Here is a 72089-nt window from a genome sequence, read left to right on the forward strand (position 1 = left end):
AAAATCTACTACATCCAAATACCACTCTTGACCTCTAATTTGGGTCTTGAGGGCCAGACTTTGAGATGCATATTACTAATAAGAATGTGGCCTTACTGGGGCAAAATAAATAAATAAATAAAAACAGAGTGGTTATAATGATAGGTACATGCTTGCTGGAAAGAAGTGATCCTAAGAGAAAAAGTTACTTCCCAGGCAAAGAAAGCAAGCAAAAACTATCTAGCAGTTGATATGGTAGGAAAAAAATTCACAAAGCCCCAAGGATTTGACACAGTGACAGGAACCATATCTGCAATGTTATAAGACGAGATGAACACACTGGAGGACTTGGCTAGGACTAAGCAAAAGAAGAGAGTTCATGTGAGGACATTTGAAGAAACACCACACTACATGTGGAGTCTGATGCACCCTGCTCCTGACTGAGACACAAGCTGAACCATCTTCCCCAGGTTCGTGGCCAATGGTAAGACCCCACTCAGGGCTAGAGAGGTATGGTGCAGCAGTATGGACCCATGTGAAAGAACAGTGGTGAGAATTCATCATGTATTATAGGAATTATAATGGAAGATTCATTGCAAATAACAAGGGATTACCACTACTACAAAGCAGGAGTAAGAATGCTCTTAAGGATGGTAGGAGATAAAAGTACAGAAACGCTATGAATCTTCCATCATATTTCTTTCCCAAAATGAGAAATATGTATATAGGCAAAGAATAACACTTGGATTCTTAAACTGCACCTGGTCTAAATGAAAGAAAACATAGCTAAAGGAGTACTGAAGATGTGGAACACCTCTGATTTGCGTTTACCCAGTAATTCCACCATAACTTTTAACCTTAATGCACTTGCATTCTTTCACATAGCATCTCAGAGAACAACTGAGGAAACATCTGCCTTGGGCCTTCACAGAGAGTCACACTCATCTGCTAGGGACATTAATTGCACTGCACCCACCTCCATCTCCTGGTCCTTCAGTCCTTGTGTCAGAACTTTCCTTGCATAAGAAGCTGTTCCAGGCCTCTTCTCTCCCTGAAGGTGTCCATTCCCTATCCTCTTTGAGCATTACCAGGTTGGGGTAATCAGAATTCTTGTCCATAAATTGTCACTGGTCCCACTGGTCTCCCCAGAAACACATTAGCAAAACACGATTTTCTCCTGCCTTACTCTGGCCTCTCAGATCCTTGAAATTTCTTCTTTCATCCATCTGATCTTCCCCCTACCACAAACACACACTCACATAATATTTTATACCAGGGGATGGTAAAGTATGATCCATGGACCAAATCTAGTTTACTACCATGTTTGGCAAGGCCCATGAGCTAAGGATAGATTCTATGTTTTTAAATGGTTATATAAGTACCAAAATTATATCTTCAGTTTTGCATCTTGGTCCTCAAACCCTAAAATATTTGCTACCTGGTTGTTTAAGCAAAGTTGTTGACCCTACATTAGATCTTATTACTTCCATTGACTATAGGCTCCCTACAGTCTCAACCTCAAACCAGTGATGCTTTGGTCCCCACTTCCAATACTTCCAATTTATTCTCTTTATATCTGACTCCTCAAATCCTTTCACTTCACTGGGACCACCAATCCATCGATACTACCACCATTTCAAAGTGTCTCATTTGTCTGCTACAAGGTTCATGCTTAATATTTCTTGAGTGAATGATTTGAATGGGGACACTCACCTCATATTTAAAGTTCCAAATGTGAGAGACCATCAAGATGGCAGAAGAGTAAGACCTGGAGATCACCTTCTTCCCCACAAATACATCAAAAATACCTCTACATGTGGAACAACTCAAACAGAACACATACTGAACTCTAGCAGAAGACTTCAGGTGTCCCAAAAAGCAAAAATACCCCACGTACCTGGGTAGGGCAAAAGAAAAAAGAAAAAACAGAGACAAAAAATAGGGACGGGACCTGCACCAGTGGGAGGGAGCCGTGAAGGAGGAAAGGTTTCCATACACTAGGAGCCTCTTCATGGGTGGAGACTGTGGCTGGCAGAGGGGGGAGATTCAGAACCGCGGAGGAGAGTGCAGCCACAGGGGTGCGGAGGGCAAAGCGGAGAGATTCCCACACAGAGGATCAGTGCCGACCGGCACTCACCAGCCCAAGAGGTTTGTCTGCTCACCCGCAGCGGCAGGCGGGGCTGGGAGCTGAAGCTCAGGCTTTGGTCGGAGCGCAGGGAGAGGACTGGGGTTGGTGGCGTGAAAACAGCCTGAAGGGGTTAGTGCACCATGGCTGGCCAGGAGGGAGTCCGGGGAAAAGTCTGGAGCTGCCAAAGAGGCAACAGATCATTGTTTCCTGGTGCGTGAGGAGATGGGATTCAGAGTGCCGCTTTAAGGAGCCCCAGAGATGTGTGCAAGCCGTGACTATCAGTGCGGACCCCGGAGACGGGCATGAGATGCTAAGGCTGCTGCTGCCACCACCAAGAAACCTGTGTGCGAGCGCAGGTCACTCTCCACACTGCCCCTCCCAGGAGCCTGTGCAGCCTGCCACTGCCAGGGTCCCAGGATCCAGAGACAACTTCCCCGGGAGAACGCACGGCACACCTCAGGCTGGTGCAATGGCACGCTGGCTTCTGCCGCCGCAGGCTCACCCCACATTCCTACCGCTCCCTCTCCCCGGCCTGAGTGAGCCAGAGTCCCGGAATCAGCTGCTCCTTTAACCCCTGTCTGAGCGAAGAACAGACGCCCTCTGGCGACATACAGGCAGAGGTGGGGCCAGATCCAAAGCGGAGTCCCTAGAGCTGTGTGAACAAAGAAGAGAAAGGGAAATCTCTCCCAGCAGCCTCAGGAGCAGCGGATTAAAGCTCCACAATCAACTTGATGTACCCTGATTCTGTGGAATACCGTAATAGACAATGAATCAACCCAAAACTGAGGTGATGCACTTTATGTGATTTTGTCTGTATAGCTTTGCTTTTACCATTTATCCTAGGCTTCTGTCTGTCCGTTTTTGTTTTTGTTTTTCTTCTTAAGTATAGTTTTTTAGTGCTTGTTATTATTGGTGGATTAGTTTGTAACTTTGGCTGCTCTCTTCTTTCTTTCTTTTCTTTTATTACCTTTCAATATATTTATTTTTTATTTTTAATATTTTTATTTTAATAACTTTATTATATTTTTTTCATTATTTTTTCATTTTTTTCTCCTTTTCTTCTGAGCCATGTGGGTGACATAGTCTTGGTGTTCCAGCCAGGTGTCAGGCCTGTACCTCTGATGTAGGAGAGCTGAGTTCAGGACATTGATCCACCAGACACCTCCTGACTCCACATAATATCAAATGGCAAAGTATCTCCCAGAGATCTCCATCTCAATGCTAAGACCCAGCTCCACTCAATGACCAGCAAGCTACAGTGCTGGACACCCTATGCCAAACAACTAGCAAGACAGGAACACAAACCCATCCATTGGCACAGAGGCTGCTGAAAATCATAAAAAGGTCACTGACACCCCAAAACACATGACCAGACGTGGTCCTACCGACCAGAAAGACAAGATCCAGCCTCATCCACCAGAACACAGGTACTAGTACCCTCCACCAGGAACCCTACACAACCCACGGAACCAAACTCAACCACTGGGGGCAGACACCAAAAACAATGGGAACAATGAACCTGCAGCCTGCAAAAAGGAGACCCCAAACACAGCAAGTTAAACAAAATGAGAAGACACACAAACACACAGCAGATGAAGGAAGAAGGTAAAACCCAGCCTACCAAAGAAATGAAGAGGAAATAAACAATCTACCTGAAAAAGAATTCAGAGTAATGATAGTAAAGATGATCCAAAATCTTGGAAATAGAATGGAAAAAATACAAGAAACGTTTAACAAGGATCTAAAGAACTAAAGGGTAAACAAACAATGATGAACACCACAATAAATGAAGCTAAATATTCTCTAGAAGGAATCAATAGCAGAATTACTGAGGCAGAAGAACAGGTAAGTGACTTGGAAGATAAAAGAGTGGAAACAACTACTGAAGAAGAGAATAAAGAAAAAACAATGAAAAGAATAGAGGACAGTCTCAGACACATCTGGGACAACATTAAATGCACCAACATTCAAATTAGAGGGGTCCCAGAAGAGGCAGAGAAAGAGAAAGGGACTGTGAAAATATTTGAAGATATTAAATTTTAAAACTTCCCTAATATGGGAAAGGAAATAGTCAATCAAGTCTAGGAAGTGCAGAGAGTCCCATACAGGATAAATCCAAGGAGAGACACTCCAAGACACATATTAATCAAACTATCAAAAATTCAATACAAAGAAAAAATATTAAAAGCACCAAGGGAAAAACAACAAATAATATACAAGGGTATCCCCATAAGGTTAACAGCTGATCTTTCAGCAGAAACTCTGCAATCCAGAAGGGAGTGGCAGGATGTATTTAAAGTCATGAAAGTGAAACACCTACAACCAAGATTACTCTATCCAGCAAGGATATCACTCAGATTTGATGGGGAAATTAAAACCTTTACAGTCAAGCAAAAGCTAAGAGAATTCAACACCACCAAACCAACTTTACAACCAACGCTAAAGGAACTTCTCTAGGTAAGAAACACAAGAGAAGGAAAAAGAGCTACAATAACAAACCCAAAGCAATTTAGAAAGTGGTGATAAGAAAATACATATCAATAACTACCTTAAATATAAATGGATTAAAGGATCCAACCAAAAGACATAAAATGGCTGAATGGATACAAGCAAGACGTGTATATATGCTGTCTACAAGAGACCTACATCAGATCTAGGGAAACATACAGACTAAAAGTGAGGGGATGGAAAAAGATACTCTATGCAAAAGGAAATCAAAAGAAAGCTGGAGTAGCAATTCTCATATCAGAAAAATAGACTTTAAAATAAAGATTATTACAAGAGAGAAAGAAGGACACTACAGAATGATCAAGGGATCAATCCAAGAAGAAGATATAACAATTGTAAATATTTATGCACCCAACAGAGAAGCACCTCAATATGTAAGGCAAATGCTAACAGCCATAAAAGGGGGAATTAACAGTGACACAATCATAGATGTGGGCTTTAACACCCCACATTAACCAAAGGGCAGATCATCCAAAATAAAAATAAATAAGGAAACACAAGCTTTAAATGATACATTAAAACAGAGGAACTTAATTGGTATTTATAGGACATGCTATCTAAAAACAACAGAATATACTTTTTTCTCAAGGGCTCATGGAACATTCTACAGTATAGGTCAAATCTTGGGTCACAAATCAAGTCTTGGTAAATTTAGGAAAATTGATATCATATCAAGTATCCTTTCTGACCACAACGCTATGAGACTATGTATCAATTACAGAGAAATAATTGTAAGAAATACAAACAAATGGAGGCTAAACAATAAGCTACTAAATAACCAAGAGAACACTGAAGAAATCAAACAGGAAATCAAGAAATACCTAGAGAGAAAGGACAATGAAAACACGATGACCCAATACCTATGGGATGCAGCAAAAGAAGTTCTAAGAGGGAAGTTTATAACAATACAATAAAGAAACAAGAAACATCTCAAATAAACAACCTAACCTTACACCTAAAGCAGTTAGAGATACAAGAACAAAAATAAGTCAAAGTCAGCAGAAGGAAATAAATCATAAAGATCAGAGCAGAAAGAAATGAAAATAGAGTGAAGGAAATGATAGCAAAGATCAATAAAACTAAAAGCTGTTATTTTGAGAGGATAAAAAAACATTAATAAACCATTAGCCAGACTGATCAAGAAAAAAAAAAAGGAGAAGACTCAAATCAATAGAATTAGAAATGAAAAAGAAGTAAAAACTGACACTGCAGAAATACAAAGGATCATGAGAGATAACTACAAACAACTCTATGCCAATAAAATGGGCAACCTGGAAGAAATGGACAAATTCTTAGAAAAGCACAACCTTCTGTGACTGAACCAGGAAGAAATAGAAAATATGAACAGACCAATCACAAGAACTGAAACGAAACTGTGATTTTAAATCTTCTAAAAAACGAAAGCCCAGGACCAGATGGCTTCACAGGCGAATTCTATCAAACACTTAGAGAACAGCTAACACCTATCCTTCTCAAATTCTTCCAAGATATAGCAGAGGGAGGAACACTCCCAAACCCATTCTATGAGGCCACCATCACCGTGATGCCAAAACCAGACAAAGATGTCACAAAGAAAGAAAACTACAGGCCAATATCACTGATGAACATAGATGCAAAAATCCTCAACAAAATCCTAGCAAACAGAATCCAACAGCACATTAAAAGGATCATACACCATGATCAAGTGGGGTTTATCCCAGGAATGCAAGGATTCTTCAATACACACAAATCAATCAATGTGATATACCATATTAACAAATTGAAGGAGAAAAACCATATGATCATCTCAATAGATGCAGAAAAAGCTTTCAGCAAAATTCAACACCTATTTACGATAAAAACCCTCCAGAAAGTAGGCATAGAGGGAACTTAACTCAACATAATAAAGGCCATATATGACAAACCCAAAGCCAACATCGTTCTCTGTGGTGAAAAATTGAAAACATTTCCTCTAAGAATAGGAACAAGACAAGGTTGTCCACTCTCACCACTATTAGTTAACATACTTTTGGAAGTTTTAACCACAGCAATCAGAGAAGAAAAAGAAATAAAAGGAATCCAAATTGGAAAAGAAGTTGTAATGCTGTCACTGTTTGCAGATGACATGATACTATACATTGATAGCCCTAAAAATGTTACCAGAAAACTTCTAGAGCTAATCAATGAATTTGGTAAAGTAGCAGGATACAAAATTAATGTACAGAAATCTTTTGCATTCCTATACACTAATGATGAAAAATCTGAAAATGTAATTTAGGAAACACGCTCATTTACCATTGCAACATAAAGAATAAAATACCTAGGAATAAACCTGCCTAAAGTGACAAAATGTTCGGAGTTCCCATTGTTTTTGTTGTCTGCCTCCAGTGGCTAAGCTTGGTTCAGTGGTTTGTGTAGGCTTCCTGGTGGTGGGGACTGGTGTCTGTTTTCTGGGGATGAAGCTGGATCTTGCTTTCTGATGAGCAAGTCTGCATCCGGTCATGTGTTTTGGGGTTTCTGTGACCTCATTATGATTTTAGGAGGCCTCTCTGCTAATGGGTTGTGTTGTGTTCCTGTCTTGCTCGTTGTTTGCATAAGGTGTCCAGCACTGTTGAGTTATTTGTAATGAGGTGGATGGACCTAGAGTCTGTCATACAGAGTGAAGTTAGTCGGAAAGAGATAAACAAATACCGTATGCTAACACATATATATGGAATCTAAAAAAAAAAAAAAAAAAAAAAAACAGGTCATAAAGAACCTAGAGGCAGGACAGGAATAAAGATGCAGACCTACTAGAGAATGGACGTGAGGACACGGGGAGGGAGAAGGGTAAGCTGGGACAAAGTAAGAGAGTGGCATGTACATATATACACTACCAACTGTAAAACAGATACCTTGTGGGAAGAAGCCGCATAACACAGAGATCAGCTTGGTGCATTGTGACCACCTAGAGGGGTGGAATCGGGAGGGTGGGAGGGAGGGAGACATAAGAGGGAATATATATAGGGATATATGTGTATGTATAGCGGATTCACTTTGTTATAAAGCAGAAACTAACACACCACTGTAAAGAAATTATACTCTAATAAAGATGTTAAAATAAAAAGATACAAAAGACCTGTATGCAGAAAACTATAAGACACTGGAAAGAAATTAAAGATGATATAAACAGTTGGAGAGATATACCATGTTCTTGGATTGGAAGAATCAACATTGTGAAAATGACTACACTACCCAAAACAATCTGCAGATTCAATGCAATCCCTAATAAACTACCAATGGCATTTTTCACAGAAGTAGAACAAAAAAATTCACAATACTTTTTGTGTGTAAACACAAAAGACCCTGAATAGCCAAAGCAATCTTGAGAAAGAAAAACGGAGCTGGGGGAATCAGACTCCCTGACTTCACACTATATTACAAAGCTACAGTAATGAAGAGAGTATGGTACTGGCACAAAAACAGAAATATAGATCAATGGAACAGGATAGAAAGCCCAGAGATAAACCCATGCACATATGGTCACCTTATTTTTGATAAAGGAGGCAAGAATATACAATGGAGAAAAGACAGCCTATTCCATAAGCTGTGCTGGGAAAACTGGACAGCCACATGTAAAAGAATGAAATTAGAACACTCCCTAACACGATATACAAAAATAAACTCAAAATGGATTAAAGACCTAAATGCAAAGCCAGACACTATAAAACTCTTAGAGGAAAACATAGGCAGAACACTCTATGGTATAAATCACAGCAAGATCCTTTTTGACCCACGTCCTAGAGAAATGGAAATAAAAACAAAAATAAATAAATGGGACATAATGAAACTTAAAAGCTTTTGCACAGCAAAGGAAAACATAAACAAGATGAAAAGACAACCCTCAGAATGGGAGAAAATATTTACAAATTAATCAACTGACAAAGGATTAATCTCTAAAATTTGCAAGCAGCTCATGCAGCTCAATATCAAAAAAACAAGCAACACATTTCAAAAATGGGCAGAAGACCTGTACAGACATTTCTCCAAGTAAGATATACAGATTGCCAACAAAGACATGAAAGAATGCTCAACATCACTAATCATTAGAGAAATACAAATCAAAACTACAATAAGGTGTTACCTCACACTGGTCAGAATGGCCATCATCAAAATTTCTACAAACAATAAATGCTGGAGAGGGTGTGGAGAAAAGGGTACGCTCTTGCACTGTTGGTGGAAATGTAAATTGATGCAGCCACTATGGAGAACAGTATGGAGGTTCTTTAAAAAACTACAAATAGAACTATCATATGACCCAGCAATCCCACTGCTGGGCATATACCCTGAGAAAACCATAATTCAAAAAGAGTCATGTAGCACAGTGTTCATTGCAGCTCTACTTACCATAGCCAGGATATGGAAGCAACTTAAGTGTCCATCGAGAGATCAATGGATAAAGAAGATGTGGCACATATATACAATGGGATATTACTCAGCTGTAAAAAGAAATGAAGAGTTATTTGTAGTGAAGTGCATGGACTTAGAGTCTATCATACAGAGTGAAGTAAGTCAGAAAGAGGAAAACAAATACTGCATGCTAACACATATATATGGAATCTAAAAAAAAAAAATGGTTCTGAAGAACCTAGGGAAAGGACATAACGCTGCAGATACAGAGAATCAATTTCAGGACACGAGGTGGGGTAAGGTTCACCTGGGACGAATTGAGAGAGTAGCATGGACATATATATACTACCAAATGTAAAATGGGATAGCTAGTGGGAAGCAGCCATGTAGCACAGGGAGATCACTTGGTGCTATGTGACCACCTAGAGGGGTGAGACAGGGAGAGTGGGAGGGAGACACAAGAGGGAGGAGATATGGGGATATATGTATATGTATAGTTGATTCACTTTGTTATAAAGTAGAAATTAACACATCATTGTAAAGCAGTTATACTCTAATAAAGATGTTAATAAATAAATAAATAAATAAATAAATAAATAAATAAATAAATAAATAAATAAGTAAAGTTCCAAATGCTCTCAGGAACCCCATTTTCTGGGTTCTGACTGATGAGCCATTCACTAGTGTGAACTTTCTCATTGCTACATCCTTCACCCCTAAGAAACACCCCTCCCCATTTGCTCTTCCTAGATATAAGCAAGCTCTGCCTAAGATAATAAAGCTGAAAAATAAACGTAGCCTATAAAGAGCAGCTATCAATTTTTGTATAAATACTATGTACCAGGCACTTTAAAACATAATCTTATTTGATCCTCTCAACAACTCTGCAAGATAAGTACTATTCATATTTTAGCGATGAAGAAATTAAACCTCCAAGAGGTTAATTGCTCAAATTCACATAACTTTATGCCAGAGTTCTATCTAAAGCCTTTAGAGATCCAAATGACATCTTGTTTCCACTGTGCTGTGTGCTGTAAATATCAGAGAATGACTCAAGTGGTGGACCTGTCCGTTCATGTTGGGGGTAGAATTAGAGTCCATGTTAGGCTTGGGAAGGGGTTTATATGTCATTAAGGGCAAAGGTTAAAGGGTTTTGCTCTGTGCCTTGAACCACAGCACCTAAGAAAACTATAGAATGGTAGGTAATCCAGACTCCCCCACCTTTTCTGTGCCACAGCCTAAGAGTTCTTTTAAATGCAGTAAATGTGCAGGCAATTTCGTTTATTCCAAATATTACTGTATATCAAGAATCTCGGCTGTGTTCCATAACCTTGTAATTTTCTAGATGGAAAAGCATGAGGGCTTGATGGGAAGATCTTTCCACTGAACCACAGAGGAGCTGTTCCTTACTTTCTTGCAAAAAACAGAGGGTTGAGCCTATAGGAAAGAAAAGTCACGTAATATGATAATTGAACTGAGGTTAAAATTATTTTTAATTAATGGCTTAATGAGTTTTCTCACTCTCCCCTCATCAAGAATAATTAACATATTTCTTCCTTTTGTAGCCTAAGGTTTTCGAATAGGACTAATCAGTTCCAATAAAGAACTTCATATCTGAAATAAAGTAGGCAATTCTGGTCTACAGTTAAAAACCCTACTGAGCATGGCCTATAAAATGTATTATTCATATTATTGCTCTTCATAACGCTCTCTCTTAGGAACAAATCTATGTATTTTTCAGTGTCTCCACAGCATAATCTGTCATGCCTCAACCTTCTTTAAGAGTTTATAACTTATCCACAAGTGCCTCTCACACCTTGTGCCCCTGACATTCTCTTGGTCCCTTGATCTTTCCTGTGCCCAGCTGAGTATTCAGTCAGTGACCCTGTTTCTTGACTGAATCACACTATCCTGTGTTTCTTTGTAGCTCAAAGTTGGACAGTACAGTACTAATTTTTGTTTGCGAAATAGGAACCATTTCTCTGTGTACACTTTCCTAAGTCTTATTCTCATTCAAGTTAACTTTCTTCTGTAAAGATAGAGCAACAAACTCTTTGCAGACATATAATATGCCCTTTGCAGACAGAGGACTGAAGGAATCAGAATTTCCTCAAAAGATCCCTTTTTACATTAATATATATTGCATGCTGACTGTGTCACTGTACTTCCCATGTATTAACTAATTTAATGTTCAAAATAACACCATGATGTAGCATTATTATTTTTTCCCATTTGTACAAATGGAGTAACTAGAGAACAAGAAGGTTGAATAAATTGCTCAAGCTTACACAGATAATATGTGTCAGAGATTCAAATTCAGCCAATCTGACATCAAAGCTTGTTTAACCAATAAACTGTATACAGCCTTAGGCATATTAATTGGTGCTAGCCTTCTTCAAGAAGGTTTTTGTCTCGAAACAGAGACAAAATTTGGAGGTTGGGTTAACATATACACACTGCTACATATAAAAGAGATAACCAACAAGGACTTATGGCATAGCACAGGAAACTCTACTCAGTATCTTGTAATAACCTATCATGGAAGAGAATATATAAAAATATATATGTATATTCAGTGATATATATATATCTGTCTATCTATCTAGATATATAGATAGATAGATACATAGATATCTGAGTCACTTAGCTGTAAACCTGAGATTAACACAACATTGTAAGTCAACTATACTTCAACTTAAAATATAATTTAAAAATAATGAAAAAGAAGGTCTTTGTCACCTTTTCTTGGAGTGAGCAGGGTGCCTTCATGCAAACTGGCTTCATTAAAGTTTAATATATTTTTCTTCCCCTGTGTGAACGCATACAGAGTCATCACATGCCTAGAGACTTTCAAATTCACTGGGAAAACTTTTGTTGCTACCCAAAGATTCCTTTCCGACCTTCATGCTAATATTTCCATCTGGCCTTAGTGCCTTAACTTATGACTTTGAAATATGCAAAAATATGTACTTCTAAACTACTATCTTTCCCCGTTATATCTCTCAACCACAATGTCTGGCCCGTAGTAAGTTATTATTAATTTAGGCTTCATATGAAAGGAATGTTTGTGAAAACATCTTCATAGAGGAAAGGAACTATGACCAATGATTTTTTGAGGTTAATGGGGAGGAGACTAATCTCAACTTCAATACAACGGGTGCAGTGAAAATATTTTTAAATGTGTATATTTATACTATTTCTAAAATTGTATATTTTAAAAGTATAGTGCTAATAAAATTAATTTTTAAATAAATGGCTTCTAAGTCATATTTTATATTATGTAGTATACATCTCTTTGTTGACAATACATTGCCTATTCCTCTTTGCATAAAGATTTTTTGTTGATGACACTGACCTGTGGAATGTCTTCAACCCTTTATGTCTAGTTCAATGTTCCAGGATTTATACATATTGCAAGAAACAAGGAAACATCATTTTTGTAAGTTAAAATTATCATAATCGTGAAATCATTTAAGGACTGAAATTCAAATTCTATGTCTTCAGAAGGAAGGAGGCTGTCACCCAAATATAGCTATCTCCTAAAAACAAAAACAAAATCACCACTTCCTTTTGTTTAGGTCTTCTAAATTTCCTCAGCTCCCTTGGCTGGGCAGTACCTGCATCACTTAGTCCTCAATTATTGATTAAAAAAACAGTCCCACAAAGTGGATGTTTCTGATAATCAGACTGAGCTTACACACACACACACACACACACACACACACACACACACACACACACATTCACAAAGAACCTTGAGGAATTGTTTTTATTTTGTGGAAAATACACTTAATTATAATGTAGTTTGCTAAGTGCCATGTCCAATCATTCTCAAAGAAATCTTTCAGCTGCTGCTGGAAAGTGGGTTTGCTTATATATTTTCTCTTTTATTGCTACTAGAAACAAACACAATTTATCTTCTCAGTACATAACTACTGTCTCAATACTTGAAAGTTCTTATGAAAGAGACAGCCTGATGCCTTGTATACTTGTGTGTGTGTGTGACCTACTTTAATTTTTAGGGAAATCAACAAATACTTAAAACATCCAACCATTTGTTTCTATCCAGCTTCTCCTTCTAAAACATAAAAGTCAGCTGCAGCTGCTTTAATTCTACAAAGTTCTATTTTACTTAAAGTCCATAATTGAATGAACAAATGTATTTCTAGAAAAAGTTAATTTGTTTTCTGGAATATTTGTGCAATACAGTAGACTGAAATATTGTTCTTTTGCTGTATGCATACATATCTACAGGAGAAAATACTTCACTAGCTTAGATGTTTAGGTTTCATATGGGACTTTTTTCTTTAAATCACACAGAGGGACTGGACCTACATTGACAACATGCCATGTCTAAGTAACAGTGGGTGTCTTGATTATATGACCTATACTAATGATTCCCACATCCATAAGGATTACCTAAAACATTTATTTCCTCCAGATTTCCAGATTCTTCTAACTTAGCAAATCAAGACTTAGGTAAATAGACATCTTTAAGAAGTAATTCTGATTGTCTTCTAAAATAACAGAAGTGGATCCTTATAGGTCTTTGGTATATACAAAGTCCACTTTCTTTGGTAAATAGCAACCTGAAATGCAAAATTTTTGACTGTGTATGTATTTCTCTAAAGGAGATCATGTCTATATTTTATTCCAAATTTTCCAAAGGTGTTCTGACACAAAATATTTAAAATCAAGACTTACTAGTGAGTAAGCACCTGTGAGAGTAGACATTATATATTATTGCTCTTCTTTACCATTGTATATATTGGGCCTGAGTGCCTGGTAAATATTTTTTGAAGGAAATAAGAAGAAAGAAAGGGAGGGATGGGGAAAGGAAGAAGGTAAGGAAGAGGGTGGGAGACAGATGGAGGAAGACGTGCTGTTTCTGTTGTGGTTGTTCCTTTCCCAGGTAATTTACAGATAGACACCATGGGGCGGCTACTACAAGTCCAGGGCAGACAACACAAGGATTGCAGTTCGAGCTCTCCAGGAAACAGACTCTGGGTCAGAGTTGGGTGCACAATTCTTGTTAATGGGAAGTAACACCAATGAAGGAAAGAGGGAGGAATGGCTCGATCTGACAAAGGCTCTATTAGCCCAACAGGAAGCTTCAGAGCAAGGCTTGCCTGTTGCAAGAGTGCCATCTTGGGTACAAGGTGGGTCCTTGGACCACTACTTTTTCAATCACTGACTGGCAGGCACTCCAAGAAGAGGGTTACCTCAGCTTGAAAGCTGAGGCTGACCACAAGGATGCTAAGAGTTGGACGTCATTGTGTAACCACATTCGTAGAAGCAGACATATCCTCTCTTGAAGGGGAATCTGGAAGGTACATCTCTTTGTCCTCTACACAAGCTAAGAAGTAGTTTCCTTCACCCCAGAAAGCAGCCTAAGAAGAATCAACTTCTCTCTATCCAGTTGCCAGCACCAAATAATAAAGGAAAATAATTATTTCCGTGGAAAGAAGGACTCCAGCAGAGGAGTCTATGCACTCATCTGTCTCTGCACTGCATTTCTTTATGTCTCCTCCTTATTTTTTAGAACTGCCACAACAAATGCATTTATGATGATTTAACGTTGGAAATATAATATTAATCAAAACTTAAGAAAACAGCTAAGTATCTAGTTCATGTAAAATAACAAGAAAGTAAGGCATTCAAATGGATATCATTTGGTGAGCCTAAAATGATTTAATATCTTTGTTTCTCTTTTAGCCTCCCTTTTTGTGAGTTTCCATGGGAATCTTTGTACAGGAACTGACTACAGCTGAATCTATATGTGCTCTAAAAGAACCAGTTTCAATTAAAGACTTGCTGCATCTGCTCCCTGTGGATCATGAAAAAAAAATCAACATGTATCTATTGAATAATTAATATGTACCCAAGATTATGCAAAATCTCCTTGAGAAATTCAAAAGCCAAGGAAACTCTTATCTTATGTGTTTTCCCTCATGACAATGAGAAATGAAGCTAGACACATGTTCATTAAGATGACAGATATGAGTATCATAGTTTACCTTTTCCATAATCCTATTCACACACTCTTTACCACCACATCAACTGAAATGGTTTTCTCCAATTTTGGGAATGTGTTAGGCTTTGAGCGGGTTAAACTAGAAGTTCAAAAAATGGCATCATAGATAGGCAACAAGTAAGTCATTCAGTACCTAAATTAGCCAATGACTATAAATTGAGAATCTACAATTTGCCAGTCACTATGATAGGAGTCCAGGGCCTAGAAATTAACAGTACAGACAAGATATCTCCTTTAGTTAACTCATAGGTGACCAAAAATTTTATAATAATGATTTCTAAGAATTATAAACCAATTAATAATCCCTGGGGCTTCTAATCCCAGTGCCCTTGCCCCCAGAGTGAGTTACAGCCAACCTCCACCTCCTCAGGAGACCCTCAAGAATTACAAGGACTAAGAATTAAAGGAAGTAAGAAATATTATTAGAAGTAAATAAGGTAAAGCCAGGGAGTTATTAGAGTCTATCTAGGCTGATCAAGCAAAGACACTGTGCACCGATATAATTTGAAGTGAGATCTGAAAAACAGTCAGGTGAAAATTTGGTGGGAGAATATTCTAAAGAGAAGACAACTAGAAAGAAAAATAAAAGTTTCTGAAATGCAAGAAAGGTTAGTCTGCTCTAGAAATATGCTGGCCACTAGAAATATAATGCAAGACACGTAAAAAAATTTAATTCTCTAGAAGCCACATTAAAAAAGTAAAAATAAAGTGGTTAAATTATATTAATATTTAAGTTCACTTTAGTTTACCTAATATATCCAAAATAATAGCTTTTATAAATGTTATCAATAAAATTAATATGATTTACATTAATTTTTAAAGCGCTTTTGAAATGTGGTATTTTATACTTTCAGAACAAATGAATTTAGATTAGAATATATAAATATGATATCATATTTTAAAGGATCAATTGTCACTTGTACTATTATCTGTCCTATTGGACAATGCAGCTCTAAAGACTGAAGGGTGATCACTGTCTCTGAAGGTGTCTAAGGAAGAGAATGGATCAAGCTGAATTTGGAGAGAGAGATAATATACAGATCAAATAGTGCCTTCTAGACAGTGGCAGGAAATTTGGATCATATTCCAACTACAGTGGGAGTCACTGGAGAGTTTTCAGCAGATTGAGATGATGTGATCACTGCCTGTTCTAGTCCATCTGGGCCGTTATATCAAAACAACACAGAGTGGGTGGCTTATGAACAACAGAAATTTATTCCCACAGTCTGAGTCTGGAAGCCCACGATAATGGTGCCAGTGTGGTCAGGTGAGGGCAGTCTTCCCAGTCACAGATTTCTCATTGTATCCTCACGTGAAGGAAGAGGGTGGGGAGTACTGTGGGATCACTTGTTAGAAAAGCACTAATCCCATTGGGAGGGCTCCACCCTCGTGACCTAGCGACCTCCCAATGGTCCCACCTACTACCATCACCTTTGAAGTTTAGCATTTTAACATGAATTTTGGAAGGACACAGACATTCAAACCACAGCACTGCTTTACAGAAAATCCCTCTGTGTGTTGTGTAGAGAATGTGTGGCAGAGGAGGCAAGAGTAGATGCAGGTAAACCAAGCAGAAGTTTGTCACATCTATGGGATACACATGGTGGCCTGGGCACGGTGTGGCGGTGGACCTAAGAGGATAAAACAAGAATATATATTTTGGAGGTCAAGTAAGTGAGACGGAATGTTATCAGAGGCATCAGATGTGCAGTATATCAGATTTTTTTAAAACATCTTTATTGGAGTATAATTGCTTTACAATAGTGTGTTAGTTTCTGCTTTATAACAAAGTGAATCAACTACATGTATACATATATCCCCATATCCCCTCCCTCTTGTGTCTCCCTCCTACCCTCCTTATCCCACATCATATTACTAGAAGTTAATAATCAAGTAGTACTACCAATAGAAATAACAATTTAAATATTAATCTCATCTGACTACACTCATGGACTTACACTCATGTTCTACACTCATGCACCACCCCTTCTTTAGGCTTAAAAGTGATGCTATCCCAGGATGCCTAAATCAAACAACTCTAATATCTACATTACCAGGCCTGTAGTGTGGACAATGTTCAGAAACTCAAGGTAAGTATGAAGAATTAAGAATGACTTGCTTTTGCTTGTTTGTTTGTTTTGTTTTGTATTTTGCTCAAGCCAGTAAGTGGTTGGTAGTAACTGTTAACTGAAATGGAAAAGACTTGAGGTTTCAGAGGATTAAAAATAAACATTCCATTTGGTTATGTAAAATTTGAGATGATGAATATAATGAGTATACAATTTGTTGACTAATTGGGGAATTCTAATTTTGGAGGCCTCAGCGTATAGACATTAGGTAAAATTAAGAGACAAATGAGGACACCTAGAAACAGGAAGGGAAATGAGAGAAGGGGAGGGATGTCAACTAAGAGAAAAGGATGAAAATAGCTTAGGAGCATGAAAGCACTTTTCAAAGACTAATGGTGGCAGAGAACCTAGGTGGAGTGCTGTGTGGAGGGATGGGAGGTGAAGAAAAGGAGACAAGTCACCTTTCTAGGGAGTGTGTAAATAGGAACGGAGAAATGAGGAAGCAACTGGAGGAGAGGTGAGAGATCAAGTTTTTTTTTTTTAATTTATTCATTTTTTAAAGTTGAAAACGTTAAGGTCTATTTTTATGCAAGTGAGTAATCCCTTATCCAAGCACTGACGATTCAAGACAAAAAGATGTTAATTTCATGAGGCAAATCTAAGAAGAATCCCAGACTGAATTGGTTTAATCAATTTACCCAAGATTCCAAAGTCCCTAGCAAATCCAAGATGCAAACCCAGACATTTCTGATGCCAAGGTCCAAGACTGAAGATGAATGTTATACTGTCTCTCAGGGAGAAAAGCATAATTTTGGAAAACAAATCTTTAGACACAGGTGGTAAGTAAGAGGTGCTTGTTAGTCTAGATATGAAGTGATAAGAACCCAAACTAAGACTGGAATTGTGAAGAAAAGAAGGAAAAGAATGATGGAAAAGACATTAACAACCAAACAAGATCTCAAAAAAGGCAAAGCTGGGCCTCATTAAAATGTGAATGAGTCAAAGATAACTTGCGGCCTATAAGTTCCTGAAAATATAAGTGTAGTGGTTTGCATCTATCATGAATTTGACTTTCACACAACGGTCAATTCAATGCATTCTATCACATCCTTCATCTGATTTTTTGGTTATAAATTCTGTTTTTCACACCTCGGTTGACTAATGACGATTTTAAGCCATCATTTGACAGCACTGCCCCCTAGTTGTGTCAGGATCTTTTTGAAAAAATATGTTTTACCTTCCGAAGTATTTTTCAGAACCTTTTTGTATGAAAGTAAGTTGATTCCTTTAAGGGAAACGTTGAAAAAAAAAATGAACAGAGGAAAGACCAAATTCAAAATAATTAGTTTAGACAATTAGATTTAGACAATTAGATTCTAATATGACAGAAGTTTTAATTTGAAATTCATATATATTTTCAGGGTCTAGTTCCTATGCAACACTACAAATGATTTTTCAACCTTATCTTCAGAACCTGAGTAATGATTGTGGTCTGTTGACTGAACTCAAAGCTAGTTTCAGAATTTTCAAAGGACCTAGAGGTTCTGTGTCAGGTCCAGATGGCCAAGAGAACACAAAATAATGAGAATCTTGAATTCTAGTCAGTTAATCTTTCAATTTTGTTAAACTTTTATTAAAACATCTCTAAGCAGTAGACATGTTAGTCTTATTTCATTGACAAGGAGACTAAGGTCTCTACAATTTAAGTGATTTGGCCTAGATCTCAAGCTAGTAAGTGGCAGAGCTGGGAGTCAACCCAGTTATGTTTTATAACATATGCTATATGTTTAGCAGCATCATGGAACTGTCCTCTGATTCACTTCTTGGGAAGTAAATTCTCCAAGGTGATCATTGCCGTGTCTCTGTGGTATGTAAGTTCTGTTGCAGGACACATTGCTACTACGTTTGGGTGGTCTGAGAATTAATAGATTGCAGTGGTTATGGTAAGGTAAAGATGGTTCTAATTAGGGGCAAAGAAAAGAGAAAAAAAAACAGAGATATTAAGCCTCAACAGAGCAGTGATATTTGACAGAGGCCAATAAATATGGATCATGCAAAAAAATTCTCTCCAGCAAGAAAGGCTGCACTTTACCATTATTTTCCCCTGAGTTTAATTGTTGCTGATTGCTCTTTTTTTGCTGTTTAGTAAGTACTGTAATTGTGCAGTATCCTGCCAATTCTTCCTTGTGTTTTTTTTAAATTTTATTTTGTGAGTACTCTTCAATCTTGCTGTATCCAATCCTATGACACAATTAAGCAGGTTAATGCATCATTTAGGGACTCAAAAGATGCTCTAAAGCCTTTGGACTAATTGACTGCTCAATCATGTTAATAAACACTTTGGTAAAAGTAAATGCAATTTTTTGTGCCTTCAAAAAACTTTTTTGAGTGTCTAATTTTATAAATTATTTTAAATCATCAATAGGACATGGTAAGTTTTTCTTATTATAAATGTTGGAAAAAGAAATATTTTAAATGTGCCATCTTTACAGTCACAGATTGTTGTTCAAATTGTTAAATCCTGGTTAAACATCAAGCATCCATTAAAGTCAACTAATTCAGCAATAGTGTACATGCTGGCATTTCTGAATAGATCTGTAGAGAGAGGTCACAGATCTAACCCTGCAAATTGTAAGTGACACTTCAGTCACTAAAGCCATGCATTCATTCATCCAGTGAATAAGCATCTACCTCATACCTGCTATGAGCTTGTACAAGGGTTGAAGATACTGAAGATGCAATAATTAGCAGACCTTCCAAGGAGTTTAGCGAAGGAGGTTGACCCATACTCTAATAACTAATGAGTTTTATTAATATCCAGGTGCTAGAAATACACATTGAGTATTATAATAACAGTTTATAAAAAGTCACGTTTTGCTCAACAAACATTCATTCTGTGAAATGAAAATATTCCTATGGAGAATAAAAAGCCAAAATGGTACCTCAGATAATATGAAAAAAAATTCCCTTAGTATCCACGTGGTATCACAGGTAATTTAGAAAATACTCAAAAAACTAAAAATAGAGTTGCCATATGATCCAGCAATCCCACTCTTGGGCATATATCCAGACAAAACTCTAACTCAGAAAAATACATGCACCCTTATGTTCATAGCAGCATTATTCTCAATAGCCGATAAATGGAAAGAACCTAAATGTCCATAGACAGATAAATTGATGAAGAAGATGTGGTATATATATGCGATGGAATAATACTCAGCCATAAAAAAGAATGAAATAATGTCATTAGCAGCAACATGGATGGAACAGAGATTATCATACTAAGTGGAATAAGTCAGAAAGAGACAGACAGATACCATATGATATCACCAATATGTAGAATCTAAAATATGACACAAATGAACTCATCTATGAAACAGAAACAGACTCACAAACATAGAGTACAGACTTGTGGTTGCCAAGGGGGAAAAGGGGTCGGGGGAGGGATGAATTGGGAGTTTGAGATTCACAGATGCAAACTATTATATCCATTCTAATAGATAAACAACAAGGTCCTACTGAATAGCACAGGGAACTATATTCAATATCCTGTGATAAACCATAATGGAAAAGAATATGAAAAATAATGTAAACATATATAATTGAATCATTTTGCTGTAGTATACAAATTAACACAACATTGTAAATCACCTATATTTCAATAAAATTTTTTGTTTAATTTAGAAAATACTGCTTTCCCATTCAAAGTACCTCTTTAACAGTAATACACATAGATGGATATAGCTACAGATAGGGAGAAAACATAGATCCATTAGTTAGATAAACTGTGTATAATTTTGAAAAGTTCTTAGGAACTGATAAAAATATAATTCCATATTATCATATTTATATGTTATTATATTAGTTAGCTAGCTGTGCTGGGCTGCTTAAACTTGTGCTATTAAGTTATCCCCCCATGGGTAACTTAAGAAAAAATGTCTGAATGTGTCCAGGCTGTAGTAGACTAGGTTAAAATCATCATGTTATCTATCTGGGGATATTCATCTGGTCAAAGGTTAATTTCAGAGACCTTGGAAGGTAATATTTATTTAAATTAAAAAGAATAAAATCACGTATATTTTCCAGTGTCTACAAAGAAGGGTAAGCATCAAAATTTAATTAGATCAAAGAATGGATACCAGCTGTAAACAATCAATACTGTTGAACCAGTGGACATGGATCAAATGTCAGATACATTGGACTAAATTGCTTTCCTATCTGTATATTTCAAAAACCATTACATAACTGCTGAGCCATGTAATATAATCAGTGTACCTTATCTGTTGGGAAAACATCCAGGAATAATTACTGAATTTAAGGCAAGGTCATATTAACTACGCCTTAAATCTAAGAGTTGAGTAAAACAGGGAATGCTGGATTAGAATTAGGACATCTAGAAAAACAAAATGAAGTGTGATAAAAAAATGGTGTAGGCACAAGCAGATAATTAAATGTGGCAGTCGTAGTTCCCTTCATAACATAGCATTAATGGTTCTTTTCATATTTTATTTGCTATCTAGAGACAAAGTTTTATATTTTTAAATGGGTACAAAGCATATGAAACAGATTTTATTTCATCTATTTTCAGTGGTCCAAAAATATTTCCCAAGTTTATGTTCATCCCACCAGCCCTACCCACCATACGCTCTGGGAACTAACACCACCGTTACATTGGATGTATTTTGTTAGAACATTAGTTAAAGGGTTTTTCCCAACACTATGCTTGTGCAGGGAAAGATAAAAGTTCCAAAGTTGTTATTTGGGAAAGTAAAAGTCTGTGTCTCATTTTATCACACATTTGAGGTGTTTTAGTAAAGGAGTAGGTGAAGTGTGGGAGAAGGGACATTGCCAAGAAAATTTATGTTTCTTTGCCTTTATATTCAAGTAGAGATGAAAAAATCCATTCTTATTATTTCTCCTGTCTTTTAGGGGATTAAATTAGCCTGCTCTGCTTCACTGCCATCAAGTTCTGGAGAACCTCAGCCAATTGTGTTCTCAATGAAGAAAATAGCCATTGCTGTTGTAGTTCTGTAAGTGTTTTCATATTTGTGCATTTGTGCTTTGCACCATTCTCCTAACTGAGCTGTCTTTCTGAGTCTTGTCCCTGCCCCACCTTCTTAGATGTGACATACATTTTAAGCAGAGAAAAAAAAAAATACCTGCGATGATATTGGAAAAACTAGTGAGTTTCTGCATTAAATATCTAACATCACATAAATAAATGCCTTGTTCGAATTTATTTAAAAAGTCACATGAAGCCAATAATAAGATATGTGAAATACTCTCATTATTTAAACCAAAACAGTAATGGAGAAAATTCTGATGTGTTGTTTTGTACATACCATACTGTGGACCAGGATTTACAATGCACATAGATAGTTTGTACATGACAGCATTTAAAGGGGATGGAAAGAGCTAATAAAGCAAAATTATCTTGCACAAACCTGCTAGGTCATCTGAAACATCTCCTGTCAACTTTACTTCTTTAGCGTAAGACTTTGCTGGCTGAATTGAGTGTTAAAATAAAATTTCTTATCTAGAAAAGTTGCACATCCAAACAGCTGCTGATTTATATTCCTTTTATACTAATACCCTCATCTCTTAGATGTGACCAAAGCCCTCAGGGAATGGGTTAAGTGACACACAAAAGTTGATATTAGGGAAATGTTGAGCTATGGGACATTGCCCAGAGCAGAGTTCTGCGGTGGACGGCTTTAATATGAAAGAGTGAGCATTAGACACTTTACCAGGACACCTTGATAGGAGAAAGGAAGGAGAGCACCCACTATGAACTGGACTAGGACCCCTGCACGTGGTCCATCTATGACTGTCAACCATTTCATGCTTCAGAGTTGATCATCTCCATGTTACAGATCAGGACACTGAAGTTCAGGGAAATTAACAAAGCAATGATGTAACAAAGGCAAAAATAGAGGCAGTGGTGAAAGGGATCTTACATGTCTAGAATAAAATAAAAATGATTCTAATTATTAATGAGAAGGGAAATAAGGAAGAAAGGAGGGAAGGAGGGATCAAGGGAGGGAAGGAAGAGAGAAGGCAGGAAGGAAAGGGAGAGAGGGAGACCTTTTAATGAAAAACACTAAATAAATAACCAATGATTGATTTTGCACATGCAGCAAATGTTTACAAAATCATCCAAAATAATGATGATTATGATCATGCTCATAATGAAAGGGCACCAAAAACAGACTAAAGAGAGAGAATAAATTTGGGTTGTAAGCTGACCTTAGGATATTAGCAAATATTTCTTGAAATTAGGGAATGTGTTATCTGTTGTCCTCTGAGCCGTCTCATGAGAAAATGACTAATCTGTCCCAGTGATGCTTACACACTCCTAAATATTTCTTTTTTATCCTTGACTAAATTCATCGACTGTACACATTTTCAGTTCTATTTATGGAGCAACTCTGTAAAGTGCATTTTCATTTTCTGTCTCGTCAAGGCCCAGGAGCTTGATTCTTCATTGGAAGTGGGTTCAGTGATTGGCAGGGGTGGAGACACTAGACTAACTCCCAAACTCCCACAAAACCTTTTCTTTGTACAGGAAACACAAGAAACGCCTGTTTATAAACATGGTTAGGAATTGGGATAGCTTGGTTAACAGTATACTCTAGTTAGCTGAGGAGCTGTGAGACAAAGGAGAATTAACAGATGGTTATAAAAATGTAGTGTGTATATTAAACCTGTTAGGCCTGGGTTTACCACTTCTTTACATTCACTTTTAATATATTCATGGAAATATTTTTCGATGCTGTGTAAATTAAGCAACTAGCAGTCAGAAATTGTTTATACAGTAGATACAGTGGAGAACATAACTTATATTTGATTGTATTTTTTAGAGCGTGAACTTTTTTCAGATTTTCCTGTTTAATAAACTGCCTTGATTGCTGATTTTTTACCCATGAAGTGAATCGGTTGCTATTGTGTACATTGAACAAAACTGCTTTTTTGTTCAGAAGATATGAGGCAGTGGCATTCAGAGTACTTCTAAAGGAGACACTTTCACTTTCAATAATATCATATTATTTTCTTCCCAAATACCATATCTGACCACATCCATAATGAAGCTGTGGGCAAATTCTGTATGTCAGTTTCTTTATTTCAGCAACAATGATAAGGAATGGCTTGCCAAATACAATCAGCATTCTGTGAGGCTATCATTTCATTATTTGACTGTATAATACACACATCAGCAGAGTGAGTTATGTTCAGTTACCTGGAGTCATTTTCATTCATGGGTATCTCACAGACCAGCCATCTCTAAATGCCTGGGGTCCTTGGAAACTCAACTATAAACTGTTCATTAAAATTTCAATTACTTCACACCTTGCAGCATATACCATATGTTAGATATCCAGTGAAGAAATTGCATGGCACTCAAATTCCAATATCATCCGCTCTGGGCAACTCTTTGAGCAGAGACTAACCTGAGCTATTCATTCTCCTTCTGGGAATGGGGAGAACATGGTTGTGACCCTAGGCAGCTCCAGTCCTTCTGAATGAGGGAAATACCACAGTATTGTTATTCATAGTGGATGAGATCTGAAATCTCTTCAGCGGCAACAACACTCCACAGAGTTGTGCAAATATAGTTAGAAGACTGGAGAATTGTCACAATTCTATATTTCTTTATTGCTAGTTGGACTCATTTCTTAAATAGTGGAATTATAGGTAAGGAGATATCCATTTCCTGATCACAACACTCTGAAGATGGGTATAGAAATATTACAGCAGACGAAGTGTGTTATCTTGTGAGAATATTTAGGTAAGGGCTCTTCATATTTTCATTTGATGCATCAAAGAGTGGGGATTTAAGAATCTTCCCTAATGTGCTACATAAATATATTAGAACAGATTTCCTCTAAATCAGTGATTCTTAGCCTTTCTTGGATTTATTCCACAATATTCTATAAAATTACATAAGCCCTCTCTTGAGACAAATATGCATACCAAGATATATTAATAATATTGCTTCCTTTTCAAAGGGTTCAAGAAACACTCAAATCATGTAGAGGAGTCCACAAACTCAAGATTTACAACTTCCCAAAAGAGGAGTAATTAAACCCATCTGGAGAAGAAACAGCTCTCACTGAAGTTGTCTGGTGGAGTCAGATGCTTGTTGCCCTACATCCAGGAGAAGAGGCCAACTTATATAACCACTTAAACATTGGCTTCATTTCCGTACTAAATGTACTCATACATGTTGAAGGAATTGAAAGTGCTTGGCGAAAATCTGCTGAAGAAAAGTCATTTCACACAGTTTTGCTCAGTACTTTCCCAGAATTTTCTCTAGCTAATGTTTCAAAATTATTGATTCATATTATTTGCAGGTAAAGTACTTTGAACAGCAAGAAGGCTTTTAAGAATTTTAAGGTAATGTCAAGAACATATCAGAGGTCACTGTATTAGATCACTGAAAACTGCAAAGGACAATTTAGTCTGTAAAAACATATCTGTGCCATGCATTTCTGCTGTTGTCTCCTAATTTCTGAGCATGGTGGGAGAGAAGACTCTTTCACGTTCCCATCTCCTCCACCCTCCTCAACACAAATAGCACGCATTTCACACACTTTTTTGGGATTGCTTAGCAGCAGGGAGAAAGTTGCCATCCTAAAAAAGGAAGCCCAGGCATATCTTGAAGCTGAGCCAATCAAGGTGAGAGAAAGGATGTTCTGGCTGACAGTGTTTGTGTTTCTCGCAGGAAGACCAGAGCAGTCCCTGAGAGCAGTTGAGCATAAATAGTGAAGGTTAGACCTATTTCCTCATTTGGTTACCTCAACTCTTCTGGCGCCCTCCCTCAGAGTTTCAGGATGTAACCTTACTGCCTTTCCCCTACCCAAGCCTATGTGTCACATTAAAATGGACCATTCTTTGTCTTCTAGGAATTCCATCTTTGAGGAACCACCCCTTGATCATAGAATCATAATTCTACTCAGCCCCTGTGTTCACAGTAGGACTCACCCTCTTCACAATCCTTGCCCCTGGGTAAGTATGTGCTCCCAAATTGGCCAATCAGAGAATACTATCAATCAAACTACCCTGTCTTCTTGGCCATAGTGATCATTTTAGAGAAGGACACGTGATCTAAGCCATGCTAACCAGAATTGCTCCCATAATTTTGTCACTCTTGGGGGAAACACTTATGTTCAGTGAAATCAGGATATATTTGGATGATATAAGAAGGCACTAAAGAACTTTGGTAATCAAGACAAATACTATTTTAATAAATCAAAATTATTACCAAAACAAACATACAAAAATCCACACTGAGCAAATGTCAAAATTGTAAAGACAGGGCCATACCCAAACACCTGTTGTGTACTTCCAATCTGAAAAAGAAAAGAGAAATCCCATTGTCAAGAATCATGCACTTTCATGCAGCCAGGAGGTCAGGGACAGTTTGGTGGACCGCTGCCCCAGAATGAAACAATGGGATGGATTGCTAAGAGACAGAAACTATCAGAACAAAATCCAGATTTAAGATGAGACTCAGCAAGCTTGGACAGTGGTTCCCAGTCCAGGGAGAAAGCAGGGAACATTGAAATCAAAGTCAGCTGAGGTTTTAAGGGTATTACTTTGTCAGAGAAACTTTATCCTTAGCATCCTTTCAATGCCTAAAGTAATTCAAACATCTGAGTTTATACTAAAAGGAAGTTGTCTACCAAAGCAGTGCAGCTCTAAAATTGGGACTAATCCAATTATCTTCTCAGCTGTAGCCAAGGAGGAAAATAGACAGGGGACATCCTGCAAGAGGACATAGACCCAAGGTGACCAAGAAATTGACTCAACTGCCATGAAACAATGGCTTCTGGTTCTGGTCCATCAGGAACCGTATGTGCTGTAGCTCAAGGGCCACCATATGTTATTTGTTCTTCTCTCCTTTTTCATATGAAAGTGTTTATTTGTTTATCCCATTCTACTACTTCATTTTGCACTTAATATTTTGGGACTATTTAGATTTCTCATGTAGCTGCATCTTATTAATATATTTGGGGCAGTATCCAGACTGAAGAAGAATTAGATCACCCAAGAATTCTTACCTTGGAACTGGGTGCAGACATTGAATAAGACTTTGGGTTGTCAACTTTAAGGGAGAATTATTATGTGGAAGTAGCTTCATTATGTTAGAACTGGCATTTTTTAAAAGTGTATGTATGAGAAGAAAATGTTTGTGGACTACTATGGGGTGAACCTAATGGACATGCATTTTCTTCTATCTAGATTCCCTTCCGTTGGGGATGAATTAGATTAGGTTGCATGGGAATCCTACTCAGTTGGATGTTTTTGTGAGATGAACTTTATCTTACCTCTCCTCATTCCCTAGTTTACTGCTCTCCCCAGAACTGAGCCTAGCACCCAAGCCAGACAATCAAAATATTCCAACCTCTTGCTATATCTCCTCTTCCCAACCCTACCCTCTGGTTTAAGCTGTGTTTCAGTCCTGACTAGCACACATGCATTGTATTATCTGTGATCTTCATTGGTCTCCTCCTGAAGCAAATGATTAATGCAATTCATTTAACTCTTAAAATAAAATAAAAAAGCTAACTAACTAGATATGTCCTCTGTACATATTCCAGTTCCACAAAAGAAATCTTCAGCTTCAGTGACCAAAACAGACAATTCTGTCCTTAAAAAATAAGTTAATTTATCAAAATAGAGAATAATCATAGAATGAAATAGAGGAAAACAGTCTCAGTTGTTTCTTACATATTGTACAAATAGTTCATAACTATTGTGCCCCAGGAACTATGTCATAGGAAGTACTATAATCATCATTACTTTATAGATGACAGTGGTGAAGCATGAGATATTTAGGTTATTTGTGCAAACTTACGTAGCAATTAAAAGGCAGGATTGGAATTCAAACTTAGCCTAAGAAACAGTGTCCAGGCACCTAACCCCTTCATAAATACCATTTATTTGATGACCGAAAAAAATTGCACGACCTAAAAGTTGAGAATTATGTTTTATTTGGCAGGCAAAACTGAGGACTTAAGTCCAGGACGCAGCCTCTCAGATGGCTCTGAGGGACCACCCCAAAGAGGTCAGGAAGGAGCCGGGATATATAGGAGTTTTTGCAACAAAGACCGGGTAGTTGGAACATCAAAAATTACTCTTAATACAGAAACAGACTCACAGACTTTGAAAACCAACTTATGGTTCCCAAAGGGGAAACGTGATGGGGGAGGGGTACATTAGGAGCTTGGGATTAACAGATACACACTACTATCTATAAAATAAATGACCAAAAAGGACCTACGGTATAGCACAGGGAACACCACTCAGCTCTCTGTAATGACCTGTATGAGAAAGTAATATGAAAAAGAATGGATACATGTATATGTATAAATTAATCACTTTGCTGTACACCTGAAACTAACACAACATTGTAAATCAACTATACTCTAATATAAAGCTTAAGAAAAGAAATAAAAAAGAAAATCAGACAACTCAAATGAATGAATTTAGTGCTTTTCTATGTATGGGAAGATGCAAACGTCGGGGCTCACTGAAATCATTCCTTTGTCATGCACCTCAGCTATCTGGGGACAGTATACTGTGTTTTCTCATCCTGAGTCTCCTCAGGGTGCATTGCTAGGGGTGGCTGCAGCAGTTGACTCCTTGATGGTGGGCATCCTGTTTCTATCCTTAGTTCCCTCATGGCTCACTGTCATGGACAGCTGTAATGTGATGGCTTGATGTCTGAAACCTCCTTTGTTTACTGATATGACAGGCAACATTTTTTTCATTGACATATTCATAACAGAGGTGTGCAAAGCACTGTGGAACAGGAGAATGAAATGACTCAATCCCACTCCAGGCCAGACTAACTGTGATCCTGGACACGAGAGGAAAGACATTCTTAGTGGAGGGGACTCGTGTCACTTTGTAAGCCATGTTACACAAAGGGGAATGTTCTTTACTCCTGAAAAACCCTGTCCTCACATGCATGAGTATGCACTGGCCATGTTTATACAATTTCTACCTCCATCTCAAAAAGAGTGGAATTCCCTCTATTTCCTGTCTCTTGTGTGCTTCCTTCTCCATATCCCCTTGCCCAAACGTTCACAGAAATACTGCCCTCGGCCTGTGTAAGCAAATGTTGCCTCTGACCCTCCTCTTCTGCCATTTGCTGTTTAAGTATGTTCAATCTTAAACTGAATGGACTTTATCTTTTCATTACTTGCAAAATAAAAGCTCCTCACCATAAGTGCTTTATTTTCCCTGTGCTTCCAGCTAAATCCTGCACAGTAAAACAAATTAAGCAGATGGCAGACTTAAATGTTAAATATAGGAAAAAAAAAGTATGAAGAAATCTTGAGATAAATTAGAATGTAGGGTAGAATATCTTGAAATGTGATGAATCAAAGGTTAAAGTCACAGAGAATTTTAAACTCAGGTTTCTGAAAGACGTATGAATGATTCAGGACTGTAACTTAAAGAGCCCATCCAGGACAAGTGTGCCTCTGTAAAGCTGAATTCCCGAATTGGTCGAAGCCTCATGATGTGCCTTTCATACTTTATGAGGGCAGGCACACAACGACTGCCATTTTTCTTTATTTTCAGAGTAAAATGTTCACGGTCTCAATCAGCATGGGAAGGTACAAGGACAGAGGTTTATGTAGTTTAATGAGTGATACCCTCAGAGAGTCCAGATTAAAAAGAAAATAGATTCTCACCTTCTGTCCATTACTTGTTTCCCCAAATTTTACTACCAGGGAACACACATTCACTGTAAAACGTTGAGCTCTGTTAAAATGCAATATTTCCTGGGAACATACAATCACATGAGTCATTTTCAACTATGTGTAGACAAAATTAGCAGGTCATTTCCTAAGAACTGGTTTAAATAGGAAGAAAGGTGAAATATGCATGATGCTATGAGAGACCTGGATTAAAGAAGAAAGTCTTAAAACTAAAGTTTCTAAGACGGAAGAGCTCTAAAATCAACGTATTGTCTCATAAAATAATTTTCCAGAACTAGTCTTAATTTTTATCTGCTTAGAGCCATTTTGTTTAAAGAGAAACAGTACTGTTTTGATTACAGTTAAAGACGAAAGATGCAAAAAAGGAGAAATCAAAGAAACTAACATGTGTTAAGTGCACATTGGGTACTTTATTATTTCTAATCACCGTTCTCTGAGATATCTTCATGGATCTACTTCCCAAATGAGGAGAACAAGTCTCAGAAATGTTACTTTACTTGACAAAGGTGACACATCTACTAAAGAGTATAGAGGAAATGTTCTGGCTCCAATCTGTATTCAAACCTTGGGTTCTCTCCACACAGCAATGGTCATGGCTATCTCGTTTCAAATTCCCTAACAGCGTGGTAACATTTTAAGATCATTAGTCAGGGAATTGTACATTTCATTCTGCAAATAAAGACACTAAACATATTGATGCCCATAGGATGTAACTAATATCTTTGTGATCAGAAAGAGGTATAAGAGAAGAAAGGAAGTCTTGCTGGAAGGAAAGAAAGAGTACAGAGACAAGGGGACAAAGAACTCCACTGGAACTAATATAATTGTACCTGGGTCCCACCAGGATCAGCTTGAGCGATTATGGACCTTCCACAGACCCAGGACTCACATACTTCTGACACAAGATATAAAGTGAAAGGTTGAATAAAGATTAAAAAAAACAAAAACAATCAAGATAATTTAATGGTGAACAAAGAAAAAATAATGCAGGGAAGACAATATCTGCTAGAATTTAATTTGAGATTCAGACATGTCATACTCAGTCTTTTTTCTCTGTAGTTTAAAATACCTGACCTCTGAGCCAGAGCAAGAAACAATATATTGATACAATGAGACTGTTCCCTTTCAGTAGCTCAGACTTTGCGTGGAGCACAAAGCACTGTCTCTGAAGTATAATTTACAAAGAAAACCTGCATGGGCATGTTCAGATAAATGAAAGCTACCTTTTAAGTGTTTATATCATAGGAGAAAAGGCTCTAATCATTTAGATTAACTGCAAAAATGCCTCTAGAAGATTGGATTAAAAGAAAAGAATTTCTAAGAACCAGGAGGGAAGAGCCATATGAATAGGTACACAGAGCAGAGACATTTCCTTGGGGAGTTTGTAAAGGAACCCATTTTAAATACACTTATGACAAAAATATAATTCCTTAGTATATGTGAAGACGTTTGAATAGCCAAAGCCACAAATACCAAGAAACCATATTTTGCCTGTAATGGCTCATGTTAGCATGTGAATCATCGAAGCATTTGAAGGCACAGGCTTATTAAACACAATATTTTCCTATATTTTACATACTCTCAGTAGCAGCGGTGCACTTTTTGAAATATAACTGTATTTTTGAATTTATTGTTTAATAAAATATCAAACTTTTATTACAAATTAAATTACCTTTTCAGAAGGAGCAGTGATTTTCCCTGAGGTATCTCTCATGAACAATAATCGTTTCAGAGCCACCTGAGGGAAGAATCCTTCATGTGGACAGGGTCTCCCCATCTTCTTTAGTCTCTTCAGACTCTTCATTCTGTTCCCACTGGCACATAGGCACAGAGGCGGTCAGAATTTCACATAGAAGTGTGCAGCTGTGACTACCTCTTCTAAAGCCTACTGACTCTGCCAATCACTGTATTTTAAATAAATATGAGCAACATTTCTAAGCAGAAAACAGAGGAGGATGCTGAGCATACTGGTGAATGAACTCTCATTCTCAGAAGTCAGACTCGGGATAAAGCCACAAACAGGACCCAGTGAACTCAATCAATTGTGGATGGAGGCGTGGGTGCACTGGCTCCTCAAAACTCTGAGGAAGGCATCTAGACCCCCGATGTTATTAAAAAATGTTAAGGAAGCTCCATCCTACTAAAAATACAAGTCCAATACTTCATATGTTCTAATTGCATAATAATTTCTGGCTTCTTCTCTTGATAGTTTTTACCACTAAAATGTAGAGGAAACCAAGAAGGAGTTTCTACTTTGAACTTAATTCTGAGCAACAAGAAACAGATTGGACTTCCCTGGTGGTGCAATGGTTAAGAATTCACCTGCCAGTGCAGGGGACAAGGGCTCGAGCCCTGGTCCAAGAAGATTCCACATGCCACAGAGCAAATAAACCCGTGAGCCACAACTACCGAGCCCACAAGCCACAACTACTGAAGCCTGAGCACTCTCGAGCTCATGCTCCTCAAGAAGAGAAGCCACCACAATGAGAAGCCTGCAACAAAGAGTACGCTGAAACTAGAGAATAACCCACATGCAGCAACAAATACCCAACACAGCCAGAAAGAAAGAGAAAGAAAGAAAGAGAGAGAGAGAGAGAGAGAGAGAGAGAGAGAGAGAGAGAAAGGAAGGAAGGAAGAAAGAAAGAAAGAAAAGAAAAGAAAGAAAGGAAGAAAGAAGAAGAAACAGATTGGGAAGGACTGAAGCGATTAAAGGAAATGCTATTGTCCTCTTATAATTCAACATAGTATGGGGTTTTTGTTTGTTTGTTTGTTTGTTTTGTTTGTTTGTTTGTTTTTGCGGTATGCAGGCCTCTCACTGTTGTGGCCTCTCCCCTTGTGGAGCACAGGCTCTGGACGCGCAGGCTCAGCAGCCATGGCTCACGGGCCTAGCCACTCCGTGGCATGTGAGATCTTCCCAGACCAGGTTACGAACCCATGTCCCCTGCATCGGCAGGCAGACTCTCAACCACTGCGCCACCAGGGAAGCCCCATAGTATGGGTTTTAAAAACAAGTCACTTCAGCTATTTAGAACATATATCCTCTTTTTTTTTTCTTTTTTCTTTTTTTTCCTCTTCTTGAACATGATAAAAACTTTAACATATTTTAACTGCTCGCTGAACAGATCACTACCACCTTTTCTATCTCCCTTTTCTTGGTATTGCTATTTGAAAATCTAGTTTCAGATGTTTACATAGGAGAAATGTTTTTTTTTTATGATGGCCTATGTTTAATTACATGTGCTAATACATTTATTAATTGTCCACCACAAGTTTTTGTTGTTATTATTTCTTTAATATCTTACTTTATTTATCCATGTTCATACTTTTTATTGCTGAAATATATCCCTTAGAAATTATTTTAGAGATGATCTGTGAAACATAAACTCTAGTCTTTATCTAAAAATGTCTTTATTTCTCTCAACTCTTTGATGTAGTTTTAGCGAGTACAGGATTGTAAGTTGCCAGTTACTCTGCCTCAGCACTGTCTTAAGGAATGTATTGTTGCTGCCAAGAAGTTGTCTGTAAATTTATTTTTCTATTTTGATGGTAATAATTCACCTTTATCTATATTTTTAAAGATTATCTTCTTAGCAAGGTTTGAAGTTTCTCTGTGAAATGTATCCCTCCCTCTGGTGTCACAATACTCTTCCACACAGAATGATCCATCGAAAATGCAGGATGGTTGTATAATGATATTGCTCAAAATCCTTCTATGCCCCTCCCCTCAGTATCCACAGAATAAAACCCAAGTTTCTTAGGAGGAAATGCTGGTTCATGCCAATCTCTACAGCCCAATCTCTCCATTCCAAGTCTCACACCTGATCCCCCAGACATGTAAGACTACTTTTAATTCAATGAACACTCCATGTTGTTTTTAGTTTCTAAGCCTTTATTCATTCTGTTCTCTCTGCTAAAATGGCACCAATCTCATTCCCATTTTTATTTTAACTGTGATTGATTCCCGTTTAGCAGTTACAATTTAGTTGGCATCTTAAATCTTCAAAGAAGCTTCCCCTAACCCCTCAGGGTGAGGTGGGCCTGCTTCCTCTGTGACCCAGCAGATCTCGGCTACATGCCTGACTCTCCCAGGGGACCTTAAGTTCCTGAACCAGGGGCTTCTGTATGATACATTTCCAGTCCCCATCATATTATAGTGTCCTACACTTAGAAGATGCTAAGAATATATTTCCTAAATATTGAAAATAATTAAGGAAAGAAGAAAATATAGGATGAATAATGTTGTAATTCTTTGGGCACACATATAGTGCACTTACCACTGCATTTCAATTTCCATTCTCTCTTGTTAATTACTTTACTTACGCTAGAATCCTCACAAGAATCTAAAGGTTTAATATGGTCGCTAATCCAGGATTAGAGAAAAGAAAAGTAATTTCTCCCCCCCCACCTCAGTTCTCACAGAGAGGAGTAGTGTGTGAATGTGCATATTGAAATTTCTCTATATCTAAATGGGAAGAAAACCCCACAGTTAATTTCTGCACAGAACTTAAAATACCCACTGCTACTGAAATCCTAAATGATGTTCTCTACTTTGAAATGAAATATTTAAAAGATTTCCACATGATTTTTTTATCATTTCCTATTTCTGGATTTTAGGCAACATGCTTTAATTTGATTAGAATCTAAACATAATTTTCATGGAAGTGTGTATGTAAGATCAAAAAGTAAAAGGTAAATGACAGTAAGTTGGCATATACAATTGACATTGCTAATTTCAAATAAAATAGCCAAGTTGGAAGGTTATGAGCACGTTTTGGTATTGTTTATTTGGGCACCAACATATCAGTTCTTTACAGAGCCAATAAGTATTATTCTTTCCTCACCATTATTGAAAAAGATATTAGCATTGTGTCTGGTCTCTGAGGGGCATTAAATCTCTTTATTATTTATTTCACTTACTGATTTGTTCATTCACTTATTCAGCAAATACTTAATAGGTGCCTACTAAATCCTAGGTTGGTTCTTAGGCACTGTGGATCCAACAGTAAACCAATCACAGAACAAGACTAATCCTTGAGGATGTAGCCTAGGGATACAGGTAAATGTGCCATAACAATAGTGTATGATGGTCTAATAGGGAAAGTACAGGGATTATGCAAACAGAGTCTTGATAAAGTCTATACATCCTATTTGTGACTTATCCAGTTTTTCACTGGACACAAGTTAGGACTCTGTTACTTGCATTTTTACTGTTGTCATCTCATATCAATTCATTCCCAACTATGAATGATAGTCTTTCTCTTTATTTCCCAATGTGGGGTTAAACAAGTCTGCTGATTTTTTATAAACTTTGCTAAAAGTATACAAAGACATTTAATATTGGAGGTTGTTTACCCTATTGTTTATGAGCTAGTGTTTTTCAGCTCGGATTTACTAATACGGCTGAATCTCGCTTCTGAGCACAAATTCAGCACAGTGCTATTAGAGACCCCTGCCTGTACAGATAGGAATTCTCTCTTTCTTTCTTTCCCCTATCTTCAGGAAGAAAGCAAATACATACTCCCTGCATTTAAAAGATGCCCAGGAGTAAGAACATAATCTCTGAAAAGTATTTTACCCTGTTCTCAATCAAATCTATGTATAAATAGTATTAAAGGCATATTTATACCATCAGTAGGATTTTTGTTTTGTTTTGTTTTGTTTTGTTTTCATTGTAAATGGCAGAAGCAAAAAATTCATACTGGGTTTGGTTTGGTAAAATAATTCTCACTCTACCTCACTCCCCTCCCCAATACATGCAGACCACTCTCAGTCCTCAATTTTCTAACATGCTGGCTCCAGTTTTTCTTACTGTGGACTAGTCTTCTCTAAATAGTAGGCAGAGAGACTACCAGAAGATCTCACTGTTGCCATCCCTAGCCTTCACCATCAGAAAGGGATGGAAACAGGTTTCTACAACCCGATTTGAAAATATCCCTGCAGTTTTTAAATGACCATTTTGTCCCCAGGCAGCAATCACGGGCTCAGAAATATGAAGTTAAGTCTGTGATCATCAAATAAAACCCATTGCAAGGCAAAACTTGAACACTTAGATCAATTTAAGGGAAAAATATGAGAATTTAGGCATCTTCCCAGCTCTAATTTTCTATACACACCAGAAATTTATTCCCCCTGAGACCTTATTCAGAACTTTCTCCCCACTCAACTCAAGATGCTGTTAACTTTTTTGAGCTGAGAGTTTCTCTGCCTAGAATATTTAACAGGTGTCATGGATCACCATACAGGAGGAGGCCGCTCACGCTGGTTACTAAGAGCATGGGTTCTAGCGGCAATCTGCCTGCATCCAAATCCTGGCTCTGTTACATATGAGGTGTGTCACTTGGGCAATTATTGAATCTCTGCGGTCTCAGCTTTCTTATCTTTGAAATTGAGATAATGATAGTTCTTGTCATGTTGATTTGTTTCAATTCTTAAATAAGCTAAAATGTGTAAAGCACTTAGAACATTGCCTGGCACATATTAAGCATTTAAAGGAAGTAAGTGTACTATTTTCAGTTGTCATATCTTACAGGTATCAAAATGAGATCCATATTATTTTTTTCTGTGAAAGGTAGAGATTCCAAATGTAACACTTCAAAATTGACAGTATTTTTTTCTTTGTTTTCTTTGTTTGATTATCCTTTTGAAACATAAACATTTGTTGGTAACAACTTTTCATTCCAGTGTATAATTGGAGTAGTTTCAGAGCCTGGTATACAAAGAACTTCGTATATATTCTTCCTTCACTCCCCACTCCTCAACTTTTCGTATAAATTGTCAGAGGTGCAAAAATTACTTCCTCATGGGAAACCAATTAGCAAGGTTTTAAATCAGTGGTTTGCAAATCAATAGTCTTGAGTTTTGATTCCTAAAATGACAAAAATATTAAAGAGCAATCATTCTTATCACAAAATATTAAGAATCTATACTTTGTACATGACACTGGCCAAAACACTAGGCCACCAGCAAGAGCAACACATAGGAAGATGAGGTGGGGATCTAAGAAATCTTAGGGCTTTCACTGGTTTCTCTTCTCTAGGAGTTGACCTGCCTTAAACTGAAGGGACACATTGTTCTAATCACACTTGGCTTTACCAAGGTCAATACTATGGCTACCAAGTCTCACAAATAGTGATTTGCTGAAGTTACATGTTTTGACCTCTTCCTGCCCCATATAAGAATATGAAAACCTTTCTAATATCATTCTTGTTCCTCAATGGAGTTAACTGTTTTGTTTTGTTTTAATAATTTATAGACTCAGATTTACCACTGTTTAAACTTATTTTCCCTCTAAATGATTAAAATCTCTCACATGTGAGTGGGGTTTAATAAGAAAGTTTTTACAATCTATCTTTTGGAAATGGATATACAAGGAAGTTCTCATGATTATGTTTATCCCAAAGCCCAAGGTTTAGCTTTGTCAACTTTTTGATTTCTCATCCTGAAACATCTATGAATATGCTAGTTCTATAAGACATTGTATTATATTTTCCAGTCAGGTTCCATCCCGGAAAGAGAAGCAATTTTAGACCTTTCATATTTAACACAGTTAATTGGTTACATTTCTGATGAAATAGCTGTGAAGTCAAACAAAGGATGGTGAAGTAATTTAGAGATTAACAGCAGAAAACCACTAACAGCCTCAGGTTTAGAGAAGCAAGAAAAAGAGTGATTATGCAATCATTGTACCTCTGATTGGCCAATCTTTCCCAGAGTGAGAGGGCAATGGAGCCTGGAAAATGTGGTTGCCCAGGATACAGAGCAGAGCAGGGAAAGTAAGGTAGGAAATGGGGCCATAGCAAATTGGCAGTCATCAGTTACACGGGGAAAATTTAAAGTGAAGAAAGTGCTTTAGCTCTAGTCTGTGTGATCTTCACATTACAAGCATCAATACAACCTAAGAGCCTTTCAAAAGGTAAATTCTTACACCCCACCCAGATATGCAGATGCAGAATATCTGAGGTGGACCCAGGCATCTGTGTTTTAACATTTATATCAATAAGTTATCAGACAAGTTTACGGTCAAATAAACATCTTCTTCTCCCTTTCACTTGACACCGTAACTTTCCGGGTTGATAATGCACAGATAGGTCAGTGTTTTCTGCGGATCAAGCCTGTGTATTAAATTTTCTAGCAGGTTTACTAACTAGAATGAAACATGATTCTACTTTCATATCTCATCCAGAAAACAGGAGAGACACTTCCTTAGTATAAGTGGCCACCACCTGAGTTGTTTATATATTTTCTGAGAGGGCAGTTAGGGGACAGGCTGTATCACTGGAGCCAGCTCTGATTAGCCGTGGTGCTAATGATTCTGGCAGTGACACACACAAAGAAATATGTCTCAGGAATCTGGGCCTCCCTCTGTTCTGATGGGAGCAGACATTCACTGCTTAGTGAATCTCCTTTCTCTTATCCACATGACACAATTCTCCCCTGTCTAATTCTGAGAGTCAATTTTCTCTTGTCTGCTATGAATAGATTTGAGAAATACAGTGTTGTTAGCTGAAATATTCTATTCAGTTTGACACAGTGAATTTGCTGCATTAATTTCCATCTTAACTTGTATTTGCTTACTATTCCAAATCAGTTTATTTACTTTCCACAGTGTGGGGAAGCTTTCTGCCTGGTACCTATGTTGCTCATTGGATCATTACTTATCATTTCTTTAAGTCCAATGCTTTGCACATCTTTTTTAGTTATGTCCATGATGATTTTGAACAATAGTTTTAACATTCCAGTGTACTTTTAAAATTTCCATTTCTTGTGCTGTCTTTAATACAAACACAGACAATATAGCTTAGCAGTTAGTAACTTCCGCTTCTAGTCTAGCTGCTCAAAATTTATATAATTATTAAAATTGAAAATATGTCCAGTTAAAAATATTTAATAACTTTTAATCTCAAGTATGAATATCTTCATTCCTCATTAAACATTTTTTGTGTATGTGTGTGGTACACGGGCCTCTCACTGTTGTTGCCTCTTCCATTGTGGAGCACAGGCTCTGGATGCGCAGGCTCAGAGGCCATGGCTCACAGGCCCAGCCGCTCCGCAACGTGTGGGATCTTCCTGTACCGGGGCATGAACCTGTGTCCCCTGCATCGGCAGGCAGACTCTCAACCACTGCGCCACCAGGGAAGCCCCCTCATTAATTTCTTTTTAATTTATTAATTTATTAATTTATTTTTGCTGTGTTGGGTCTTCGTTTCTGTGTGTGGGCTTTCTCTAATTGCGGTGAGTGGGGGCCACTCTTCATCTGGGTACACAGGCCTCTCACTGTCACGGCCTCTCTTGTTGCGGAGCCAAGCTCCAGACGCGCAAGCTCAGTAGTTGTGGCTCACGGGCCTAGTTGCTCTGCAGCATGTGGGATCTTCCCAGGCCAGGGCTCGAACCCGTGTCCCCTCCATTGGTAGGCAGATTCTCAACCACTGAGCCACCAGGGAAGCCCATTCATTAAACTTTTATAACCCACTCATTATATAGCCCACTCATTTTATAGCCCACTAATTAAACTTTTGTAGTTTAGGGAACTACTATGAGGAGGGTCCAAAGAAATGTTATCTTAGTTTTCTTATTTTAGAAATAAAAAATGACACATTACAACAAAATAAATAACAGTGTTGTTCTATATAAATTAACAGTTGTTATAACTTTATTGATGGTCAAATTTATTTTGCATGAACAAATCCATGAATAGCAAATACCTTATGGAGCTGACATGAAAACAAGGTGTTTTATTGGAAAAATAAAATATGCTGATATTTTTACATATATTGTCAAAAAGCCCAGTAAAAATATGAATATAGGAACTGCATTAGAAGATCTGTAATCTCATTGAAATTTCCAGTAAATGCGCTCTTTGTTCGTTTCTGGTTTTCAGGAAAGATGACTAATAAGAGAAAGTGCCTTTAGAGAAGAGGCACCATCCAGGAGATCAGTCTGGGAAGGGTATTTATGGTTGTCATCCTGAAACTCTGAGAGGAGAACAGAATCATTATGCAAAGAATCTGAACTCCACTTAACAGAGTGTCACAAGAGCTGTTAAATTCTAATCTGTAGAAGCAAGAGGAAAAGAGGAGAAACAGTGTAACTAGACCTAAGGCCATTGGATCCACAGTCACAATCAGTCATATTCAATGACCAGTGAGAAGAAAAATTCAAACCGAAGGTGCTAAATATTATGTGTTATGACTCTTCTTTTATGCATCTCTTGGTACAAAGATGGAAGAAAAGGGGAAGAAAACAGATAAATGTGCTATAAAGACTAAGAAAGGAAACATGGCACAGATTGTGGGGATGTTAGGGAGAAACATAAGACAAAGGGATTGTCTATGGGCTGAAAGGCCTTTAAATTTCTCTTTTAAAATGTGTTATGTTTTTGTTGTAGAAAACCTTGTCTTGATTGAAATACAAGCAATTTTAGAAATAAGTTCTGGAAATCCCTCTTCTTAAAGATACTTGCTTCAAAGATAGTTTCTAAATTTGCAGCTCACCTGGGGAAAAGCTCCCCAGCTAAGGGAGAGTGAGTGATATTTGGAAATCTGCTAATGTCAACTCATTTGTTACAAAGATTTCTGTCAGAGAAATACATTTTAGTCTGTACCTTTCACAAATTGCTATACTCACAGCACCTAATATAATTTCTTCCATGTAGAAAGAGCTCAATGTTTGGCGTAGAGTTGAATTAAAGAATGTGGAAGATAATTGATTTCTGGGATCCTCTATATACTTGGGAGTTGCCATTGACCTTGAGATCTTGAAGAAAGGGTCCCAGTCAATTATCTATAAATTTCCTCCTACCTAGCACAGTACCTGGTGCCTAGTTGTAGCTGGCTTTCAGAATATGCCAGTTCCAGGAGTAATTCTAACTGGAAAAATACAACCATGTGATTTTCACGTTACTCACTCTGTCTGGCTGTTGCTCATATATTTGATATATTCAAATGCATCAAGGAAGTATAGCTACTAAAAAAGGAAACCAAAGGAGAGACACATTTCTCTATTTCTAAACAGTTTTTTCTCAGACAGCTAATCAACGTGAAGAATGACATTGAAAACATAGACTTTTTTACCCTAAAATAATGTATGCTCATGGGAACAAAATTTCAAATGGTCCAGTGGATATAGAAGAAAAATCATGTTTCCCTCCTACCCCTTTCCCTTTCCTAGTTCTTCTTCCAAGGAGGCATGATTGGCGCCAATTCCTTGCAAAAATCATCACAGTTGTAAAGTCCTCTTTCATTACTTGTAATGATGATATAGTATTCAAATGTAGAATTGTTATACCTTCCCAAATTCTCAGTTGATTGTTCACTGAATATTTACATAAAAAGATATTTTTGCAAAAGTAAGCTTATTTGTAAATACATTCCTAAGAGTTGAATTTTACTGAGATTGCTAAATTATCCTCCAAGGGAATTGTTTCAGCTTATACTCCCATAAGGGGTATAGTTATACAATAATATATTAAGTTACTGAGCTTTGACCATTCACATAAGAGAAAATGTCACACAGGAGGACATGTGGTGATAGTTTGTGCATATGATGCTGCCATAAGATGTAGTTGAGCATTTTTTTTTATATTTTAAAAGTATTTATTTCCTATTAATAGTTAGTCATACCCTTTGTCCACCTTATTTTTTTGGTATTGACCTCTTCTTTCCACAGATTTAATAGAGTTTTTTATATAAATAAAGTTATGTCTTTGAGATATGACTTGTAAATATTTGTTTACAATTTGTCTTAGGACTTACTACAGTATTTTTTCACACAGACATTTTTTATGTTTGTGTAGTAAAATATATTATATTCTTAATTATATTGTGTCTGCATGTTGTGTCTTGCCTAGAAAGACTTTCACTTCACGAACATTAAATATAAATAAATTCATCAATAAAGAGAGTCTACACAAGTTTGATAATTATATGATTAAAAAGAAAGAGTGCCACAAATATATCTTTTTAATAAAGAAATTAATAATCACAACAGTTAAGGATTATGGAAAAATACACTCAGTTTTGTTCTGGGCCAGCATTTCTCAAAGTTTAATGTATAGAACTCTAGTTTGTAAGGATAGTAATATAAAAAATGCGTTAAGTGGTTAAATAAATTTAGAGTATGCTGAATATAGGGGTTATGGAGTTTTTTATTGTATCATTTCTCAAAGTTTTTAATAAGATGATGTGAAGAATTTCACATGTATTTTCTCAGATGGAAATCCTATCCATGCCCTCTTCCCAAAGTAGAGTCTGAGTCAAGGATTCCATTGCAAGTGGCTTATTTCGGAGGTAATCCCAGGAAACATCAGTAGGAGAGAGAGGAAGTGACACACAGCAGAAAGGAGACCACTGAAGACTGTATGATGAGTAGGCTCCCACTCTGGGCCACTGGGAAACAGAGACTGGACTGAATACCCCACAGAGTCGTCCCACACAGTGCTGGGGAGCTGAGGTATGTATCCTCCGGCTTCTATATCAATCAGCACTTGAGACCTGTGTCCAGAGATATTAACAGCCTGGCGCTTCCTTAGGAGGAAGCTTTTGGAAAAGCACACTCTGGTGCCAGGCCGGGCGTACTGCATGTCGTAGAAGGAGTCCAGGCACTGGCCCAGCTCCCAGATGGACACCCCAATGCCCAGATCCCTGGCCAGCTCCAGCCCCACCTGCAAGGTCATCAGCGACAGGTAGAGGACAACTTGCTTCCCTCTTGGCTTTCCTTGTACTAGAAAAATTACTCTGCGGCCTGGCTGTTCCACAAGATCTGGGGCCCGTGGTCCTTCAGCATCTGGATGTACCTGGGAGAGGCCGGCGTGGGTGTGGACAGGGTGGAAGTGGCCTCTGCCATCACGGAAGGGGTGAGGTCACCCAAGAGGAGCAGAACGTGGGGTGTCATCCCCCCATGGTTTATAGAGTGCCAGCAGCACACCAGGCTGTGTGGGAGGGCCACATGTGCAGCTGGACACAAAAGGCCAGGAAACAGGGCCACAGGGTGGGGTCAGAAACACTTGGGCCAAGGCTGCAGGAGACAGGTCCTCACTGGCCCCGATGACAGACTCGCTCATCCTTGGAGGCCGAGTAGTCCACGCCGTAGAAGTTGAGCCCCAGCAGGATCTTGCTTCACCACTTGGACTTGGGGACCAGGACCTGATGCAGTCTGGCACCCAGGACAGCAGTGCATTGGGACCAGCCTGCTGTGCCGTTCGGCGTGAGGACCAACACGGGGACCAGTTGCTCAAACTCCTTGTGTGTGGACATGCCCAGCTTGTTGGTCCCAGGAGCGATGGTGCACCGGATGACCAGGATGGCCTGCAGCTGGCCCTGATGCAGTGTCTCAGCCACGTGGCTGAGCATGTGAATGAGGCCCCTGCTGGGGGGTCAGCCCAGGATTTGAAACACCTCAGGATGTGTTGAGGGCTGTGCTGCACCCGGGAAGTGCCTTGAGGTGAGGACATGGGGGCAGCTCCACTGACGAGGCCTTGTGCTGAGGGAGCACTAACCTTGCACTCCAGGGAATGATGAGTGCCATGGGATTTGGGCACTGTGCCAAGAGCATCTGCTAGAGCCCCCATTTTTTTCAAGTGGATGTACTCAAGGTCTGTGGTGACAAAAGAAAAGCTTTCACCTCTGTTCAACCCTCTGTCGGTTCCATCCCCCTTTCTTCGCCCTTAGACAGCACAGGTTGCTGCTATCTGCTTGGTCAATTGCAAAGTTTAAGATATGTCACCTTTGTGAATAGACAGGACCCTAGGCTTGCAAATCTTGTGTCTGAATTTGCAGGTGTCTGTGAAATTCTCCTTCACCTTTGCTTTAGGTCCAGCCGAGGAACAGCTTAACAATATTGATCTCTTCTTTGTAAAGACTCTTAAACTAACAATTGCTTCGGGTCCTGACACCACTTTTCTAATCCAACAGTGATAAGTTACCAAGATTTAGATATTGTGTTAGTGGGTGGGAGATAGGATATTTAGTTTTATGTGTCAACTTGGCTGAGCTATGTTACCCAGTTATTTAGTAAAACACTAATCCAGACGTTATTGTGAAGTTATTTTGCAGATGTGGATATCAGCTAAATTAGGTGACTTTAAGTAAAGAACATGACCTTCATAGTGTGGGTGAGTTCATCCAGTCAGCTGAGGGTCTTAAGAGCAAAAACTGTGGTTTCTTGGAGAAAAAGAAATTCTGCCTCAAGGCTGAAGCATCAACTCTTGTTTGCCTGCTAGCTTGCACTACACATTTGCTGAAACCTTGCATTTGAGTATCAGGAACTGGTCTATCTAATAAATAAAAAGGTATTTTCCCCCATTGTGTTATTGATCCTTATTATAGCAACCCTAGAAATCATATAAAAAAAAAGACGTGATTCAGACAGGTGATTTAGGTAGTGTTTGAATTTCAAGCCAAATCTAATATTACCAAAATGGTATCTTAACTCTTAGTAGACATGTTTTTTGAAACAGTTTAAGGAATCAGCCCTAACCACCTATGACTTCAGCAATGAAGACAAACTTGACTGATATTGATTAATACCCTGGGTGTCCAGGGCATATTCACTGTTATTAACCCATTTGAGCATAACCATAGTTTATTATTTATCTATTATTACAGATATATTATTAATAGGGAATTATCATACAGTTTAATTTTATTTAATAATTATTACAGGAGGAGCTTCAAGATGGCAAAAGAGTAAGATGCGGAGATCACCTTCTTCCCCACAGATACATCAGAAATGCATCTACACCTGGAACAACTCCTACAGAACACCTACTGAACGCTGGCAGAAGACCTCAGACCTCCCAAGAGGCAAGAAACTCCCCCACGTACCTGGATAGGACAAAAGAAAAAAGAATAAACAGAGACAAAAGGATAAGGACGGGACCTGCACCAGTGGGAGGGAGGCGTGAAGGAGGAAAGGTTTCCACACACTAGGAGCCCCTTCGCGGGCAGAGACTGCGGGTGGTGGAGGGGGAAGCTTCGGAGATGTGGAGGAGAGCACAGCCACAGGGGTGCAGAGGGCAAAGTGGAGAGATTCCGGCACAGAGTATCAGTGCCGACCAGCACACACCAGCTGAGAGACTTGTCTGCTCGGCCGCCGGGGTGGGCGGGGCTGGGAGCTGAGGCTTGGGCTTCGGTTGGAGCGCAGGGAGAGGACTGGGGTTGGCGGTGTGAACACAGCCTGAAGGGGCTAGTGCACCACGGCTGGCCTGGAGGGAGTCCGGGAAAAAGTCTGGAGCTGCCGAAGAGGCAAGAGACTTTTTCTTCCCTCTTTGTTTCCTGGTGTGCGAGGAGAGGGGATGAAGAGTGCTGCTTAAAGGAGCTGCAGAGATGGGCGCAAGCCATGGCTAACAGCGTGGACACCAGAGACGGTCATGAGATGCTAAGGCTGCTGCTGCTGCCACCAAGAAGCCTGTGTGCGAGCACAGGTCACTCTCCACAACTCCCCTCCTGGGAGCCTGTGCAGCCTGCCACTGACAGGGTCCCGGGATCCAGGGACAATGTCACCAGGGGAATGCCTCAGGCTGAGGCAACATCATGCCGACCTCTGCCACCGCAGGCTCGCCCCGCCTCCATACCCCTCCCTCCCCCCGGCCTGAGTGAGCCAGAGCCCCCGAATCAGTGGATTCTTTAACCCTGCCCTGTCTGAGCAAAGGACAGACACTCTCAGGAGACTTACAGGCAGAGGTGGGGCCAAATCCAAAACTGAATACCAGGAGCTGTGCAAACATAGAAGAGAAAGGGAAATTTCTCCCAGCAGCCTCAGGAGCAGTGGATTAAATCTCCACAGTCAACTTGATGTACCCTGCATCTATGGAATACCTGAATGCACAGCGTATCATTCCAAAATTGAGGAGGTGTATTTTGGGTGCAACAATATATATATATTTTTTCCCCCTTTTTCTCTTTTTGTGAGTGTGTATACATATGCTCCTGTGTGTGATTTTGTCTGTATAGCTTTGCTTTTACCATCTGCCCTAGGATTCTGTCTGTTTGGGGTTTTTTTGTTGTTCTTTTTTTTTTTTTTTTTTTTTACTATAGTTTTCAGCATTTGTTATCATTGCTGGATTTGTTTTTTGGTTGTGTTGCTCTCTTCTTTCACTCTTTCTCTTATTTAATTACTTAATTTTTTTTAATAATTATTTTTTGTTTTTTATTTTAATAACTTTTTATTATATCTTATTTTATTTTATCTTATCTTTTTCTTTCTTTCTATATTATCTAATCTTATTTTTTCTTTCTTTCTTTTTTTTTCTCCCTTTTATTCTGAGCCATGTGGATGAGAGGTTCTTTGTGCTGCAGCCAGGTGTCAGTGCTGTACCGCCAAGGTGGGAGAACCAAGTTCAGGAAATTGGTCCACCAGAGACTTCCCAGCTCCACATAACATCAAATGGCAAAAACCTCCCAGAGATCTACATCTCAATGCCAATACACAACTCCACTCAATGACCAGCTAGCTACAGTGTTGGAAACCCCATGACAAACAGCTAGCAAAACAGGACCACAACCCCACCCATAAGCAGACAGGATGCCTAAAATCATAAAAAGGTCACAGACACCCCAACACACACCACCAGACGTGGACCTGTGCACTAGAAAGACAAGATCCAGCCTCATCCACCAGAACACAGGCATTAGTTCCCTCCACCAGGAAGCCTACACAACCCACTGAACCAACTTTAGCTACTGGGGTCAGACACCAAAAACAACGGGAACTATGAACCTGCAGCCTGCAAAAAGGAGACCCCAAACACAGTATATTAAGAAAAATGAGAAGACAAAGAAAAACACAGCAGACCAAGGAGCAGGGTAAAAACCCACCAGACCTAACAATTGAAGAGGAAATACGTAGTCTAACTGAAAAATATCTCAGAATAATGACAGTAAAGATGGTTCAAAATCTTGGAAATAGAATGAAGAAAATTCAAGAAACGTTTAACAAGGAACTAGAAGAACTAAAGAGCAAACAAACAATGATGAAAAACACAATAAATGAAATTAAAAATTATCTAGAAGGAATCAATAGCAAAATAACTTGAGGCAGAAGAACGGATAAGTGACGTGGAAGACAAAATTGTGGAAATAACTATTGCAAAGCAGAATACAGAAAAAAAGAATGAAAAGAATTGAGGATAGTCTCAGAGACCTCTGGGACAATATTAAACACACTAACATTCCAATTATAGGGGTCCCAGAAGAAGAAGAGAAAAAGAAAGGGACTGAGAAAACATTTGAAGAGATTATAGTTGAAAACTTACCTAATATGGGTAAGGAAATAGTTAATCAAGTCCAGGAAGCACATAGAGTCCCATACAGGATAAATCCAAGGAGAAACATGCCAAGACACATATTAATCAAACTATCAAAAATTAAATACAAAGAACAAATATTCAAAGCAGCAAGGGAAAAACAGCAAATAACATACAAGGGAATCCTCATAATGTTAACAGCTGATCTTTCAGAAGAAACTCTGCAAGTCAGAAGGGAGTGGCAGACATATTTAAAGTGATGAAAGGGAAAAACCTACAACCAAGATGACACTATCCAGCAAGATCTCATTCAGATTTGAAGGAGATATTAAAACCTTTACAGACAAGGAAAAGCTAAGATAATTCAGCACCACCAAACCAGCTTTACAACAAATGCTAAAGGAACTTCTCTAGGCAGAAAACACAAGAGAAGGAAAAAACCTACAATAACATACACAAAACAATTAAGGAATTGGTAATAGGAACATACAGATTGATAATTAACTTAAATGTAAATGGATTAAATGTTCCAACCAAAATACATAGACTGGCTGAATGGATACAAAAACATGACCCATATATATGCTGTCTACAAGAGACTCACTTCAGACCCAGGGACACATACAAACTGAAAGTGAGGGATGAAAAAAGATGTTCCATGCAAATGGAAATCAAAAGAAAGCTGGAGTAGCAATTCTCATAACAGACATAATAGACATCAAAACAAAGACTATTGTAAGTGACAAAGAAAGACAGTACATAATGATCAGGGGATCAATCCAAGAAGAAGATATAACAATTGTAAATATTTATGCATCCAACACAGGAGCACCTCAATACATAAGGCAAATGCTAACAGCCATAAAAGGGGAAATTGACAGTGACACAATAATAGTGGGAACTTTAACACCACACTTTCACCAATGGACAGGTCATACAAAATGAAAATAAATGAGGAAACACAAGCTTTAAATGATACATTAAACAAGATGGACTTAAGTGATATTTATAGGACATTCCATGCAAAAACAACAGAATACACTTTCTCCTCAAGTGCTCATGGACCATTGTCCAAAATAGATCATATCTTGGGTCACAAGTCAAGCCTTGGTAAATTTAAGAATATTAAAATCATATCAAGTATCTTCTTACCACGATGTTATGAGACTAGATATCAATTACAGGAAAAAAATCTGTAAAAAATACAAACACATGGAGACTAAACAATACACTACTTAATAACCAAGTGATCACTGAAAAAATCAAAGAGGAAATCAGAAAATACCAAGAAACAAATGACAATGAAAACACAATGGACCAAAACCTATGGAATGCAGCAAAAGCAGCTCTAAGAGGGAAGATTATAGCAATGCAATCCTACCTTAAGAAACAAGAAACATCTCAAATAAACAACCTAACCTTACACCTAAAGGGATTAGAGAAACAAGAACAAAAAATACCCAAAGTTAACAGAAGGAAAGAAAGCATAGGGATTAGATCAGAAATAAATGAAAAAGAAATAAAGGGAACAATAGCAAAGATCAATAAAACTAAAAGCTGGTTCTTTGAGAAGATAAAGAAAATTGATAAACCATTAGCCAGACTCATCAAGAAAAAAGGAAGAAGACTCAAATCAGAAGAATTAGAAATGAAAAAGAGGAAGTAACAACTGACACTGCAGAAAGGATCATGATAGATTACTACAGGCAACTATATGCCAATAAAATGGACAACCTGCAAGAAATAGACAAATTCTTAGAAATGCACAGTTTCTGAGACTGAACCAGGAAAAATAGAATATACAAACAGACCAATCAGAAGCACTGAAATTGAAACTGTGATTAAAAACAAAAGCCGAGGACCAGATGGCTTCACAGGCTAATTCTATCAAACATTTAGAGAAGAGCTAACACCTATCCTTCTCAAACTCTTCCAAAATACAGCAGAGGGAGGACACTCTTAAACTCACTCTACAAGGCCCCCATCACCCTGATACCAAAAGCAGACAAAGATGTCACAAAAAAAGAAAACTACAGACCAACATCACTGATGAACATAGATGCAAAAATCCTCAACAAAATACTAGCAAACAGAATCCAACAGCACATTAAAAGGATCATACACCATGATCAAGTGGTGTTTATTCCAGGAATGCAAGGATTCTTCAATATATGCAAATCAATCAACGTGATACACCATATTAACAAATCGAAGGAGAAAAACCATATGATCATCTCAATAGATGCAGAGAAAGCTTTCGACAAAATTCAACACCTATTTATGATAAAAATCCTGCAGAAAGTAGGCATAGAGGGAACTTTCCTCAACATAATAAAGGCCATATATGACAAACCCACAGCCAGCATCGTCCTCATATATATATATATTTCATATATATATATATATATATATATATATATATATATATATATGCAATAAAAAATAATGGTCGTGAAGAAGCTAGGGGCAAGATGGGAATAAAGACAGAGACCTACTAGAAAATGGACTTGAGGACACAGAGAGGGGGAATGGTAAGCTGGGACAAAGTGAGAGAGTGGTAGTGTATATATGGACATATATACACTACCAAATGTAAAATAGATAGCTAGTGCAAAGCAGTCGTATAGCAAAGGGAGGTGAGCTTGGTGCTTTGTGACCAGCTAGAGGGGTGGGATTGGGAGGGTGGGAGGCAGGGAGATGCAAGATGGAAGAGATATGGGGATATATGTATATGTATAACTGATTCACTTCGTTATAAAGCAGAAACTAACACACCATTGTAAAGCAATTATACTCCAATAAAAACGTTAAAAAATATTATTATATTATATGTCAGATTTATGCCTGTTATACTGTTAGAATAAACACTAGGCTTTCTGTGCTAATCCTAGTTACATTTTACTTTATTTTGTTATAATTAAGACAGCTTGTTAAATTCATCTTGTGTTATGTTTTTATGTAATTTCAATATATTTTATATAAATATTTTCACAAACCTTGAAGGTAGTCTTTAGACCATGAGTCCCAGTTCGTAGTTTCAAAAATCCATCATCGTGTCCATAGTGATATCAGTTTTTTTCTTTTAATTTTTAATAATGCATGGCTTTCATTTCTGTCTTATTAACCACACTCATGTATTTGGAGGAGAAAAACAAAGCACACATTCCTACCTGGAAGCAGTCTATTCTAATATCAGTTCAATTAAGTTTTTTATTTGTTTTTTCTTTCATTTTGTAAGCAAAAGTTCAACTGGGATTTTCAACATATAAAATGAGAGTAAATAAAATAATTTTAAAAGTTGGAAAATAGAAAAGAAAAACTTGATAATGAGATAAAAGAACATATTTCCTAGAAATAAAATTAGCAAGAATATGTACTTGAATCTGACTGAAAAAATATTAAAAGCAGAATATAGGAAGCAAGATGAAAGAGGTCATGAGATCTGCTTAGCTTGATTATATGTAGGATTTGATAATTAAGATAGCTTGTTAAATTCATCTTGTGTGTTATGTTTTTATGTAATTTCAATATATTTTATATAAATATTTTCACAAACCTTGAAGGTTTTTATGTAATTGTTTTCTGTTGTTATTTTTGTTGTTATTTCCCTAAAGAACTTGTAAAATATTAAGATTATGAACACTGGCATGGTGACAACTTTGAGATATATTAGTTGGCAGTTGCATTTAGTATTATTGTAAATATTGATATTACTTTTTAGTAATGAATATGGTATTCTCCAACTGAAAGTCATGGTATAAAACAATTTTTAAATTTATTTTATTCAATGTTGCGTTAATTTATGCTGTACAGCATAGTGATTTAGTTATGCATATATCTATATACATTCTTTTTCACATTATTTTCCATTCTTGTTTATCACAAGGTATTGAATATAGTTCCCTGTGCTATACAGCAGCACCTTGTTGTACATCCATTGTATGTATAATAGTTTGCATCTGCTAATCCCAAACTCCCAATCCATCCTTCCCCCACTCCCCTCCTCCTTTGGCAACCACAAGTCTGTTTTCTCTGTCTGTGGCTCTGTTTCTCTTTTGTAAATAAGTTAATTTGGATCATATTTAAGATTTCACATGTAAGTGATATCATGTTATTTGTCTTTTTCTTTCTGACTTACTTCACTTAATATAATAATCTCTAGGTTCATCCATGTTGCTGCAAATGGCATTATTTCATTCTATAAAGTAATTTTTGGAACAATGTTGCACAATATAAGGACAACAATAAAAGTCCAACAATTAAGAACATGCTCACACATCATTAATATAAAATTTCCCATATATTATTTAATATGTAATCCAAAAACTTATTACTTTAAGATATCTGTAGATATTAAGAAACTAAGTAAAGCTCAAATTTTTGCCATGTATGCACAAAGTCTTTGAGCAGGTTCATATTTCTGCTCAGTGTTAGCCTGTGATAACTCTATAGGGCCTTTCTTTTCCCAGGCTGGTTTCCTCCAGAGAGAACTGGCAGTTGCTGCAGCTGTTCCTGATGAATGAGAATGTTATTATATTCGGGGTAACAGATGTTACACCTGGAGGTTCATCTTTTACTTTCAGGAAAATTTCACTCCAGAACAGGGAGTTTTATGAAACATCAATAATTTCATGAAATGAATGTTCAACCTCATATTTAAACTGTTTCATACAAAAAATAAACATGCTTTAATCTCTCAAAGTTATTGTGATTAATTGAAGTTGGCCATCATTTCAAAAGCTTTAAAATATCATTACCAGAAAATAAGTGAGCATTTAGATACACAGCCTTCAAATCTGGAATTATTTGCATGTAAGATCTTTCTCTTTTTTTAAAATTAAGTATAACTTTGATGTCAAGTTCTAATGGTAATCAGATTGAAAGTTAACCATATTTTTACATTTAATTGTTTTATTCCTGAGTGTGACTAAGTCCTCAAACCTTCCCACTTCTCTCTAATCAAGGGATCAATCTTGCTTTAGCTAAACCTTCAAAAGAAAGGAGTAGAATTATACTGATTAAAATTAATCCCGTTGCATCCTATGATATTATCTATCTGAAATCTTTGATGAACTTTGAAAGTCAAAATGAAAATAATTCAGAGTGTGAGGCCCCTTCCATGTATAGTTTATATTCAACATGCTTCATTCTGCAAGTATTTTCCGAGCACTCACCATGAATTAGCTCTGGGCTTGGTTCTTGGTACAGAGTGGTGTTGTAGATGATTTCCTGGAAAGCAGGCTCTGAGAAGGAAGTTAGGACTCTGACAGGTAAAGAGACTTGACTTTGTTATGCACGGCCAGTCACTGGATACCACAGCCTATGGGAATGAGGCTTGACCTTGGGCAAGGAACACTCTAGAAGCTGGGTGAGTACGTCCTTCAGTCCTGGAGTGGACATCCGCTCAGCAGAGAGTGGACACAATCCCTTCCCTCAGAGAATATAAGCAGAGTTATATAACATACTACGCACAAGTTTACTTGTGGTTCCGATTTTTATTTCTAATTCTTTTAATGAAGAAACTGGTAAAACTCATGATAAGTCTTAGATCTGTTTTGATTTGAGTCACTTTTCTCATATGTATTCCATTGTCAGGAATGAGTCATATCTTCACATATTAACTCTGAAAAATATGGATTCAGCTATAGCCTTAACACATTTTCTTTAATTGCTCAATAGAAAAATAATGTGCTACAGTATGTTTTGCATCTTACTGGGGTAGAGGAAAATTTATGTACATAATAGAGTATTCATAAAATTTTTGAAATGAGGAGTAAGTAATATTATGATGTTCCATTTAGAAGCATGTTAATAAAAATGATTTAAATCAAGTGTCATAAAGAACGATATTACACAAAGCTATCTGAAGCAGACACCTGGTATTAATTTGAGGAGGCTCATGTGGATTTTCCAACATCAGTTATGACATGTAATTTTAATGACCATTTAAACTTTCTGTGGATTCAACTACTTTTTGTCCAAGAGAGGATTAAGGGTTGTTCAAATATGATCTAAATGGAGATATTTTAAACTGCTTGTAACTGCATTTCATTCTGTAGTTGTCTTACAAAAAGTCACCCTTCAGTGGGCCTGACCTCCAGGATATGTTTTCCATGCTCAGAGTTACAGGAGATAATAGAGGATTTAATGCAGCTATTCAGAAACTAACAGAACAGTTTAGACCTCAAAAATATGTTCCCTCTGAGAGACATGTTCAGGGAGATAGCTGAAGAGCATGGTTCATCTGTCAATCTCCTGGTTAGTAGTCTGAGCACCAGGGCTCATCAGATGACTTAAGGGCATAAAACCACACCATGCTATAGAGTCAAATGAGTAGTGGATTCATTTTCTGAGAATACTCCATTTGGAGACCAGTAGTCTTGCATTTATTCCACTGGGAGCATGTGATTTCTTACGCCACCAAGGTAGTATACCAGCAAGATATGCATGTTCCTTGTTACGTTAAATAAATCAATAGGTAAAAAAACCCAGAAGACCCAAAAAAAAAATTCCATCAGCAATTTTCAGATTTTGAAGTACATTTTATCAAAGAAACCTTGGGCGTGATTAACGTTTTTATTTACCGGCATGCCATGTGTCTGGTTTCTTCTTTTGGGCTATTGGCTAAATGTGTCACAAGGAAAGAACTACTGTCACCCAAGATCCCTGTGGAAGCATCTCCAAGGATCTCGAGAAGAGGAGAGGGATGTTACACCAGCAGCGAGGGTGGAGCACTCAGCAGTGTTTCCACACATCATCAAGTGGATTAAGGTTCTCTGACCTCAACCTGATTTATTTTGAATACTGCTCTGAGAGAATTGTCCATTGGTTGTACTCATAGCTTTTTGTAATGAGCATCCTCAAGAAATGGGGTACAAAACTACACTGCACTCCTTAGAAGAATAGTTGTACTTAGAAAGACTTTGTGGATCAAGAAAAAGAAGGATTTCTGTGTTAATTTGAACAAGAAGTCAAGCATTGTTGGCCCTCAAGTTTCATAGATCAGGGAGATGGGATTTGACAGACCTTTGGTGTTTGTTGGTGGTGGTTTTTTGTTCTGTATTTTTAAATGTAATTAGTTGCTACAATTCAAAGTTGGGAAATTTCTTACCTTAACTCATAAAAAATTAGATTTCTGACTTAGGTATAACAACACTGAATTAACATCACCACATTAGGTAATCCACAAGTGCTATTCCCTTCTGAAAGGATATGTTTCTTAGTTTAACTTTTTCCTCCAACTTCTACTCACATTTACAACAGAGATTCAACAACAGAGATCACCCAGTCTTTTTGTTGTTACAACCCGCTGCTCCCTTCATTGTTCCCTGCCTGTGTCCTTAGTGTGTATGAGTCAACTCCAGGTCTAAACTAAGAAGATCTGGCGCAAGTAGTCCTAATGTCAACTTCAAAATGAACAGAAATAGAAATATCTTTGCAGACCAAAACTAAGTTTTTTGAGGTTTTACAGCTCAACCTTGATTGAAAATCAGAATGTTTTTGAGCTCACAAGAGGATAGAGTTTATTGGCAGTTTAAGCAAATCTGTGAAACTAATAGTTGAAATTGACTTGCTACTATTTTCCCACCAAGAATGTTATTTTAGAGATTAAAAAATATGCATAATTAGAATTAACTTTTATAATTTGATTTACATTTCCATATTTTCCCATATGTTAGGCAGGTAAGCAAGCGAGATTGATTGTATTTTGTTTTATTTTTTCCATTATATGGAAGTAATGGACATTATTCAAATTTTTCTTAAATAATATTTTAAAATACTAAATGAATGTTCTGAGTCTTATTGAATAATTCCCCTCAGAAGAGTATTGATAGAATGTAGAATGTATAAGGTTAAATCTTTCCTAAAATATCAACTTTGTATATGCATAATTTTTTTCACTTTGCAAATTATGGGATAAGATTACAGTATGTGAAATGTTATATGGAAAACGGTAACAAGGTAAGAAATTGTCCAGCATAGGCTTAAATATATACTTTATTCTATATTTACTAAATTTGCCTCCAATAATTATTTGATCCATTATATAATCTAGCAACAAAGAACTAGAAGATATATAAGCAATAAGACAAAATAAAATCTTAACAAAATTAACGAGAATATTTTTATTCTTTAATATTAAATACTATTCAAACTGAAATGCATTGTTTTCTTCTCTGTTAAAAACATTTTATATGTATATGTATATATATATGTGTGTATATATATATATATATATATATGTAACTATATGTATATATATTTATATTCATCTCAGTTTTTAGAGATAGTTTTTTAAATGACACTTTTTGAGATTTAAAATACAAAGTATTCTAATCCATTAGCAGTTTTTGGTGAATGTTTGAAGCTTAATAAACTTTTAGCTTAAACAACTTAAAATTGGATCAATTTTTATATTATTTGAAGCAAAAAATATAGTATAGATTACTTGAACAGTGTAAAGCATATCAATGTACCTTTCCTTTAAGAAAATATGAAGGACTTTGGTGCTACTGTTTTATATAATGCACTTAGGAGGAAGTTAAAAATCTCTTACTATAAAATGGACGAACCTCAAGCAAACCAATGAATAACGAAGCACTAGTGTTCACTGGATATGCATCGTTCCAGTTTTCAATTATGTATTATTTAGCTCTAATTTATATTTTACCATTCAAAAAACTGGTAGCAAGAGTTACATATAAATCAAAAATAAACCTCCCTGCCCCTTGGATAGTGCAGGTAACTACCTTTGTGGAGACAGAATGGGTAAGTTCTGTTTACTTTGGTTGTTTGCACATTGTTTTTACTGCCAGCATGGAGTTCAGAGTAAGCAAGAATTGAGAGGAGAATACTCACAGACAATGCTGATAAGTCAAATTTTAAAGTGGAATGGTCTAAATAACCAGAAAAATGGTACATTTTTTTTAGATTCCACATATAAGTGATTTGTCTTTCTCTGCCTGACTTACTTCACTCAGTATGACAATCTCTAGGTCCATCCATGTCACTGCAGATGACATTATGTCATTCTTTTTTATGACAAATATCATATATAAAAAACAAATTTATGGTTACCAATGGGGAGAGGGGGGAGGGGTAAATTTGGAGATGGGATTGACATATACATAACTATTGTATATAAAATAGATAGCTAATAAGAACCTACTATATAACACAGGGAACTCTACTGAATACTCTGTGATGACCTATATGGGAAAATAATCTAAGTAAGAGTGGATATATGTATATGTATAACTGACTCACTTTGCTGAACAGTAGAAACTAACATAACATTGTAAATCAACAATACTCCAAAAAATTAATTAAAAAAATAAACTGGAATGGTCTATCCTTTGTTTGGACTATCTAAGAGATTCCTTAAGAAAACAAATCTCATTTGCAAGCATAAGTTCATTGGGAATCAATTACATACTACTTTTCTATATCAAATAATTTTAAAAACTAGCCTCAAATTCTTTACAGAGAGACTTCCCTGGTGGTACAGTGGTTAAGAATCCACCTACCAATGCAGGGGACACGGTTTCAATCCCTGTTCTGGGAAGATCCAATGTTCCACAAAACAACTAAGCCCATGCACCACATCTACTGAGCCTATGCTCTAGAGCCTGTGAGCCACAACTACTGAGCCTGCATGCCACAACTACGGAAGCTCACGCACCTAGACCCCGTGCTCCACAACAAGAGAAGCCACTGCAATGAGAAGCCCGTGCACCACAACAAAGAGTAGCCCCCACTCACTGCAACTAGAAAAAGTCCTCGCACAACAACAAAAACCCAATGCAGCCAAAAATTAATTAATTAATCAATTAATTTTAAAAAAATCTTTTAAGATTTTAGAACAATATTCTGAAGGAAAAAAATAGCTGTAAAAGAATCAAATAAAATGATTTAAAATAGCAGATTGCTAAAGAAACAAGGTTTATGTAAAGAGACAGGTTTTAAACAAGATGTCAATGATATACTTGCTGAAATGTTTAAAAGTAAAGTATACTGATATCTGCAACTTATTACTTGTGATGCATAAACAAACCAAGGTGGACTAATGGATGGGTAAATATAGATGTGATAAAGCAGGTATTGTAAAATGATAATTATAAAATCGAGTTAGTCTCTTCACAGATATTCATTGTAAATTTCCTTCAACTTATATGGATGTTTTGGTAATTTTTATAATATAATGATGGGAAAAAAAGATTTTACTGTTTTCTAATTATATGAGAGAATTATTGAAAAGTGACAAATAAAAGAGTGGAGGATGAAAATAATGGCTTGTTCATGTCAATACCACAAATAAATCCTATGTCTGAACACAACCTTTCCTGAGAATAATAGACTCATATTCACTGGAACATTTTCCATCATGCCACACTTGTCTAACTCACAAACTAAAGATCAACTGAAATAAGGAATTTGTAGAAGGAGGACAATAAAATTAATGTTAGCAGCACAAGAAGGGAAATTCTATTGAAATCCATTGCAATATTTTCTGCAACATATTGCACAATAAGAGATGATTCTTGTCCATGACACTGGCCCCAAGTGGCCATTTTTGAGATTCTATATATATTTATATATCTGGGAAAATATCAAAATATTTTAAAGCATGTCATATAAAGGGAAATAGAATAACTGCCTCAATGACCTACTTTTAATGTGCAGAAATATTACTATTAATGTACAGCATACACAAATAATTCACCCTACTCTCACATAATTCAGGTATATGTGAACCATATACCATAAAATGGTGTATGTGTCATTGATATTCTGGGTCCAAAGGACAAATTGAGTAAAAAGTCATCTTTTGTAACTGTTCTAAAATCAGATCTAGACCTGTTCTCACTGCCCCATGTTCCAGAACATTCTCTGTGGGCCAGAATATCATAGATTTGTCCAGTGGGAATATTGAGAGCCTTCCCCATAAGAACTGAGTATCACCTTGAAAACTGGGGATCTAACTTCAAAATTAATATTTTGCTAATATCTACTCCTCTACTCTCATTTTGATCAGCACGCTACTCCAAAACCTTAAAAGTACCCACAAATCTTGGCCAAGTTGTTGCTCCATTTTTATTTCATAGATTCAAATTCAGAATTTCTACTTCTCAGCAACATTGGGTGAAAGAAAAAAAAAGCACTAATTAAGTTGAGAGTTCCTGAGTGTTCTTGACATCCCAATTTCTTGTTTATTTTCTAAGTTTGGGAGAGGAGCCCCATAAGTCATCCAGATGGCTTCAGACACTTTTGGCCCCGTCAGAAGCCTTAATTGTGATAACCTTGAGATGCACTTGGATGCTATTGTGAATGGTTCTTAAAGACACGTCTTAGAGAATAGAGTCTTAATCACTTTTCTCAGAGCACACTTTCCAGAGATTCCATTGTGAGACCTGAAGAGGGCATGATACAGGGGATTTACTTAAAGTCTGTCATGTTAAGTTTAGTGCTGCTTTAAGTAGCAGATAATACTCAATATTTCTAATAATTTATAAAGTGTCTCTACCAATGGAATCAGGTTACTGAAAAATTTTTTTTGTACTAGGGTTTTCAGCCACTAAAAAAAAAGTCAATAGATTTCATAAAGGCTCAGTCTCACTACCTATGACATTTTATAGCCTTATATTTTACACAATTATCAATAAACTTAAAAGCCAAATGATTTAGGGTTTGTTTATTGTTAGTCAAATAAGCCCATATTTAATTGGAAATTCAAGATATTTAACTAGAAATGTTTAAGATCTTTATAAAAATATTTAAAGAATATCTCATTTTACCCAGTGTTTTGTTTTTTTTTTCTGCCAGGATTCCAGGGTTGAATAAAAATAAATATTTCAGATATATTTTAAAATATTAAATAGTATTTAACAAATTTAGCAAATTTAACTTTATGGCGTTCTGTCTAATATTCAAATATACAAGTTCTCAGATAAAAATTTTAATGGGTTTACTTTCATTTTTAACTAAACTGGGAGAAGCTTACAGTTAAAGACAACCCACTCCTCCTACCAACTGCATGTGGTATGGTGGGCAATAGTCTTGTCTGTTATCATCATCCCACAGATTTACTTTTCATTTACAAAAATGTGCTCAGTGCCTCTGGGCATATCTACAAAACAGCAAACAAAGACAATTAAATGTTTATTTTTAGTCAAAGAAATAGGCATCAAATTTTAGCTTTTTTGCACATTTGACTAAAAATAAGTCATCTTAATTTAAGCTGTCAATAGGAGAAGAAAGAGTCTCCTTTCATATCAAAGGATAAAGTAGAAAGCTTCAACTCAGTTACTGGAAATTAATTGACTTTCGTTAGTTCAGTGAATGAGTGAGTAAAAAGTTTAACAATAATAGACCCCTAGTATAAGAAATTTGCTATAAACACAGTAAAAGCCTCACACTCTAATAACAAATAATCTGACAATTTTTTATTTGACCTGACGAATCTTTTATTTCTCAAATGGTAGAAGCAGGAACTGGAATTGGCAACATCTGGACTTAAGTGTCAGTAATAGGGAGGAATGATTGAGGAGATGAAGTGTATGGGCTCCGGACAAACTGCCTCTTGGAATGAACAGGGCAAGAGTGCTAGGATGTGAGAGAAGATGATTCTGAAGAGCAGAGAAGCACCCTGACAGAACTGATAAACAAATTCTGCTCAAGAGCACTGAAAATCTCAAAAAGTATTTTTCCTGTGAAACAATAGTAAAGAAGTAGAGAGATGTGCACAGAATACAGAGTAAAGGGTCAGGAATCTCTGGCTGGTGGAGAGCACATGTGTAGTTATTAGTTCTCACACCTCTTTCAATGTTCAGAGTCTAGTACAGCCTGAACGGTGCAGGTGCCCAGCAAATACATTTCAGGGAATGTTGAGAGGATGACAGTGATTCCCGCTATGAATCATGGTTGACCTCTCATGTGTCCTGGCTGATGTTCTACTTCAACTGGCCATTCTTTGCTCAATTCAACAGTCACTCCACTAGAGGGAAAAATAGAAAATGCTGAATCAGTCATTATGGCTGATAGTAAGAGCTTATTCAAACATCTATCTAAAGAGAAGATTTTAGGACCAGCTAAATATCAGAATATATAATGTCATACTGACTCCAATTTATCCAATTCATGCAATTCCTGTTTTCCATCACCATACAAAAAGGTTTGTGTTAATTATAATCACAAAAATTAGAAGTACAATACTAGAGAGAGAACCAAATGAGCACTTGCAGAAAAAAAACTTTCCTCAATGTATTCCTAGTAAGCAGTTACAAACCATGTTTTAGTTTAAAAATTCTCATTTTTTTCGATATGTAGGATAATCCTGTTGACCTGATACTATCAGGGGTCAATGGGAACACATGACACAACATGTAATCTAACAGGAATTGCTTCACTAAAAACTTATTTATTTAAAGGAGAACTGCGTCCTTGTCACTGCCTGTTGGGAGATATCAAAAAACCTCAATGTTCCCTGCCTCTGCAGATATTTCTATTCCATTATGAAACTAGGGCTTATCTGTAGAATAATTAAAAAAAAAGAACTATGAGACTGTGATGAAAAATTAATGAGACTCAGTATATGTACTGAAAGTACTGAAAGAGGTAAAAAGAAGAATATTTGTTTGGAGTATATAAGGAATATTTAATGCATTTTAAAAGTATTTTACAAATTGATGGCCAATACCTTGGTGAGCAGTGAGTTGTCAAAATATCTAAAACTTGATTGAAATTTTTGTACAGAATTTCAAGAAAAAAAAATGTGTCAAAAAAAATGGTTGTACATCTGCTTTGTTGAGAAAATTCAGCTCCTGAAAGGAATAGGGATGTTTTAGTCAAAAACAAACATTTAGGGCTTCCCTGGTGGCACAGTGGTTGAGAGTCTGCCTGCTGATGCAGGGGACACGGGTTCGTGCCCCAGTCCAAGAGCATCCCACATGCCATGGAGCGGCTAGGCCCGTGATCCATGGCTGCTGACCCTGCACGTCCGGAGCCTGTGCTCCGCAACGGGAGAGGTCACAATAGTGAGAGGCCCAGAGCGTACAGCAAAAATAAATAAATATAAATAAATAAATAAATAAATAAAACAAACATTTATAATAATGAAAGTAACTTTCTATGGTTAATCTCACACAGATTAATGTATATTTGAGTGTTAAATTGTCGATTTTTCAATAGAGTACATTGTTTGTAGTGAGCAGAATTCTATGTAGTGTCTATCCAGGGTACTCCTTTTAGATAAGTTACATGGAACATTAGCCATTACAGATTCATTGGTGAATAGAGAATAAATGGGAAAGAAAGTAAGAGAGAAACGTGGAAGGAAGGAAAGAAGGAAGGAATGAAGGGGAAACAAAGGAAAGAAAAGGAAAAATAAAGTGAAGTAAAGAAAATCTCGATTGATACTTTGTACGGTCTTGAAAACCACCTGGACTGTGTCTCTACATGGAAAGAAGGAGCATCTCATAAGTGCCTGGATGACACATGCTCCAGATTAATCTCATTCTCTTCCTCAGAGCACACACTGCACATTGATTACTTCTGGTTCCCTGAACCACAATTGAGTGTTCTATCTACAGTTTTAGCTTAGTTTAGTTGCTGCTATAAAAAATATTATAAATTTCATGGTTAAAATAATACAAATGTATTATTTTACAGGTCTATACATAAGAAGTCTGAAATGTATCTTATTAGAGTTAAAAATCAAGGTGTCTGCAAGGCTGTGTTCCTTTCCAGAAGCTCCAGGAGAGAATACATTTCTTTGCCTTCTCCAGCTTCTAAAGGCCCCTGCATTTTTCTGGCTTGTGATCCCATTGCTCCATCTTCAAAATCAGGAGCAGCAGGTCAAATCATTCTCATGGTGCAGCACCCTGACTTCCTCTTTTGCCTCCTTCTTCCATTTTTAAGGACTCTTGTGATTGCATTTGGCACACCGGATAATTCAGGATAATCTTCCTGTCATAAAATCAGCTGATTAATACCTTTAATTCCATCTGTAATCTTAATGCCCTGTTGTCAGGTAATATAACATATTCATAGATTCCAGGATTAGTGGCTTGGCATATTTGGGGGAGGGGCTATTACTTGGCTTGCCACACTTATCTTCTATTATATGTTCTATTTTGGTAACACTACCCACCAGGCTTCAGCTTAGAAGTTCTTTCTATTAGTTTAAAAGACATTTTGTTTCTCAGATTATGTGACTTAATTTGTTAAATCTTGGTATATCTCTGTTTTCTCAACAGTCAGGATCCACAGAACTCTCCAAATATCTAATACTGTAACAATAATCATAAAGATCAATCTGTCATCAGAAATTATCATTTTACTTTTATTTTTATAATGTACAAATAAACCATGTGTCATAATATTAATTCCTACTATCAAAGGATTTAAATAGTTTTCAAGGCTAGCTGCATATCAAAAGTTAGAGACTTCCATTCCTCATAATACATGAGTTCACATATTTCCAAATATGTTGTCTCACATTTAGACTCAACAGTAAATGTATCTTGTTTTTATAAATAGCTCTAGAAGTCCTAATTCAAATATCAAAAAATATAAAGAAAAAATAAAAGTCCACAAACAACTCTACAATTTGGCATAGGATAAGATTAGTATATATTGGCAGTAAAATATGGAATCAGGAATGTTTTCATTATGTTTCCTGAATAGTGTTTCATTACCATATGGCACGTTCTGAATATAGCAGTTGGAAAAACATCATAAATGATCATTGTAAAAAGAACTTAATGTTCTCCTGACCCAGATTAAGCCTTTTGTTAGTCTGAAATGAGGAACACTTTTTAAAGTTTCTAGTCATAATATATCAAACATATATTTTATAGCAGTGCTGAGCCTCAAAACCTGGATTACTCCAAATGTCTTCTCATTTGCAATTATAAAGTAAATGACTCAAACTGAAAAGCTTTTGCACAGTGAGGGAAACTATCATGGAAACAGAAAGGCGACCTACTGAATGAGAGAGGATATTTGCAAACAATATATTCAACAAAGAGTTAATATTTAAAACATATAAAGAATGCATACAACTCAACATCCAAAAAACAACCCAAATAAAAAATGAGCAAGAGGATATGAATAAACATTTTTTCAAAGAATACAATCAGTTGGTAAACAGGAACACAAAAAGATGTTCAACATGACTAATTATTAGAGAAATGCATGTCAATTAAAACCACTATGAGATGTCACCTCACACTTGTCATAACAGCTATTATCAAAAAGACAACAAATAACAAGTGTTGGCAAGAATGTGGGGAAAAGGGAACCCTCATGCACCATTGGTGAGAATGAAAATTGATGCAGCCACTCCACTATGGAGAACAGTATAGCAATACCTCAAAAAATTTAAACTAGAACTACCATATGATCCAGTAATGCCACTCCTGGGTATTTATTCAAAACAACCAAAAACACTAATCAGAAAAGATACTTGTACCCCCAAATAGGGAAGCATCATAAGTGCCCATCAACAGATGAATGGATGTACATATACAACGAAGACATAGTGTGTATGTACAATGGTATACTCAGCCATAAAAAAGAATGAAATCTTGCCATTTGTGACAACATGGATGAATCTAGAGAGTATTATGCTAAGTGAAATAAGTCAGAGAGAGAAGGACAGATACTCTGATTTCACTTATATGTTGAATCTAAAAATCAGAACAAATGAACAAACATAACAAAACAGACTGATAGATACAGAGAACAAAGAGGTGTTTGCCAGAGGGGAGGGAGTAAGGAGGGGAAAGAAGTAGGTAAGGAAGATTAAGATGTACAAACTTCTAGTTGCAAAATAAAGGAGTCATGGGTATGAAACGTACAGTACAGAGAACATCATCAATAACTATGTAATAACTTTGTATGGTGACTGATGATTACTAGACTTATCTTGGTGATCATTTTGAAATGTATAGAAATATAAAATCACTGTATTGTGTAATAGGAACTAACATAGTGATGTAGGTCAACTATACATCAAAGAAAAACAAACAAACATAAAAATGTTTAGAAAAGGATATCAGATTAATGGTTACCAGAGGCAGGGGGTGGGGGAAGGAAGTATTGAATGAAGGTGGTCAAAACTTAGAAACTTCTGGTTATAAGATACATAAGTGCTAGGAATGTAATGTGCAACATGATAAGTATAATTAATGATGATGATGGTTATATATGAAAGTTGTTAAGAGAGTGAATCCTAGAGTCCTCATCAAAAGAATATTTTTTCTTTATGTAATTTTGTATCTCTATGAGATATTCACTAAACTTATTGTGATAATCACTTCATGATGTATGTAAGTCAAATCAATCTGCTGTACACCTTAAACTTATACGGTGCTGTATTTCAATTTTATCTCAATAAAGCTGGAAGGAAAATAAAATAAAAGTGGTCTTCGAGGAAAAAAATAAAAATAAAATAAAATAAATGCTTTATATAGCACAGCTTATTTTTGTAATGTCAGCAAAATAATAATATTTTAATTCAGAAAAAATTTTGAGTTACTAAACACTATCTTCCTCAAAAAATCTCAATAACTATAATTGTGAAAATCATATGATGCAATAGGAAAAAAAACAGCAACAGTAATCATATCCCACACGTTCACATGTTGCATTAGTACCTGTTTTTGCCAACCAAAAGAAATCCAAACAGTATTTTTGCTTTTATGAAAAACAAGTTTGCTGTACTAATGTAGGTCTTTCTAAAAGTGAAATGGCCTAAAGCAAACTTTCAAAAATTGGGGATACTCTCCACTTTGTGCCATTTCAGCCTTTGTAAAGTTTCACAAGAATGCTCTACTTTCAGATAGTGGGGGATACATGTATTTCTTCATAATGAAATGTTATGTTTTTCTAGTGATTATCACAAAGAAAATTAAGAGATTTGAGGAAGCTCAAGGGATAGAATGTCAACTAAAGAAAGACACACAAATAGTCTTGAGTGTTGATTATGAAATGTCATGAGATCTAGAGAGATTATTCAGAAATGTGAGGCAGTTTGAGGATTTCTGTTTAAAAGCAAGTATTAACAATTTGGATTGACCTGCTGACATTTGCTGGAAAAGTAGAACATTTTTGTGTTCCAGAGTTTGTTCCTAACAATAGGTTCATGCTGCTTTCTGAAACATGAGAAAAAGAGGAAAGAAAAACTTGAAACATTACTGTTATAAGACAATTTTCTCTTGTCTCTAATGATATAACCAATTCTACTTGCGTACCTGAACAGTACGCAAGCACACCATGATAATTTGGAGAATAATAATAATTAAGAATTATATTTGGCTTTAAAGTATATATGGGAATAAAAAATACCTGGTACTGAAGGAGCTTCAAGATGGCAGAAGGGTAAGACATGGAGATCACCTTCCACCCCACAGATATACTAGACATACATCTACATGTGTACCAACCAGTACAGAACACTTACTGAACGCTGGCAGAAGACCTCAGACTTCCCAAAAGGCAAGAAAGTCCCCCACGAAGCTGGGTAGGACAAAAGAAAAAAGAATAAACAGAGACTAAAGGATAGGGATGGGACCTGCATCAATGGGAGGGAGCCATGAAGGAAGAAAGGTTTCCACACATTAGGAGCCCCTTCGCATGCGGAGACTGAGGATTGTGGAGGGGGGAGCTTCAGAGCTGCGGAGGAGAGCACAGCCACAAGGGTGCGGAGGGCAGAGCAGAGAGATTCTCACACAGAGGATAGGGGCCGACCAGCACTCACCAGACCGAGAGGCTTGTCTGCTCAGCCGCCGGGGCAGGCGGGGCTGGGAGCTAAGGCTCTGGCTTCGGTCAGAGCACAGGGAGAGGACTGGGGTTGGTGGCATGAACACAGCCTGAAGGGGTGAGTGTGCCACGGCTGGCCGGGAGGGAGTCCGGGAAAAAGTCTGGACTGCTGAAGAGGCAAGAGACTTTTTCTTCCCTCTTTGTTTCCTGGTGTGTAAGGAGAGGGGATTAAGAGCACAGTTTAAAGGAGCCCCAGAGACGGGCGTGAGCCGTGGCTAAAAGTGCAGACCACAGAGACGGGCATGAGATGCTAAGGCTGCTGCTGCCACCGCCAAGAAGCCTGTGTGTGATCACAGGTCACTCTCCACACCTCCCTTCCGGGTAGCTTGTGCAGCCCACCACTGCCGTGGTCCCAGGATCCAGGGACAACTTCCCAGGGAGAACACATGGCGTGCCTCAGGCTGGTGCAATGTCATGCCACCTCTGACGCTGCAGGCTTGCCCCGCATCCATACCCCTCCTTCCCCAGGCCTGAGTGAGCCAGATCCCCTAAATCAGAGGCTACTTTAACCCCTTCCTGTCTGGAAAGGAACAGACACCCTCAGGCGACCTGCACGCAAAGGCAGGTCCAAATTCAAAGCTGAACCCCAGGAGCTGTGCGAACAAAGAAGAGAAAGGGAAATGTCTCCCAGCAGCCTCAGGAGCAGTGGATTAAATCTCCACAATCAACTTGATGCCCATGCTTCTGTGGAATACCTGAATAGACAATGAATCATCCCAAATGGAGGCGGTTGATGTTGGGAGCAATGATATATAATTTTTTCCTTTGAGGTGGGAGAGTCGAGATCAGGACAGTCGTCCACCAGAGACCTCCCAGCTCCACATAATAATTTCAAACGGTGAAAATATCCCAGAAATCTCCACCTCAACACTAAAATGCAGCTCCACTCAATGATCAGCCAGCTACAGTGCTGGACACCTATGTGAAACAACTAGAAAGACAGAAACACAACTCCACTAACTAGAAGAGAGGCTGCCTAAAATCATAATAACATTACAGACAACCCAAAACACACCACCGGATGCGGACTTGCCTAACAGAAAGACAAGATCCAGCCTCATCCACCAGAACACAGGCACTAGTCCCCTACACCAGGAAGCCTACACAACCCATGGAACCAACCTTAGCCACTGAGGGCAGACACCAAAAACAACAGGCACTACGAACCTGCAGCCTGTGAAAAGGAGCCCCAAAGTTAAGCAAAATGAGAAGACAGAAAACACACAGCAGATGAAGGAGCAAGGTAAAAAACCATCACACCAAAAAATTAAGAGGAAATAGGCAGTCTACCTGAAAAAGAATTCAGAGTAATGACAGTAAAGATGATCCAAAACCTTGGAAATAGAATGGAGAAAATATAAGAAAGGTTTAACCAGGACATAGAAGAAATAAAGAGCAAACTAACAATGATGAACAACACAAAAAATGAAATTAAAAATTCTCTAAAAGGGATCAAGAGCAGAATAATTGAGGCAGAAGAACGGATAAGTGACCTGGAAGATAAAATAGTGGAAATAACTACTGAAGAACAGAATAAAGAATGAAGAATGAAAAGAATTGAGGAAAGTCTCAGGGACCACTGGGACAACATTAAATGTGTCAGCATTTGAATTATAGGGGTCCCAGAAGAAGAAGAGAAAAAGAAAGGGACTGAGAAAATATTTGAAAAGATTATAGTTGAAAACTTGCCTAATATGGGAAAGGAAATAGTTAATCAAGTCCAGGAAGCACAGAGAGTCCAATACAGGATAAATCCAAGGAGAAATACACCAAGACACATTAATCAAACTATAAAAAATTAAATACAAAAAATATATATTAAAAGCAGCAAGGGAAAAACAACAAATAATATACAAGTGTATCCATATAAGGTTAACAGCTGATCTTTCAGCAGAAACTCTGCAAGCCAGAAGAGCGTGGCAGGATATATTTAAAATAATGAAAGGGAAAACCTACAACCAAGATGACACTATCCAGCAGGATCTCATTCAGATTTGACAGAGAAATTAAAACCTTTACAGACAAGGGAAAGTGAAGAGACTCAGCACCACCAGACTGGCTTTACAAAAAAAGCTGAAGGAACTTCTCTAGGCAGGAAACACAACAGAAGGAAAAGACCTACAATAACAAACCCAAAACAATTAAGAAAATGGTAATAGGAACATACAGATTGATAATTACCTTAAATGTAAATGGATTAAATGCTAGAACCAAAAGACATAGACTGGCTGAATGGATACACACACACACACACACACACACACACACACAAAGGCCTGCATATATCCTGTCTACAGGATACCCACTTCAGACCTGGGGACACATACAGGCTGAAAGTGAAGGAATGGAAAAATTTATTCCATGCAAATGGAAATCAAAAGAAAGCTGGAGTAGCAAGTCTCATATCAGACAAAATGGACTTTAAAATAAAGACTATTACAAGAGACAAATAAGGACACTACATAATGATCAGGGGATCATCCAAGAAGAAGATATAACAATTGTAAATATGTATGCACCCAACATAGGAGTACCTCAATACATACGGCAAATGTTAACAGCCATAAAATGGGAAATCAACAGTAACAAAATCATTGTATGGGACTTTAACACCCCACTTTCACCAATGGACAGATCCTCCAAAATGAAAATAAATAAGGAAACACAATCTCTAAATGACACATTAAACAAGATGGACCTAATTAATATTTATAGAACATTCCATCCAAAAACAACAGAATACACTTTCTTCTCAAGTGCTCATGGAACATTCTCCAGGATAGATCATAGCTTGGGTCAAAAATCAAGGCTTTGTAAATTTAAGAAAATTGAAATCGTATCAAGTATATTTTCTCACCACAACGCTATGAGACTAGGTACCAATTACAGGAAAAAAATCTGTTAAAAATACAAATAAATGGAGGCTAAACAATACACTACTTAATATCCAAGATATCACTGAAGAAATCAAAGAGGAAATCAAAAAAAAATATCTAGCAACAAATGAAAACACGACGACCCAGAGCCTATGGGATGCAGCAAAAGCAGTTGTAAGAGGGAAGTTTATAGAAATACAACCCTACCTCAAGAAACAAGAAAAACCTCAAATAAACAACCTAACTTTACAACTAAAGGAATTAGAGAAAGAAGAACAAAATACCCCAAAGTTAGCAGAAGGAAAGAAATCATAAAGATTAGATCAGAAATAAGTGTAAAAGAAATGAAGGGAACAGTAGCAAAGGTTAATAAAACTAAAATGTGGTTCATTGAGAAGATAAAATTGATAAATGATTAGGCAGACTCATCAAGAAAAAAAGGGAGAATACATAAATCAATAGCATTAGAAATGAAAAAGTAGAAATAACAACTGACACTGCAGAAATACAAAGGATCATGAGAGATTACTAAAAGCAGCTATATGCCAATAAAGTGGACAACCTGGAAGAAATGGTAAAACTCTTAGAAAAGCACAAACTTCAGAGACTGCACCAGGAAGAAATAGAAAATATAAACAGACCAGTCACAAGAACAAAAATGGAAACTGTGATTAAAAATCTCCAAACAAACAAAAGTCCAGGACCAGATGGCTTCACAGGTGTATTCTATTAAACATTTAGAGAAGAGCTAACACTTATCCTGGTCAAACTCTTCCAAAATATAGCAGAGGGAGGAACATTACCAAACTCATTTTCAACTCATTCTCAACCCCACTCAAGTGGGGTTTATCCCAGGAATGCAAGGATTCTTCAGTATATGCAAATCAATCAATGTGATACACCATATAAAAAATTGAAGAATAAAAACCATATGATCATCTCAATAGATGCAGGAAAAGCTTTTGACAAAATTCAACACCCATTTATCATGAAAACCCTCCAGAAAGTAGACAGCGATGAACTTACCTCAACATAATAAAGGCCATATATGACAAACCCACAGCCAACATCATCCTCAATGGTGAAAAACTAAAACCATTTCCACTAAGATCAGGAACAAGACAAAGTTGCCCACTCTCACCACTACTATTCAACATAGATTTGGAAGCTATAGCCACAGCAATCAGAGAAGAAAAGGAAATAAACGGAATTCAAATCTGAAAAGAAGTAGTAATGATGTCACTGTTTCCAGATGACATGGTAGTATACATAGAGAATCCTAAAGATGCTACCAGAAAATGACTAGAGCCAATCAATGAATTTGGTAAAGTAGCAGGATACAAAATTAATGCACAGGAATCTCTTGCATTCCTATACACTAATGATGAAAAATCTGAAAGTGAAATTAAAGAAACACTCCCATTTACCACTACAACAAAAACAATAAAATATCTATGAAGAAACCTACCTAAGGAGACAAAAGACCTGTATGCAGAAAACTATAAGAAAATGATGAAATAAATTAAAGATGATACAAATAGATGGAGAGATACACCATGTTCCTCGATTGGAAGAATCAATATTGTGAAAATGACTATACCACCCAAAGCAATCAACAGATTCAATGCAATCCCTATCAAACTACCAATGCTGTTTTTCACAGAATTACAACAAAAAATTTCACAATTTGTATGGAAACACAAAGACCCTGAATATCCAAAGCAATCTTAAGAAAGAAAAAAGGATCTGGAGGAATCAGGTTCCCTGACTTCAGACTGTATTACAAAGCTGCAGTAATCAAGACAGTATGGTACTGGCACAAAAATAGAAATATAGATCAATAGAACAGAATAGAAAGCCCAGAGATAAACTGATGCACATATGGTCACCTTATTTTAATAAAGGAGGCAAGAATAGACAATGGAGAAAAGACAGCCTCTTCAATAAGTGGTGCTTGGAAAACTGGAGAGCTACATGTAAAAGAATGGAATTAGAACACTCCTTAACACCATACACAAAAACAAACTCAAAATGGATAAATGACCTACATTTAAGGCCAGACACTATAAAACTTTTAGAGGAAAACTTAGGCAGAACACTCTATGACATAAATCACAGCAAGATCCTTTTTGACTCACCTCCTAGAGGAATGGAAATAAACAGAAATATTAACATATGGGACCTAATGAAACTTAAAAGCTTTTGCACAGCAAAAGAAACCATAAACAAGACAAAAAGCCAACCTTAAGAATGGCAGAAAATATTTGCAAATGAAGTAACTGACAAATGATTAATCTCCAAAATTTACAAGCAGCTCATGCAGCTCAATACCACAAAAACAAACAATGCAATACAAAAATGGGCAGAAGATCTAAATAGACATTTATCCAAAGAAGATATACGGATCACCAGCAAATACATGAAAGGATGCTCAACATCACTAATTATTACAGAAATACTAATCAAAACTACAATGAGATATCACCTCACACCAGTCAGAATGGCCATCATCCAAAAATCTACAAACAATAAATGCTGGAGAGGGTGTGGAGAAAAAGGAATCCTCTTGCACTGTTGGTGGGAATGTAAATTGATACAGCCACTATGGAACTTCCCTAGGGAACTAAAAATAGAACTGCCATATGACCCAACAATCCCACTACTGGGCATATACCCTGAGAAAACCATAATTCAAAAAAAGTCATGTACCACAATGTTCATTGCAGCTGTTTATGATAGCTAGGACCTGGAAGCAACCCAAGTGTCCATTGACAGATGAATGGGTAAAGAAGATGTGGCATGTATATACAATGGAATATTACTCAGCCATAAAAAGAAATGAAATTGTTATTTGTAGTGAGGTAGATGGAGCTAGACTCTGTCATACAGAGTGAAGTAAGTCAGAAAGAGGAAAACAAATACCGTATGCTAACACATATATTGGGAATCCAGAAAAAAATATTGTCATGAAGAACCTTGGGGCAGGACGGGAATAAAGATGCAGAATTAACTAGAGAATGGACTTGAGGACATAGCATGGGGGAATGGTAAGCTGGGACAAAGTGTGAGAGAGGCATGGACATATATACACTAACAAATGTAAAACCAATAGCTAGTGGGAAGAAGCAGCATATCATAGGGAGATCAGCTCAGTGTTTTTGACCATCTAGAGGGGTGGCATAGTGAGGGTAGAAGGGTTGGAGATGCAAGAGCAAAGAGATATGGGAACATATGTATATGTATAGCTGATTCACTTTGTTATAAAACAGAAATTAATACACCATTGTAAAGCAATTATGCTCCAATAAAGATGTTAAAAAAATAATGCCTTGTAT

This window comes from Mesoplodon mirus (assembly GCF_964341445.2).
Source record: "Mesoplodon mirus genome assembly, chromosome: 10".
In the NCBI taxonomy this organism is placed as follows: Eukaryota; Metazoa; Chordata; class Mammalia; order Artiodactyla; family Ziphiidae; genus Mesoplodon; species Mesoplodon mirus.